Genomic DNA, 72089 nt, shown 5'->3' on the forward strand with positions numbered 1-72089 from the left:
TCTGTCCCTTGCCTCATTGAAAACCCTCGCCAAGACCGGGCCCACCAGCTCAGAGAACTTCCTATAAAACTCTACTGGGTATCCATCCGGCCCCGGGGACTTCCCCGACTGCATGGCCTTTAGGCCCCCCAATACCTCCTCTACTCTAATCGGGGCCCCCAGCTCTTCCACTCGCCCCCCCCCCCCCCAACTGTTGGGAATGTTAACCCGTCCAGAAACCTTTTCATCCCCTCCGGTTCTTCCGGCGGCTCCGAAGTATACAGCTTACGATAGAAGTCCCGGAATACCCTATTCAATTCTGCCGGATCCTCCACTTTGCGCCCCCCCTCGTCCCTCACTCTACCTATTTCCCTGGCCGCCTCCCTCCTCCTGAGTTGCTGCGCTAACAGTCTGCTAGCCTTTTCCCCATGCTCGTACACCACTCCCCTCGCCTTCCTAAGCTGTTCCACGGCCCTGCTCGTGGATAGTGCCCCCAGTTCCGCCTGTAGTCTCTGCCTCTCCCTGAGTAAAACCTCCCCCGGGGACTTCGCGTGCTCTTCATCTATCCGACCCATTTCCCTGACCAATCTATCCATCTCTGCCCGGTCTGCCTTGGCTCTGTGGGCCCCAATTGAAATCAGCTCCCCCCGCACTACTGCCTTTAGCGCCTCCCACACGGTCGCCGCTGAGACCTCCCCAGTGTCATTCACCTGCAGGTAATTTTTTATACATTTCCGAAGCCTCTGGCAGATCCCCTCCTCCGACAGCAGTCCCACATCTAGCCTCCATTGCGGGCGTTGATAGCTCGCTCCCCCGAACTGCAGGTCCACCCAATGCGGGGCATGGTCTGAAATGGTAATTGCTGAGTATTCCGTGTTCTTTATCTCCCCCATACAGTCCCTGCTTAGTACAAAGAAATCTATCCTGGAATATACTTTATGGACGTGCGGGTAAAACGAGTAGCCCCTTCCTGTTGGCTGTCCCTCTCTCCAGGGGTCCACTGCCCCCATTTGCTCCATAAACCCTTTCAGCTCCCTTGCCATTGCTGAGAGTCTACCCGTTCTGGGACACGACCGATCCAAAGTCGGGTCAAGGGCCATGTTAAAGTCCCCTCCCATTATTAGCCTGCGAGAATCCAAGTCCGGGATCTTCCCCAGCACTCTTTTAATGAAGTCCACGTCATCCCAGTTCGGGGCATATATATTCACCAGCACCACTCTTCTCCCCTCCAGTCTGCCCCGTACCATCAGGTATCTGCCCCCCCTGTCTGCGGATATGCCCTCTGCCTCAAATTGCACGCGCTTGTTGATCATGATTGCCACCCCACTGGACTTCGAGTCCAAGTCCGAGTGGAAGACCTGGCTAATCCAACCCTTCCTTAGCCTGGTCTGGTCTGACACTTTCAGATGTGTCTCCTGCAACATAATTACGTCCGCCCTCAGGGCCCGCAAGTGCGCGAACACCCGCGCCCTCTTAACCGGCCCATTCAGTCCCTTGACGTTCCAGGTGATCAGCCTGGTCGGGGGGCACACCCACCCCCCACCCCCCACCCCGCCGGTCAGCCATAGCCTTTCTCGGGCCGGCCCCTGACCCGTGCGTCGCGCCATTCCTGGCCCGCCCTTTGGCTGCCTCCACCCTCGACCTCCTTTCCAGTGCCTATTTCAAGTCCCTCTCCCGTCAGCAGAACAACCCCCCCCCCTCCCCTAACCCCATCCCCCGATACCCCCACCCCTGCCATCTACTGGCTGTAACTTCCCCCCCCCATCTGACTTCCTTGACTAGCCAATCTGCTAGCCCGGTGACTCAACACTCCGGCGCCTTCCTGTCTCATTCCCATTGTTTCCCCGTCCTCCTCCCCACCCACTGGGGCAAGCCGGCTCCAGTGTCTTCCGCGAGCTGCACAAAAAGCACAAACCAGCCCAAACAGGAAAAAAAACACAGAAAAAAGAGAAAAAGCACATAAATGTCCATGAACAGAGGAAAGAGTCTCAAATGTTCCGCTTGGCTCCTTTGGCCCAGCAAACCGTTGAGCAGCAGTCCAGGCACATTCGGCGTTCCTTCCCACAGAAATCCTCGGGCCCTAACTCGCGTCCTTGGGGCCTCCTTTCGGTACCAGCCCCAGGTCCCTCACAAAATCCATCGCTTCTTCGGGCTCGGAGAAGTAGTGGTGTTGACCCTGGTGCGTGACCCATAGCCGAGCTGGGAACAGCAGACCAAACTTCACGTGTTTCTTGAACAGCACCTCCTTGATATTCTTAAAGGCTGCTCGCCGCCGAGCCACCTCCTGGCTTAGGTCCTGATAAATGCGGAGAACACTGTTGTTCCACGTGCTGCTCCTGGCGCTCTTTGCCCACTGCAGCACCCGCTCCTTGTCCACGAACCTGTGGAACCTAATCACCATCGGGCGGGGGGGGGTCCGCCCGGCCGCCCCTGCCTTGCCTGCACTCTGTGTGCCCCCTCCAGCTCCAGCGGTCGCGGAAAGGCTTCGGCCCCCATCAGCTGCTTCAGCAGGTCTGCTACAAACGCTGCAGCATCAGCTCCCTCAGCCCCCTCCGGGAGGCCGACCATCCTCAGATTGTTCCTGCGGACTCTATTCTCCAGCTCCTCCACTCTGTCCAGCAGTCTTCTCTGCCGCTCTTTCAGGCCGTCAACTTCTAGCGCTGCAACCGTTTGCGCATCCGCCTGCTCCTCCACCGCCTCTCCCAGCTCCTTAACTTTAACATCCTGGGCGTCCAGCCTCTGGTTCAGCTGATACACCGCTTTCTGGATTGGGTCCAAGCTGTCCCGCTTCAGCGCTTCAAAACTGGACTTCATTACCTGGAGCATGTTATCCAGCGCCAGCTGGATTGCTGAGTCCGGGGTCCGTGTGTCCGCCATCTTAGATCCCAGGTAATTTTCTTCAGGTCCTTGTCTCTGTCCCTTTTTCTCCTTCTTCTTCTGCCTTCTGGAATCCCGCTGTTCCATGTACCGCAGCCCGCTCCTCAGCACCTTCGCTGCCGCCTTCCTTCGCCCAGCTCCTTAAATTTTACCTCCTGGGCATCTGAAGTGGGTCCAAGCTGTCCCTCCTCAGCAACTCCAAACTTTTTTTCTTTGTCCTGGAGGAAGGAAGGTCCGTGGGTCTGCCATCTTACCCTTCAGGTCAGCTTCCTCCTTGCCTCCGTCTCTCTCTCTCTCTCTTTCTTCCTCTACCTGCTGGCCTCCCACGCTTCCATCTGCTGCAGCCCGCTCTCCTCTTCTTTCCCGGCAGCCTTTTTGCCGCCCCCGTGGTCCCGCTATCGCGGGGAATCAGCTGTTAAGCCCCGTCGGAGTGCCGAATGTGCGGCTCACTCGTACATCGCCGCCACCGGAAGTCTCCATAATATCAACCTTTGACAAAACCCTCAGCACTTCCTTGTGTTGTATCCCATTTTACCCACCATAGCCATGTGTTTGTCAAGATGCCTTTTGAACGCAGTTCATGTATCTGCTTACACAACCTCCCCTGGCAACGCGTTCCCAGGCACTCACCACCCTCCAAGCAAAAAACCTGCCTCGCACATCTCCTCTAAACTTTGCCCCATGGACCTTCAACCTATGCCCCCTGGTGACTGATCCCCCTACCCTGGGAAAGAGTGCCTGTCCGTCCACCCTATCCATGCCCCTCATAATCTTGTAGACCTCTATCAGGTCACCATTCGACTTCCCACTTTCTAATGAAAACAGTCCAAGTCTATTCAGCCACTCCACATAGCAAACACCCTCCAGACCAGGCAACACCCTGGTAAACCTCCTCTGCACCCTCTCCAAAGCTTTAACCTCCTTCTGGTAGTGTGGCAACCAGAATTGTGTGCAATATTCCAAGTACGTCCTTACCAAGGTTCTATACAACTGTAGCATAATTGGCAGTTTTTACACTCGGTGCACTGTCCAATGAATGCAAGCATTCTATATGCTTTCTTGACGACCTTGTCCACTTATGTTGCGACCTTCAAAGATCTGTGGACCTGCACACACAGATCTCTCTGTCTTTCTATATTCCTAAGTGTTGTGCCATTTATGGTGTATTTCCCCTCTGTTAGATGTACCAAAATGCATGACCTCACATTTGTCCAGATTAAACTCCACTTACAATTTCTCTGCCCAAGGCTCCAACCCATCTATGTCCTGCTGCATCCTCTGACAATCCTCAACTCTTATCTGCCATTCCACCAACCTTGGTGTCATCTGCGAACTTACTAATCAGATCAGCTACATTTTCCGCCAAATTGCTTATGTAACAGAGGCCTCAGCACCTCACCTCTGACCCCTTGTGACTTCACCTTTTGTACCAGTCTGCCATTAGGCACCTTTTCAAAGGATTTACTGAAGTCCACGTAAACACAATCCACCGCCCTCCCCTCATCAATCATCTTTGTCACCTCCTGAAAAAACTCGATCAAGTTATTTAGGCACAACCTCCCCTTCATAAAATCATGCCACTATCGCTAATGAGTCCATTTGTTTCCAAATGGGTATAAATCTTGCCCCTGGGAATTCTCTCCAATAATTTACCTGCTACTAACGTGAGGCTCACCGGCCTATAGTTTCCAGGATTATTGCTGCTACCTTTCTTAAACTGCGGTGCCACATTACCTCTTCTTCAGTCTTCTGGGATCTCACCTGTAGCCAATGAGGATGTCAGTCAAGGCCCCAGCAATTTCCTCCCTTGCTTCCCTCAGGATTCTGTGGTAAATCCCATCCGGCCCAGGAGGCTTATCAACCTTAAGATCTTTTAAAAGGCCCAATACCTCCTCCTTTTCAATGTTAACATGATCCAGACTCCAAAACGGTATACTTGTTATTGAGGGGAACGACCACAGGGGATCCCTGCACTGCCTGCCGATTCCCTCTCCCTCCCCTGACGGTAACCCATCTACCTGCATCCATCTAAGATGGACACCAGTATACAAAATGGAGAACTGCAAAGAGTGCAGGGAAAAATGGACATAGTAAAGAACACACAGCTTGCAGAAGCATTTAGCATTCAGACACTTACAAAAACCGGTTTCCAGACAGCTGCAGAAGTTCAGGCAAAGCTGCAAATAGGAAAACGATCTGCATAGTAATGAGGTGATACCGGCCAGTCCCAGATACAATAGATACATTTAAGTATCAATCGATGTTTTTCAATAGCTAGGCAGACAGGATGGCGCCAACGAAACCAGAACAATAAGCCCTAAGAACCGCCCCAGCCATCAAGGAACGGCCCTAGGATAGGGGGGTTCAAATCATATCGATTGGGACAAGACCCAATCGATCCCCAGCAGGTGAAGGAGCCCGTCCCAAGGGGCAAGGACCTCTGGGGACCTATAAAAAGAAGGTCCCGCACTTGGTCTTCGGCCTGCTGTCTCCGGTCTGCTGTCTCCTGTTTGTCTTCAGCCTCCAGACCCTTGTCTTACACCAGCCATCAAGTAGCAGCCATCGATCAGTAAGTGCCAAAACGACGATCGCTACCTTGACCCAGGCCTTACTTATACCTGTGTCGAGCAGTAATTACAAGAAGTGCAGACCAGAACAGAACGAAGGCCTTGTTCCCTGACCTTGCCTGTTCCTTCTTAGATAAGTATTAGTCGTTTAATGGTAGAAGTAAGTTAGTCTTTTAGCGTGTGCATGAGTATTTATTATAATTGTTATAATAAACACTAATTGTTTTGGACTTACTAATCGGAGTATAGATTTATTGCTTTGAACTTGACCTTGATAACTTGTGACGGTATCTCTTACGGCACCTGGCGACTCCAGAGCATAGATAAGAAACAGAGCCAAGCCAGTGTTAAGCACACGTCCTCTATTGGAGGAGTGTTAATCACACTAACTTAAAATGAGCAACATTTAGTAGCGACTCCGCCGGGACGCGATTAGAAGTGGCACCCCCACTCCGTCGAGAACCCAGAAATTTGAATTAGAAATCTGATTGGAAAAAAAAGGAAATATCACAAGTGGTCAAGGAGTTGAAACCAATAACGATAATTCGGAAGTGTGTTTTGTGCATGCATAGTAACAGGGTTGTAAGGTTAACCTGAGAGCTTTTTGTTGCGACGAACTGTCGGGAGTTTTTAAAGCGGAACATGGCAAAAGCCTTACCCGTCTTTTAAAACATTACCTCAACATCCCCTGTTCCAAATTTAAGTCAGAAAGAGAAAATGGCCATGCAGGCAATGGAACGCCTCATGAACCCAGAGCAGTTCTTGGTCGCAGCGACCAGCAGTAGCCGAGTAGGCCAGTGTCCCGTGTGGGAGCTGGAACTCCGCAAGTATCTGAAAGGAAAGGGATGGCCCCTTTGGAATGAGTTCTGTATGAATGAGGAGACAGGTCCTGGGAGTATAGGACATACTTGGTGGGAGAACCTCTCTCAAATTCATAAGAAAAATTCTAGTAAAGCACGCAAGCCGATGGCAATCGTGTCCTGTTTGGCACAATTGCGAGGCACTGAGGAGGTCATTCGGATGCTCCGAGCAGAATTAGAAGAACAAAATAGAATGAGCAAAGTGGATGTCAGGGACATCGAGAAGGAAAACTTAGAACTAAGAGGGAAGCTGGCAGAGAAGGGTAGAGAGGTGGATGATGCCAAGAGGGCACATCAGTCGTGTCTAGCCCATCTGAGCAGTTCCCAGACCCAATATGAAAAGGCCTATCAGGATGTACAACATGCAGTCCTGAAACGTGAGGAATCAGAAAAACAGGTAGAGGCATTGCAGAGGCAATGCGCGGACCTAAAAGCAGCTTTAAGAGCACTCCATGTTGCCACCACAGAACAAAGACAGAGCACAGTAGACCACGCAAAATGCAGGAAACAGATTGCGGAGCTGCAATCGTTACTTTCAGTGCAGAATGGGTTCAAAAGCACCTTTGGAACGCAGTTAGATGAGGAGAATGCCCCAGACTGGCAGGAACTGAGTGAGACGGCGCAGCGCTATGTTCAGGGAACATGTTCGCCAGCAGCGCAACAAAAGAGGAAAGCGCCCCAACCCCCCACAGATCAGATAGCATCCGCACCTATGAATCCAGTCACCACCCAAAGAAAGGCAACCACAGACGGCGCACCCGAGGTCACCTACACCACCCCCTTAACTGTAACCCAACTCAGGGACGCTTGTGAGAAAATCACTCCGTTCCTCCCCACCGCAGACCCCCACCAATTTTTCTCAAAGTTTAAACAGCAGGCTACCATGTACGGCCTGGATGAGAGAGAGCAGGTTAAGCTCACGGTTCTGAACTTAGACCCATCCGTAGTAGCAGCCCTCCCCGACACACAGAACGTTGGAGGAGGCACCCTAGAAGAGATACATACCTCCATTTTAGATGCGATTGGATATAACAGAGGGGACCCAGTTGAAGGACTAAATAAATGTTGACAAAAGAGGACAGAGCATCCCACAGCATTTGCAGGAAGGCTGTGGATCCATTTCACTGCCGTTTTTGGCGAACTAGACCGAACGCATTTGAACCGTGACAACATGGTTAAATGGACGCGCACCATAATCTCCCATGCCACAGATGCAGGACAGAGTGCTTGCAATAGTTATGACCCATAACGAGAAATGGGTTCTGAAAAGATTGTCCCGCGCTTGGGAACAATCTGTCCAGGGCAAAGTTAAGGTAAAGACCCCAGAGGAAGCTCAGGCTGCAGCGGATATTCGGGCAGTGAGAGCAAAACCCCGCATGGGTAAATGAGGGGAAGAACAGCCCCCCACAGAAGTCGCAGGAATGCTACAACTGTGGTCAATTAGGCCATTTTGCAAAAGAATGCAATGCACCACAGAGATCACAGAGAGGCCAGCAGACAGGCACTCTGAACAGGAATAGAGCGAAGCCCATCCATAGTATAGGGATACAGTCAGGACAGGCCAATGTGGACGGAACGGACTGACAGTGTTCGGGCTCCCCCACTTGGGTCTGTGACACCCTCTGGGTCCAATCCGGAAGACCGGTAGTCACAGCGAAGGTTAGAGGGAAGCCCATAGAGTTACTTTGGGACACAGGAGGGTCCCGCACCACCATTAACTCCACCACCACACCACAGGCAGACACGTGGCCGACCACATCCACCATTACACTCAGCGGATTTACAGGACACACACAGCAGGGACACATTACAGCCCCCGTAGCAATTCAGCTAGGGAACATCTCCACCAGCCACCCCGTTGTTTTAGTTATTCTACCCTGTGCAGCAGAACACATACTGGGTATAGATTTCATGAATGCCCATAGCCTGTCGTTCGATCCAGTAAACCAGTGTGTCTGGCGAATGGCAAAATCAGACAGAGCACCCGCAACTCTCACAGTCGGAGAGTATGCAAATCGGATTAGCGCAGTAGGCGATTATTGTTTCGACCTGACCACGCTTAGTACGGACAGACAAATTAGAGCAGTTTTAAATAGACATAGGACAGCATTTGCCAGTCACCGGCACGACTGCGGCAGAATGACTGGACAAGTTCAAGTTACCGGACCTGACCCCCAACCACAGAAACAGTACCGATTTCCCCTAGAAGCAGAGGGAGAAATTGGAAAAGTAAGAGATAGCTTATTGGAGCAAGGTGTACTTAGGACAGTAGCCTCAACCAATAATGCACCTATTTGGCCAGTGAGAAAGCCCGACGGATCATGGCGTCTGACCATCGATTATCGGGAGCTCAACAAAGTAACCCCAGCAGTAGCCCCCACGGTAGCAACAAGTCCTGAGACCATGCTCAAACAGGGACTCCATTCAAAATTCTTCACGGTTTTGTACATTAGCAATGGCTTCTGGTCAATCCCATTGGCAAAGGCGTGCCAGTACAAATTTGCCTTCACTTTCAAAGGACAGCAGTATACGTGGACATGCCTCCCACAAGGATTCCACAATTCTCCCTCCATTTTCCACCGACAGCTGGCAAATGGACTAGTAAAGTTTTCCCGACCCGAATGTCTGGTACAGTATGTGGACGACCTACTACTGCAGACAGACACCAAGGCAGAGCACATTACGCTTCTGGCCGAGCTCCTGGAACTTTTAACCTCAATCGGATGTAAAGTTAACCCCAGAAAGGCCCAAATATTAGAGAATAAAGTGATGTATTTGGGTACAGTCATCACGCACGGCAAACGTGAGATCGAGTTCAAAAGAATTGACTGAATTGTCAAATTGCCCCTTCCCCAGAATGTTTCAGCCCTCCGGTCGTTCTTAGGACTGGTTGGGTACTGTCGGAACCATATCGATGGCTTCGCGACAAAAGCCGCCCCACTCTCAGACCTCCTTAAGAAAGGAACCCCATGGGAATGGCTTCCGCAGCATACTGAGGCTGTGGAAGAATTAAAGAAAGCCCTTAGCGCAGCACCCGCGCTACAAGTCCCAGACCAACTCTCCCCCTATGCAATAGAGGTAGTGAGCACAGATCTGACCCTCTCGGCCGGACTACTTCAGGAACGGCACGAGCAGCTACGACCCGTGGCTTATGCCTCCAGACTTTTACAGTAAGAAGTCTTACAACACCAGGTTAAAGTCCAACAGGTTTGTTTCAAACACGAGCTTTCGGAGCTCTGCTCTGCTCTCTGCTCAGACAAGGAGGAGCGCAACAGACACCTACAGATGCTGAAAGATGCCCTCGTACGAACGGGATATGGCGCTCGACTCATTGATCGACAGTTCCACCGCGCCACAGCAAAAAACCGCACCGACATCCTCAGAAGACAAACACGGGACACCACTGACAGAGTACCCTTCGTCGTCCAGTACTTTCCTGGGGCGGAGAAACTACGACATCTTCTTCGCAGCCTCCAACACATCATCAGCGAGGATGGACATCTTGCCAAGGTCATCCCCACACCCCCACTACTGGCCTTCAAACAACCGCGCAACCTCAAACAAACCATTGTTTGCAGCAAATTACCCAGCCTTCAGAACAGCAACCACACCACCACAAAACCCTGCCAGGGTAATCTCTGCAAGACATGCCAGATCATCGACATGGACACCACCATTACACGTGGAAACACCACCCACCAGGTACGCGGCGCATACTCGTGCGACTCGACCAATGTAGTCTACCTCATACGCTGCAGGAAAGGATGTCCCGAAGCGTGGTACATTGGCGAGACCATGCAGACACTGCGACAACGAATAAACGGGCATCGTGCGACTATCAACAGGCAGGACTGTTCCCTTCCAGTTGGGGAACACTTCAGCAGTCAAGGACATTCAGCCTCTGATCTCCGGGTCAGCATTCTACAAGGAGGCCTTCAGGAGAGGCGACAACGCAAAATTGCTGAGCAAAAACTTATAGCTAAGTTCCGCACGCATGAATGCGGACTCAACCGGGATCTGGGATTCATGTCGCATTACATTCGCCCCCACCAACAAGCCTGGACTTGCAGAGGCCTACCGACTGAACTGGCTTGGGACAATTCACACCTCTTTAACCTGGAGTTACCTCTCTCTCTGCATCTTTGATGATTTGATTGCCTGCAGGTGCTCGCATTCCGGGGCATCTCTGACTGTGTCTATATAAACATTTCTGGAACAAGCCTTTCCATTCACCTGAAGAAGGAGCCGTGCTCCGAAAGCTCGTGTTTGAAACAAACCTGTTGGACTTTAACCTGGTGTTGTAAGACTTCTTACTGTGCTCACCCCAGTCCAACGCCGGCATCTCCACATCCAGACTTTTAGACCCCGTAGAGCAAGGATTTTCAGCCTGCAAGAGGCACCTCCTTGCAGTTTTTTGGGCAGTTCAGTACTTCTTGTACATTACCGGACTCAGTCCCATCACCATTTTGACCGAGCACACCCCCACACAGTTACTCCTAGACGGTCGACTGAAGGACGGTTCAGTTAGCCAGATTAGAGCAGCTAGATGGACGTTACTGTTACAAGGACGGGACATAACAGTTAAACGGACCAGGACACACACATTTTTAGCCGACAACCTCCAGTATCCAGGACAGCCCCATGAATGTGAGATTGTAGCACCCCTACACTACACAGGACCCTTCATAGCAAAGACGCCCCCCAGAGCCCCTAGCACACAGACACGTGTGCCCCACTGAAAATATATGTAGACGGTTCATCCATGGTTTTAGATGGAGAACGCATCACTGGATGCGGGATCTATGTGGAGGATGCGCAGGGTCGCGCATTAGAAGAAATTGCTTTAAAATTGCCAGGTCACTTAGGCGCGCAGGCAGCAGAGCTCACAGCCATCGCACATATAGTGGACCACCCCAATTCTTTTCCCAGCCCGGCAGACATATATTCGGACAGTCTATATGTCTGCAACAGCTTAACCGATTTGCTACCCCTGTGGAGGACACGAGGTTTTGTCTCCGCAGACGGGAAGCCCCTTCCATCAGCCCCATTACTCCGCCATATCTTAGACAAAGCAAAGGATAGGACTTTTGGCATTATTAAAGTTAGGAGTCACCATAGGTCATCCCCCCTGGAAATGTAAAAGCCGACGCATTGGCAAAAGCAGGTTCCAGGCGAGGTCACTTTTGGACACACCCAGCTAGCGCACAAGCTAGCGCCCCTGTGAGGGCAGTTCAGGTCTCACAGACGGATATTAAAGATTTAGTTGAGGCACAGAAACAGGACAGAGATCTCAGGGAGATTTTTAAAGGCAATTTTGTGGCACAATATGATAGGTTCAGACACGCTTTGACCACACATGAGGGTGTGATCATTAAGGACAAACTTTATGTGGTTCCGGAACAGGATAGGAATCAAATGATTGCCTTATTCCATGACAGTCATGGACACCAAGGGATCGACCCGACCACAAGACACCTCAGACAACTCTGTTGGTGGCCAAATTTATGAAACGATGTAACCCACTACATCGAGAATTGCCTAATTTGTGCACAAAATAACCCGGAGAGGTACTCGAAGAAGGCACAACTTAGACATACCAGCCCAGTTAATGGCCCCTGGACTAACCTCCAGATCGATTTTATAGGACCATTGCCCCATTGTAGGAATGGCTATAAATACGTTCTGGTGGTAATTGATACCTTTACCAAATGGGTAGAGGCATTCCCCTCACGAACCAATACAGCTAAGACAGCTGCAAAGATCCTGACCCACCACATCTTCATGCGATGGGGTCTCCCCAGAAGTATAGATTCAGATCAGGGATCTCACTTTACAGGACGGGTCATGAAGAACGTCCTGACAATATTTGGCATTAAACAAAATTTCCACATTGCGTATCGCCCCCAGTCAAGCGGGATAGTCGAACGCATGAATCAGACCCTAAAATCGACCCTTAGAAAAATGGTTCAGGAGAACAATTCAACATGGGATTCAGTGCTCCCATTTGCACTAATGTTCATCCGCAACACGGTTTCATCATCCACAGGTTTCACCCCACACACACTCATGACCAAACGCCCTATGAAAGGTACAGAATTCCTTTTAGGACTGGACATGACTAGCCCCGAAGTGACGGCCCTCACACATGAGAAGGCAGTCAAAGAACTAGTGGAAACTGTGAGGTCTGCACAGTAAGCAGCCGCAGTAACCCTAGGCAAGCGGCGAAAACAGAGCACGGCTTGTTTTAATAAGAATGTACACCCCACGGAATTTCAGGTTGGGCAACAGGTTATGTTATCTGTTTATAACCCCAGCAGCTTCTTGGCCCCTAAATTTTCCGGCCCGTATTCAATTTCGGACAAAATTAGCCCCTCCGTTTACAGAATAAAATACCCCAACGGTAAGACTGCGTGGTTTCATATCAACCAACTGAAGGCATATGGAACACAGTCTAACCACACACACCATGTCTTACTGGACGCAGCAGAACATCTCGCTCCGCCCACAAGAGACACATTTCCACCATCCCCCTCACAGACCAGTTCCTCATCGGACTCGCCCAGGACTCCACCCACTGACTCCAGACCACGCCCCGAAATGCCCACAAGCTGCCGCAGCAGAGACAGCGACACTGACTCTGACAATGAGGACAGCCACAGCACTCAACCCTACAGCCCCCACTACGACCCCGACTCCAGTGACCCCATGGAGGTCACCTACGTTAAATATCCAGACCCACACCCAGACCCACCACCCGACCCCGACGATACCGACTATGCCCCTTCAAACTTAGACACCATATTTTGGCACAGGGACAATTCATGGAGACTTGTCCGCAATGGCGAGAGTGACCCCCGGTCACATAATGCACAGATTGCATGCCTGATCCATACAAGAGTATGGGATCCGGGAGAAGAGGCAGACGTGATGTCTGACTCCCGACACGGCAACCCCTTTGTGACCCTGTTCACAGAGAAAGAGGAGAAGTGAGGTTTCCAGATGATGTAAAAGAGGAACCGCTTGAGGGAAGCGATATCCTTTCTGATGGAACCTGCACGTATGTTTTGTTTGTTCATGTTTTGTTTGTTGTTGATATGTTAACGGTTTGATTGGAGACTGGTCACTGTCTTTTCAGCTGAAAAGCTTGTGACCGCCTCGCACACACGTTAACTTGTCCGCCGAAACCTCTGAGAACTTCAGTTCTATATCCTCCGGTGAACCAACACAGTTCACGACTTGTCTTATGTTTTCAGATGTTGTAGCATCTTGGCTCCTCCCTGGTTTTTTTCAGGTGCCCCTCTATTCTGTGAAGAGAGGCTGCAAACCCACGATGAATACATTCATACCCGTTCATTTCAGGTTGCTCAGGCAGTGGAGAAACGGCATTGAGGACCCGCCCTGTCTGAGAACCCCCTTTGGTCAGCTAAGCTCTGGTACGGCACAGCACGCCTTACCCGGGGATCCCATTCAAATCTTACCTGTAGCGGCCCATACGCAAATCATTTGACCTTTTCGTTCAAAATTTGGTTTAATTTTTCTTTAGGTAGCCCTTTGGCAGCCATCCCACATGCTATTTACATCCAGGAACATTTGGATGGTAAATTGCAAAGCCTGCGAGACGGCTCGCAGTGGAAAAGTTGTTAGGTGTATGTCTGGTCCTAAATTCGCATTTGAAAAAAAAAATGAGGGGAGTCACAGGGTGTGACTTGGCCATTCATTTAAGGGTCAATTGGAATGAGAGGACAGATACACTAGCAGTACAGATATTGGACTGTATATTGACAGATACTGTGCTTGATCCCATAGCTTTCGAACAGTCGAAGGAGGGTTCACGGCAAGATCGGCCATACAAATGAAGAGCAGGAAGAGAACAAAGAAGACCATGATGGAAGCCTACCGATTGCTATTAAATGTTGTCGTATTTTTGCATGTAGAAGCAAACCATGTTTCCCCCACGACCCCCGCCGTTAATGCTTCCCACACACCGACGTCTCTGTGCTCAGCACTGATCAGTGAGGTTCAGACCTGGTGCACGAAATTCATGACCTGGTACTCGATGTCATACATCATTGAATCACTGTTGGTGATTACAATTCTCTGCATCATAGTGCAGACCCTCAGGTTGAGGAAATGGAAAAGGAGAGCTCCTGCCCCTCAACCATTTACGGAGTTCAATCCCCTATTTTCAGTTTTCAACAATCCCCCAACCCCTTGATGCGTAAGAAATTTATTTATAGCAATCTGTAAATAAAAACATGAAATGGATGTATTATATGGTTCTGTACTCGACTGCCGAGTCAGAAAGCGACATGTACTGTGGTGTGAATGAATAAGGTTTTAGACTGTGATGAAATGTTTAATGTAAGACGAGGGTAGTAATTGTGATAGGTAGAGGTTCCCGATTATTGGTAATGCATGTCCCCTTTGACATAGCGCCAAGTAGAAAATGTGAGTTAAAATTTTTTTGCCATAGTTAAGGACAGAGTAGACGCTCAGGAACTTGCTAAGGTCAGGGAACCCAAAAAGGGAACCCAAAAAGGAACAGAGAGGAACCATGCATAGGTGATCCTTCACAATTTCTCGTGAGGATCACAAGGAGGGAGTGCAGCCATCTAAGATGGACACCAGTATACAAAATGGAGACTGCAAAGAGTGCAGGGAAAAATGGACATAGTAAAGAACACACAGCTTGCAGAAGCATTTAGCATTCAGACATGTAAAAAAACTGGTTTCCAGACAGCTGCAGAAGTTCAGGCAAAGCTGCAAATAGGAAAACGATCTGCATAGTAATGAGGTGATACCGGCCAGTCCCAGATACAATAGATACATTTAAGTATCAATCGATGTTTTTCAATAGCTAGGCAGACAGGATGGCACCAACGAAACCAGAACAATAAGCCCTAAGAACCGCCCCAGCCATCAAGGAACGGCCCTAGGATAGGGGGGTTCAAATCATATCAATTGGGACAAGACCCAATCGATCCCCAGCAGGTGAAGGAGCCTGCCCCAAGGGGCAAGGACCTCCTGGGACCTATAAAAAGAAGGTCCCGCACATGGTCCGTTCTGCTGCTGTCTTCGGCCTGCTGTCTCCAGTCTGCTGTCTCCTGTTTGTCTTCAGCCTCCAGACCCTTGTCTTACAGCAGCTATCGAGTAGCAGCCATCGATCAGTAAGTGCCAAAACGACGATCGCTACCTTGACCCAGGCCTTACTTATACCTGTGTCGAGCAGTAATTACAAGAAGTGCAGACCAGAACGGAACGAAGGCCTTGTTCCCTGACCTTGCCTGTTCCTTCTTAGATAAGTATTAGTCATTTAATGGTAGAAGTAAGTTAGTCTTTTAGCGTGTGCATGAGTATTTATTATAATTGTTATAATAAACACTAATTGTTTTGGACTTACTAATCGGAGTATAGATTTATTGCTTTGAACTTGACCTTGATAACTTGTGACGGTATCTCTTACGGCACCTGGCGACTCCAGAGCATAGATAAGAAACAGAGCCAAGCCAGTGTTAAGCACACGTCCTCTATTGGAGGAGTGTTAATCACACTAACTTAAAACGAGCAACATACCTTCTTCTTTTACCTGAGGTGTGACTACCTCCCTATAACTCCTCTCAATAACCCCCTCCACCCTCCGAATGATCCGAAGTTCATCCAGCTCCAGCTCCAGGTCCCTAACGTGGGTCTCGAGGAGCTGGAGTTGGGTGCACTTCCCGCAGATGTAGTCAGCAGGGACACTCGAGGTGACCCTTTCCTCCCACATTCTGCAGGAGGAACATTCAACTACCCTAACCTCCATTCCTACTGAACTAAATTCCTAACTACTGAAAACTAAAAAAAAAACTAAAAATTAACTTTTTAAAAAGACTTGTTAGTTTAGCAATCCAACGGACAGAACATTTTTTGGTTAGAGGAGGAGGATGGGTGGGAGACACTACGAAAGTAGCCTTTCGTGTCAAGCTGTCACTCGAGAACAGCCCCTTCACAAACCACCTTCAACCTACGCTGACCGCACTGCACGTATGGAAATCTCCCCGGAACAGCCAATCAGAAGCTCTGCTCTGCTGCCCTCTGCTGGATATCCGTTGCGTGTGCGTAATTTGTAAATAAAGAAATGTGTTTCGTTTGTGACTTTAAAATTGTATTGCTCTGTGCTTGATTGCCAAGCCAGAGAAAAATGTGATTGCTTCTATTATTTTTATATTAGGAAGATTAGTATGTTTGGTGTTTAAGTGAGTGTAGTTTACGGAAGATAGTTAGAGGTACCGTTTTTTTTTTGTGTAGTAATGCATGTCCCTCTCTTTGACAGAGCGCCACTTAGAATTGTCAGTTAAAATTTTCTTGCATAGTTATGGTCAGTGTAGAGGCCATGGAGGAGTGCTCGCTGGGTCAGGGAGTGAAGACAATGCAGTTATGTGATCCTTCACCCTTCGCGTTAGGGATCACAAGCAGGGAGTGTAGCCACCTGGGTTGGACACTTCCCGATTCTAAAATGGAGGTCCGCTAAGAATGCAGGGAAAAATGGACAAGCACAGGGAAGAAAGCAGATGCAAAGCTTCCTGTGTATTAGAACTTGCAGAAAACCAGACAGCATTGAAAATAACAACCATCGACATATTGATGAGTGATTCCCGGGAACAATTGGCAACATTAAGAGTAATTGAGACCGAGCCAGACTCCCTGGTGCTAGTGGGAGCGAGGACAAAAGAAGGCCAACGGACATATAGGAACCGCCCAGCGATCAGGGAACAGCTCCAGTATTGGGAACGTGGTCCAATCAATTGGAACCAGGTACGGAGTCTGCCCAAAAGGGCGCGAAGCCCCGGGGGCTTTTACATAAAGCCCCCAAGTTCAGTTCGCTCTCTTGGCACTTGGCATTCAGCGAGGAGAGACCAGCCTAACAGCTATCTTGGCAGGTCTTCTTGGCAGGGTCTCTCAGCAGTTCGAAACCATCCGTGACCGTGACTCTCAACTCAGAGAGACCTGCCTGGCAGCTGCACCAAGAAGTAAGTGTCCAGTCAACGCACGCTACGAGATTGGCACTCATAACCATTAGTCCATACCAGCTGGAAGCCTGCAGACTCAGGATTGAACGAGAGGCCATTGTTCCCTGACCTGGTGGGCCCCTTTTCCAAAGCTAAGTATTGGCCTTTTAGTGTCAGAGCTAGTCTAGTGAGTAGTGTTTTATGCATGAGTAGGAATTGACTGTGTATATAATAAACGTGTTTTGATTTGAACCTTACTAACTGGTGTATTGAGTCATGGATCAGCACTTGAACTTGAACCTCGTGGTGGTATCATAAAGATACCTGGCGACTCTAGAGCAAGGTGATTAAACAGAGCAAATTGAGTAAAGTACAACGAGAAACAGTGGGATACAGAGTAGTCATGTTTTTAGAAGCTCTGCAGATAGAATAGTAGTCTTGGTATATTTTTTAATATTTGTATCTTAGTAAGTTACTTCAAATCTTGTTTAGTTGTAGTGTTGATAAATAAGCTTTGTTTGAAACATAGGTTGATGTTCTTTGTAAGGCAGGACACTTCAGAGCAATCACCATCCAAAAAGCAAAGAACGTCACAAGGTGGCCGTATGCTGGCTTTGCAGCTGTTCGTTTGTTTTAAGGAACTGTTTTGGGTTGAACTGTGCCCCCTCTTGAGAGGGGAGTGGTGTTTCCTCTCTCTCTCTCTCTCTCTCACACTGTGCCCTTTTCCGGTGATCTGTGCTGCTCGTTGGGCGCCTTTCCGCCGATGTGGGGCTACTGTTGGGGCCAGGGGCTTGGTGGTGGGTGTGTGCTAGCTTGAGAGCTGGTAGCTTTGTGTTTGTTATTGTATTGTAAATGCTTTTAGCATATTCCTGTTTGTCGTGACTATTTTTAGCAAGTTGCTGAGTCTTCTGTATTCTTGAGTTGTCAATAAACTCAAAATATTTCTCGGAGGGGAATCAAATGCTCGATGAACTCTGTCCATATAGGGGGTCATAACACAACTTTTTGTTCCCAAAGTACATTTTCCAATATTTCGGATTCTGTTGTGAGTGCAATGATTGGACTTTATTCTAATATTTTGACAAAAAAGGAAACAAACTTTCTTCAATTTTATTATAAAGGTTATTTCCCATTTTGGAATTGATGATTATTTTACATTTTGAAGCTTCTGTACCCAATCAGCAGCAGGGAATCTATTATTGGGAGGAATCAAAAGTTTTAATGAATTTACTTTGTCTTTAAAAATATTGACAAAGAGGCAAATGGAGACCGCACACCATTCTCATTGGTGGAGAGTTATGAAGTCTTAATTCTAGGAGACATTATCATCCATATTGATGAGTTCTGTTGTTAAAACCTGTGTCTGCATTGACAAAGTTTGAATTATTTTCAATCTTATATACTCTTAGCTTTCATCCCATCGCAGTATTTTTCCATTTAGCCGAAAAGGCGACAGTTTGTTGTGTCTGAGTTTCTCTGTGTTTACCAGAATGAAATGTTATTTGTGAAAATGTACACAAGTGGCCAAAAACCTCAACTGTCATAAAGTGACTTGCAGATTTTACTCCCAGAGTATTCTGTAGCTCACGAGCAATTTGTGTTCACACAGGACAATAATGCAAAAATAATTTTAGCCAGTTTCATTTTATTGGTTATTTGATAATTCACATTCATTCAGTACAATTACAATTGATATCTGTTAAGAAAATCAATATTAGCAACCATAAGGCTTATTCTTTTTCACCCGCTTTCACCCATTTTTATATCCTTTAGCCTTCCCCATTTACTGCTTTCCCCCTCAGTGAGATGGTACAGTCTGTAGAAATGGTCTTTCTCGGGTATTGTCCAGGCTGCTCTGCATTGGCCATTGAGGGACTCGGATGGTTTGATGAAGGGTTGGTGAAGCTGACAAGTTACAGGACAGCGAGACTCCCAGTGACAGAGGCTGAGATCTGAATGAACGCTCTGGATGGGAGTCCGATCATCTGTCAGCAAATCCTCACAGCAACAGAATCAAGCTGTTGATTTATCTGAAGAGTCTGCAGTGATTGTTGGCCCTTTCTCCGCTGTCACAGATGGAAAGCCTTTCACCCAATGGGGAACGTTTCTGTGAAGCGGCATCAAGTGAAAGATAGGGGGGGCAGAATGGATTTATAATATCCTCTGTGGCTGGATTGGATATTGTTATTATACCATCATTATTTAAAAAAACACCATAAACTACACACTCAGAGTGCACTGAAGGTTATTGTAACAGCTGTTATAACGTTTTCCCATTAAAATCATGAAACAGATGAAGATCAAACAAAAGATACTTGTCATCTACATTTGGACATCAGTTTACATCTGTGTCCCAGTTATCTAGGTTATATTAGAATTTGATGGAGAAGGGCAGCAAGGTGGAGCAGTGGTTAGCATTGCTGCCTTACAGCCCCAGGTTCAATCCCGGTTCTGGGTCACTATCCGGATGAAGTTTGCACATTCTCCCCGTGTTTGCTTGTGTTTCACCCCCATAACCCAAAGATGTGCAGGGTAGGTGGATTGGCCACACCACATTGCCCCTTGGGGAAGAAAATGAATTGGGCAATCTAAATTTTAAAGAATTGCTCAAAAAAAAGTATTTGATAGAGGTGATTTTAAATGTACCCACTTGGTAAAATTGGGTTAAACTGCTCACCCAAAGTGGACGGAGACCTCATTAACATACAGTGACTGGGTTCTTGTGACATCATCGGACACCGACTGTGCTGCCAACTCTGTCCTGAACCCAGAGCCAGAATCTGCAGAAATCCCCTCAGCACTCACCCAAACCCCATCTATATTTACAAGCAGGCCCATGTTAAGCTGATTATTGTTTTAAGCAAGTTTGGATAATTTACAAAGAATTATTGTGACTCTGACCAATTGGTTCAATTATCGCAAATTACCCAAATCATTTCTAATTTTGCTCCATTCCACACTCAGGAAACACTCTAAGGCTATGGAAATAAATGCTATTTGGTTAGTTTACCAATTTGGTTAATATTTCTGAATGAAGCACATGGATTTAGAATAATTACAATAAGATTATGGGTTGAAAATTCAACACACAAAGTACTCATTTGAAAGAAGGTGCGATCAGAATATAAATCAAAATGTAGCCAACTAAACCTGTTTAGAGATCAGGGAACATCAATAAACTTTTCGAAATGCATTTAGATTTAGTTGGGAAAGTCATTGTTGGCCTCGGTGGAAAGGCGTAATTCAAAAATAGCACTTAGATATTCTTCATTGCCAGGATCGAACTTCAAGGCCTCTTCAAAGCATTTAATAGCTTCACATTTTTCACCATCCAGCTGGTGCATTGACCCAAGTAAAGCCTTGCTATCTCCAGGATTCCTGCGAAGTTGTCTTGCTGCTATCATCTCCAACTTTTCTCGGCATCGTCGCCGTTGTCTTGAGTCATAATTGACTTTCATTCCTTCCAGAAAATGGGTGATGGCATTTGATTCCGATTTCATGTAGTTTAGTTCAAATAACCCAGTCTGTAAACAGATTTCCTGCTTATCCTCTGGACGTATACCCTGCAATGTCAGGAGATGTTTGTAGATCTTCTTCGCTTCGTCATATTCTTTATTTAACGCACAGATTTGTGCCAAATCCAGGTGCATGTTAATAGATGTTAATGGTCGATTCTCTATTGCCTTTTGAAAATGAAACTTGCATTTATTAATCAAATCATTCCACAGCTGAAAAGCAGGATTGTGAGGATCACTGCTGCCTCGATTTCTGATCAGTGGATTCAGTTTGGTTCTGTAACACTGACCTATTTGATGGTGTAAGAAGGTAGAGTGTTGGTTGGCTTCCAATCCTCTGTTCAGCAGCTCCACAGCTTTTTCCACATCTCTTATGATTCTGTAAAACTTTGCTGCGTAACGAAGCACATATGGATCAGCAGGGGTGTGATCCAATGCTTGTTCAACTAATATGAGCGCTTCCTCCTTTTGATTGAGCTGTCGTAGTTTTAGAGCTAACTGCACCTTGGCTACTGAGTGATGAGGATCAAGCTCCAGCACACGTCTCCACTGCTTCGTTGATTTACTGTGACTTCTATTCTCTTGGGTACCAGAAAACCCCTCGAGACGAGACAGAGCAGTCGCATATCCAACGTTCCATTCAATATTTGCAGAATCTTCACTCAAAGCATTTTGAAAACATTCCTTTGCTTCTTCGTAATATTGACCTGCAGAACTCAATAGCGACCAACCCTTCTCCCCGTATACTTCAGGTAACATTGCTGTGTACCGAGAGGCATCAGGAAATTGTTCACAGATCCTCTCCAGTCTGTCGAGGTAGGACTGAGCCTCTGTCATTTGTTCCATGTGATAATATACCCAGGCATAATTTCCATAGGTGACGATGATTCTTTTATCAAATTCATCTTCATGATTCTCTCTCAGAATTCTTTCAGCTTCCTTTAAATTTTGAATCGCCTCCTCACAGTTTCCTTGCAGACAGTTCACAAAAGCGAGCTGGTTGTAAGACCTCGCTTGATAATTCACACCAAGATCTATTGAATCTTGTAACCTTTGCTTTATATCGACCAGGTCAATGTTTTCTCTCTGTGGAGCCCACGTGAAGTGACATTGAAGCTGATCGAGCTTCACTTTCAACAAATCCTTCTGTGTGTTACTGCAAGAGAAAAAAAATATTTTACAAATCCACCTTGTCTGAAGCTCAAACATGTCCATGTTTCACATTTGACTCTTGTAATGAATTCGAACCCAGGCCTTTGTGGTTCACACTAGATGAGGCAGTGTGGATATTTAGCAATGGTACAGCACCATATCAATCGATTTATATTCCAGGACTCTGCTGGTGATTCTCAACATTGAAATTACAAGTGAATCATTGTTAATATTTTTGGTGTCATAAATCCTGTGTATATGCTCAAAACCCACTCACCTACACAGAGTTAAAGTAGGGCTGACTGATTCCCAGAGGCTCTGGTGATTTGCTGAATGAACCAGCTACTGATGTTAAAGTTTCTGAACAGTGACTTTGAGATCAACTGAAACTAATCGGGCGTGTTTCTCCGTGCTGCCAAGCCAGATTTCTGGTTCAGCACGCCGTTGGGATGCTCCGTTTTACCGGCTGGTCAATGGGGTTTCCCATTGTGGGTCAGCCTCACGCCGTCAGCAATCCCCGGGCTGCCGGCAAAACGGAGCATCCCTCCGGCGGAGAATCCAGCCCATCATTTCAGAGACCAGAGAATCAGCAGAAAATCGTTTGTCCAGGAATTGATTATTAGGTTTGTTATCAGATAAGCTCCAAAATCTAGTTGTTGAAGTCAGTGTTATATTACATTGTGTAATACATTGTTACTCATTTGGTTTCTGCCAGAATGGTCACATGCATGATGTTCAGTAATACTCAAAGTCTTCAAATAAAGCAAATACTGTTTGTTGAGTAATGATAATGATTTAACCATGAGTTTGTTCACTCTTCAATAATTAAAACTATAGGTTAGATTAAATATATATAATAATGATTAACTGCACCTGCACACAAAGCTATCTCTCTAAATCTGATCGCTCGTCACTCCTAACACGAAGAGGCAGGAACTCTCTCTGAGTTTATCTTTTATACCCATACCTAGTGCTGCCATCTAGTGGTTATCTAGCTGCTGCTTACATATGTTAACACTTTGCATACGTACTGAGATGCAAATCACTCCAGTCAGATGAGATTTTCACCCAGTAACAGTGAAGGAACGGTGATACATTTCCAAGTCAGGATGGTGAGCAACTTGGAGTGGACCTTCCAATTGGTGGTCTTCCCATGGACCTTTGCCCCTGTCCTTCTAGGTGCTGTTGAATGTGCATTGGTGAGTTTTTACAGTGCAACCTGTAGGAGCTGCTGCCACAGTGTGTCAGTGGTGGAAGGAGTAAATGTTTAATATAATGGACAAGTGACAATCAATCGGGCTGTTTTGTCTGGAGTAGTATAAAACTCCTTAAGTGTTGATGGAGCTGCAGTCATGCAGGTAAGTGGACAGTCCATTATACTGCATGTTAATGGCATGTTGGAGGGATTTGCAGGTTGATATTCAATGTTATTTGCAGAATTATGAACCCACATTCCTTGACCATCAAGTATTGTGGTTGGACTAGAACCCAGTGTCGTAGAATCATAGAATTTAAAGAAGGGGGCCGTTCAGCCCATCATGTCTGTACCAGCCCTTGGAAAGAACAATCTACTTAAGCCTATACATCCACCCTATCCCTATTACTCAGCAACCCCACCTCGCCTTTTGGACACAAAGAGGCAATTTGGCATGGCCAATCCACCTAACCTGCACATCGTTGGACTGTGGGAGGAAACCGGAGAACCTGCACAGAAACCGGGAGAACATACAAACTCGACACAGACAGTCACCCGAGGCCGCAATTGATCTCGGGTCCCTGGTGCTGTGAGGCAGTAGTGCTAACCACTGTGCCACGGTGCCGCGTCAGGGCTGCTACCCACTGTGCCACAGGACCTCCATTGCTCAATTGATTCCTTTGCAATTTGGAAAAAGGGAGCCCCATACACAGGTCTTTGAGGAAATGCCTGTTTTAGGTGGTCATGACAACACAAAGGCTTTGACAAAGGGTCATCTGGACCCGAAACATCAGCTCTTTTCTCTCCCTGCAGAGATGCTGCCAGACCTGTTGAGATTTTCCAGCATTTTCTTTTTGATGACAACACCAATCATTGCCTCACCTTCCTGGGCTGTACTGAGGGAGTTGCTGAGTTTTTGCTGAGATGGTGAAGCAAGGTACAATTTTTCCTTTCAGATGGATGGAAAGGGTTCCGTGGAAATGCTCAATGAAGAAGCTGTGATGTCTCCCCAGTGTCCTGGCCAACATTCATCCCTCAAACCAACACCACTAAAACAGATCATCAAGTCATTTTCACATTGCTATTTGTGGGAGCTTTCTTTGTGAAAATTGGTTCTATTACTTCCTACATAGCAACAGTGACAACACTTCAGAAATACCTCATTGGTTGTAAACTGCTTTGCGATTGTGAAATACTTTGTATAAATACCAATTTTTCTTTAATTATCAAAATCCTGAAACATTATCAGACATACACATGAAGGAACATGGGATTTAGGACTATGACACACTTTGTATTTTAAAAACAGTATCTGATTCAATAATTAATGACATTGATAACAGCCCAGATATTCCAGTCAGAGGCGCAGTGCCGGCCCACTCACCAGTTTAGGCTGAATCTCTGCACTTGGCTGCTGTTAAAATCCGATGACGAATAGAATTGGGTGCTCAAGTGTCGAGTTTAATTCCAATGAAGACAAGGCCCCATTTTTCATCATGACCTGCAGACATGTTCCTTCATTCCTGACTTCAATTCCTTGTCTGAGGCTGTCTGTAACCAGAAATGCCAACCTCTATAGCTGCACAGCCTCGCAACCTGATAATGTTCAACACCTAGACCCTCCAACAATGAGAGGGGTGAGCATCATCAAGAATTGAAAGGAGAGCTGGGCAGCATGGTGGCATGGTGGCACAGCTGCCTCACGGCGCTGAGGTCCCAGCTTCGATCCCGGCTCTGGGTCACTGTTATGGACCAGGGTTTAGAGAACCCCAAAGTGTATCATGGAGTTCACCTGACCCACAGCTTTTAATAGATTGTGATATGGGGAGCACACTGCCCACTCTACAGGTGTGGTACAGCAGAAATGGAAAAGTATTTTTTGAAGCAAAACAATGTTTATTCTATGAACTCAAGTTAATTTTTTTAAAAACTTACAGTGAACATCGCAGCAAGCATTAATTCAAATACAACCACCAAAGAATACAACACTAAGTAATCCTTAAGCTGTCCTTTTAACATCCATAAGACTTAAAAAATAACTTTTAACAGAAGCACATCATGTAAAAGTCACAACTGAGAGCAGTTATTAGTTTTAAATCACCAAAGGATTGATTTACATTCTTTAGATTACAGAGAGAGAGACTAATATCCCTTTTGGCTGTGACTGGAGCTATGCAGCTCTGAAAAACGAAACTAAAACACACCCTGCAGCAAACAGCCTAAATTGAAAGTAAAAAGCTGACAGACAGCCCAGCTCCACCCACTCTCTGACATCACTGTAGTAATAAGCATCCATTTCTCAAAGGTACTCGCATTGCAGATATTTACATGCACACCTATTTATAAACACCTATTTCTTAAAGGTGCTCCCACATGACAGTCACCGTCCACATGGAATTTACACATTCTCCACGTGTTTGCGTGGGTTTCACCCCCACAACCCAAAGATGTGCAGGATAGTTGGATTGGCCATGCTAAATTCCCCCTTAATTGGAAAAAAATATTGGGTACTCTTAATTTATTAAAAAAAAGAATAAAAAAGAATTGAAGGGAGGGGGATGAGTATTGTGAGGGAATGAGGGGAGATGAGCATTGTCAGTGGTTGGGGGTGGAAAGTATTGTCAGGGATGTGGGTAAGTATTGTCAGGGATGGGGTGAGCATTATCAGGGAGTGAGTGCGCGGGTTAATGAGCATTGTCAGGTAGTGAGGGGGTGAGTATATTTGGGGTGAGGCTGAGCATTGTCAGGGAATGAGGGGGCTGTGAGCATTGTAAGGGAGTTGGGGTGGGGTGGTGAGCATTGGCAGGGGTATTTTGGGGGGTTCTCATGGGATGCGGGTGTTGCAGGCTGGGGACATTTAAGGTCAACCTCATTGCTGCACACATGTAGGCCAGACCAGGAAAGGACGGAAGGGTGAATAAATTTTCATAATAATAATCACTTATTGTCACAAGTAGGCTTCAATGAAGTTGCTGCAAAATGCCTGTAGTCGCCACATTCCAGCACCTGTTCAGGGAGGCTGGTACGGGAATTGATCCCATGCTGCTGGCCTTGTTCTGCATTACAAGCCAATTGTTTAACCAACTGTGCTAAACCAGTTCGGAGGTGGGAGGTGAGTATTGTCGGGGGGTTAGGGTGAATATTTTTGGGGGTCAGCGTGAATAGTTTTTGGGCGGTCAGGTAAACATTTTGTGGGAGTGGTGAATATTTTTTGGAGGGGAGAGTGAATATTTTTGGTGGTTAGGGTGAATATTTTCAGGGGGATGGTGAATATTTTTTGGAGGGGAGAGTGAATAGTTTTGGTGGTTAGGGTGAATATTTACGGGGGGATGGTGAATATTTTTTGGGGTTAGGATGAATATTTCTGGAATATAAGTGTGAATATTTCTGGGGGCTTAGGATGAACATACTCTGGGGGGTTGGTGAATATTTCTTTTGGGGTAGGGTGAGCATTTTGGTGGAATGGTCAATATTATTGGGGGATTAGGGTGAATATGTTTGGGTGCTTGTTTGGGGGGGGATTAGGGTGAATATTGTTTGGGGGTTCGGGTGAATCTTTTTGGGGGGTTATGGTAAATACTTTGGGTTAGGGTGAATATTGTTTGGGGATTCGGCTGAATATTTCTGGGTGGTAGGGTGAGTATTTTGTGGTGGGTAGGGGGTGAGCATTGTTGGGGTTCCCCTGGGTATTTGAGGCTTAGACACTCCAGCTGATCCACTGGGAGCTGTGCTCCTGGGCATATTCTACATCTCCTGGGAAAAGCTCTAAGAGAATGTGTGTGAAAACCAGGGTGGGGCAAACAGCTGAAAATCTGTGTGGTTCTAGCCATCTGATCCCACTGTCATCGAGAATCAACCAGAGCAGACCGTAGGCAGGGGATAACCGGCTATCGGAGGTTTAAATTTTCCATCTGATTATTGTGCAAGTGTGTGCATTGGGACCTCCTCTAGGCCTGAGGCACATCAGCAACTTAAACTGAATGATTCAGCACTCCCCATAGAAACATAGAAAATAGGCACAGGAGGAGGCTATTCAGCCCTTCGAGCCTGGTCTGCCATTAATTATGATCACGGTGATCATCCAACTCAATAGCAACTCAATTGTGGGCAGCATGGTACCATCGTGGTCAGCACTATGTCTTCACAGTGCAGGGTCCCAAGTTTGGTCCTAGCTTGGTTATTGTCTGTGCGGGGTCTGCAGGTTCTCCCTGTGTCTGAATGGGTTTCCTCTGGGTGCTCCGGTTTTCTCCCACAAGTCCCCAAAGACGTGCTATTAGATAATTTGGACATTCTGAATTCTTCCTCTGTGTTCCCGAACAGGCGCCGGAATGTGGCGACAAGGGGTTTTTCACTGTAACTTCATTGCAGTGTTAATGTAAGCCGACTTGTGACAATGAAGATTATAATTATTTCCCTGATTCTTCCTTCTCCACCTTTATCCTTTGATCCCCTTCGCTCTAAGTGCTATATCGAACTGCTTCTTGAAAACACAGAGCACAAGATTCTCCATTTGGGAGACTATGGAGTGCTTCTCGGTGGCGAGCCATCGCTCCCAGCGAGATTCTCCGTTCTGGCGACATGCCAATGGGATTTGCCATTTCTGGTTGAACGGCAAACGCCATTGTCTACAAGGGGTGAACGCCCAACATGTCAGCATGGTGCATACTCCCGTGCCCAACCAGGTTTGATGGTCGCCATGGTGGCCCCGGTTGGCAGTACAGGCTCTGTCCACGCATGTCCTTCCCCCATCCTCCTGCCCCGTCGGTATCCTTGTCCTAGCACGTGTTCCTGCTGCCAGGTATACTGTTGGCTGGCACCACTGCCCTCACTTGGGGCTGTCGTGGGTGTGGCCCTGGGTGGATCCTGGTGGGTGGTGGCCAGTTGAGTGGGATGTCTGGGGTCGAGGATGGAAGCTTTGTGACGGGAGCTGGGGTGCAGGGGTGAGCGTACCCATACGGCTGCAGTCACTGTGTAGAACCAGGGGCCAAGGTGGGTGGTCAGTGGGTGTGCAGCAAGATGGCCACCGTAATGGCGGTCGGTGCCTGGGCACCACATCAGTCCTGTGCGGGTGCATCCCGGCTGATCGACTTGTTCCCCCTCTCCCGGCCCTGGCAGGGTGTCCCCCCAACCCAGCCAGCACGGCGAGTGTCTGGGCCAGCAGCCCGCAGTCACTCCATTCGATTTCCTACCTCCTCTCTCTCTCGCTCAGCAGGTTCACGATTTTTGAAACCACAAGTGAACAAGGGGAACGCGGACCATCGGAGGCGGTGAATCTCGGAGGCCCTGGAGAATACGGTGTCAGGCCCGCTAATGATAAGCCTACTGTACTTTAACGCCGCCCAGTGAACAACCCATTTACAACATTTCCAGGGTGCTGGAGCATTCCGATTTGGCGTCAAACTGAAGCCTATCCCGATTTTGGCGTCAGAGGCTAATTCTCCGCCCAATCGCGTTTTGCGATTTCGGCATCGGCAAGCGGAAAATCCCACCTTGTGTTCCCCAACATTTCTTGTATATCATTTGTGAAGATAGAACCATAGTATATATTTAATAGTCAGCAGGGCAGCACGGGCGCACAGGTTCAATCCCAAATCTTGGTCAGTGTCCGTGTGGTGTTTGCATGGGTTTCGCCCCCACAACCCAAAATATGTGCAGGGTAGGTGGATTGGCGACTAAATTGCCCCTTAATTGGAAAAAAATAATTGGGTACTCTGAATTTTAAAAAAAATATGAGTCAGCCATTTCTTTGTTCCTCATTATAAATTCCCCTCTTTCTGACTGTAAGGGACCTACATTTGTCTTTTTGTCATATACCTCCAGAAAAGTTTGCAATCAGTTTTTATGTTCCCCGCAAGCTTATTCTCGTATTCTATTTCCCCTTTTTCAATCAATCTCTTGGTCCTCCATTGCTGAATTCAAAACTGCTCCCAATTCTCAGCCTGTTGTTTTCTTGGCCAATTTGTATGCTTCTTCCTTGGATCTAATACGATCTCTAATTTCCCTTGCAAGCCATGGTTTGGCCATCTTTCCGTTTTACTTTTGCACCAGACAGGAATTGTTGCAGTTCACCCATGCCACCAGCCCCCCCCCCCCCCCCCCCCCCCCTTCCCTCGAATGTTTGCTAATGCCAATTTACCATCATTCCATTGAGGAATGATTCCCAATCTATCATAGCCAACTCGAGCCTCATATCATCATAGTTTTCTTTATTAAGATTCAGGACCCTCGTCTCAGAATCAATCACATCACTTTCCATTTTGATGAAAAATTTGATCATGTTCAGGTTGTTCATCCGCAATGGGTCTCACACTAGATTGCCAATTATTCCTTTCTCATGATGCAATACCCAGTCTTGGATTACATGATACCCAGTCTAGAATTAATAGTGATTATCACTCACTCCACTCACACTGTCTGTTCCTGTAAATATTTCTTTCCCTGTCAAGACTCACATTCCAATCATTCTTCACATTCCAATCTGTAATTATCTTACAATTGTGTCTCTCCTTTATATGCTGTGATTGTGAATCTGCCTCAATTCACCTGATGAAGCAGTAGCGCTCCGAAAGCTTGTGATTTCAAATAAACCTGTTGGACTTTTACCTGGTGTTGTGAGACTTCTTACTGTGCCCACCCCAGTCCAGAGCCGGCATCTCCACATCAGTCTAGAATTCCCCGTCCTCCAATAGGTTCCTCAATGTGTTGGTCCAGAAAACCAGCCGGTACACACTCCAGGAATTCCTCCTCCACAGCATTGTGGTCTTTTGATTTGCCCAATCTATATGCAGATTAAAATCACCCATAATTGCAGATGTTCCTTTATCGCTTGCATTTCATGGGCGGCATGGTAGCACAATGGTTAGCACTGTTGCTTCACAGCGCCAGGTTCCCAGGTTCGATTCCCGCCTTGGTTCACTGTCAGTGTGGAGTTTACACGTTCTCTCCATGCCTGCATGGATTTCCAGATGCTCCAGTTTCCGGCCACAGCTCCCGAAAGATATGCTGTTAGGTGAATTGGACATTCTGAATTCTCCCAGTGTACCCGAACAGACGCCGGAGTCTGGCGCCCAGGGGATTTTCACAGTTACTTAATTGCAGTGTTAATGTAAGCCTACTTGTGACAATAATAAAGATTATCGAATTCCCAACATCACCACTACAGTCTGTGTTCCATATACAAACTCTACGAACAGTTTTTGCCCCTTGGTGTTTTTCAGCTCTCCCCATACAGATTTCACATAGTTGTAGCAAATATCCTTCCTCACGTTTGCGTTAATTTCCTCTTTAACCAGCAATGCAACCCCACTGCTTTTTCTTTTTGTCTGCGTTTTTTGTCTCAATATAATAAAAAACAGATCTGCTTTGTGTCTCTTTCTTCTGACATGCGCCAGTTTTTACACAAGCGTTTGTTAACTCAGAGCTGAGTGGATTCATAGAGTGACAGAAGGGCTTGGTGAGATTGGGAACTCTGTGCCAAGGGAAAAGAAGGCACTGAGTGAGGAATGGTAAACTAGGAACTTGGAGTGTTTAATTTGCTCAAGAGGCAGAGCCAGGAGCAATTAAAATGTGGATTAAGGAAATGCCGGATATGGTCAAACAATCGCTTTGTATAGGTCTTCATAGTGGAGGAAACAAAAAGTAAATGCCTTCAAATTAGCAATGATAATTTCCCAGAATTGTCTCACAGTCTGCAAGAATTGAACATCTTTCTATCAATAAAAGTGTTGTAAATGTAGGGAATGAGCTGTTTGATTAATAATTAAGAATCATCCAATTGGGTAATATAGTGTCTGTTTGCATTTCAACTCTGGAAAGATAGAGCAGCACAAGGATTTACAGTGCAGAAGGAGGCCAATCAGCCCATTGAGCCTGCACTGGCCGTTGGAAAGAGCACCCCACTTAAACCCCACATCTCCACCCTATCCCCGAAACTCAGCAACCCCACATAACCTTTTTTTTGGACACTGAGAGCAATTCAGCAGAGCCAACCCACCTAACCTGCACATCTTTGGACTGCAGGAGGAAACCGGAGCACCCGGAGGAAGCCCACGCAGACACGTGCAGACTCCAGACCTACAGTGACCCAAGCCGGGAATCGAACCTGGGACCCTGGCGCTGTGAAGCAACCTTGCTAACCACTATGCTACCATGCTGCCCTGATCAACTGAACAGTGTCAGGAGTATTGGGTCAGGACATTTGGAGATTGGAAGATATCCCTAGACCTTTATTAACTGATATCTATGTTCCCGTAACAGTCTCTCCGAACAGGCGCCGGAATGTGGCGACTAGGGGCTTTTCACAGTAACTTCATTTGAAGCCTACTCGTGACAATAAGCGATTTTCATTTAATTTCATTTCATTTCAAATATTTTATCTTCCTTCAGGTTGAGTTTGATCTCTGAGCTGGGAGATGTGGGACTTCACTTCACATTCTGCCCCCACTCTGAAGGGACCCTGTACATTTCTGGGCATCAGCACTGCCGATCAGGGGAGATGTGGCATTACAGGGAAACAGGAAGAAGAGGCAGAGTCACAATTAGCAGGAACAGAAGAACTCCAAACATTAACATTTTATTGCCCACCATTGAATGAGCCAGTGTTTGTATAAACACAGTGACTGGGAACAGAAGAGAGGGAAAGGTTCCCAGTGTGAGGCAATTCCTGTCCAAAGGACATTCTGCTGCTTCACCAGCTGATACCCCCCGACCCGGGTTGGTTGGTGATATACCAGTTGGGAGGAAGGGAATTTGGTCTGTTTCCCAGTGAACCACAACCCCCCCTCACTGCACCAACCTTTAAAATTAGCTGTTTGGGGTCCTGGGGTGCGGGTGGAGGAGTTTGATGGGCCGGGGGGGGGGCTTAAACACAGTCGTGCTTTGAGGACTGAGGATGTGATTCTCGGCTTCCTCATTTTCCCTTGTTTTCGTTTTGGGAGTTCCAGCAGAGTTAAATCCAAATTTCACCCAGTGATGACTGTGTGAGCTGACTCCCATTTCAGAACAATTTCCTACCATGGACCCGAATGCATTACATAAAGGATACATTGTCAATGAAGAATTGCATTTTTATAGAACCTTACACAATCCTCAGTATATCCCAATGCACTGTCCTGTCAATGAATCATTTTTAAATTGAAGTCACTATTGTGATGCTGAAATGTGGCAGCTCGTTTCTGCAGAACAAGGTCCCAAAAACACAATGTGATAATGATTAGATCACCTGTATGAGTGATTCTGAGATAAATATGGATCCATTTTCCACCATATGATTTCAAGAAATGCCATAGCATACAAGGCTATGGACAAAGTGCTGGAAAATGGGATTAGAATAGATAGGTGTTTGAAGCCCGACACAGACATGATGGACTAAAGGACCTCTTTTCCTTGTTGTAAAACTCTATAACTCTATTGATGCAGTACCATTGGATGTCTTATGTCCAAACGAAAAGATGGACATTGTCTCCATCGTATGTCTTATCTCAGACAATCTAGCACCCGCTTGAAACTGCATTGAGGATAGGCCTGGAGTTTGTGTTCAAGTCTCTGGAGTGACATGAGCCCACAACACCGTGGCTCAGAGACAGCAGTGATACCATTGAGCTACTGCTGTCTGTACTGTACACACTATTACCACATGAAAAACTTCCTTACCTCATGATGATCTGAGCGAATAGACAGGCTGCTCACTCACTTTGACTTCTATTATCCGATCAGCTGCAAGAACAGAAGGTGATGTGTTCAATTGTTCCAACACACACACATTTATACATCCACCAAACACACCCTTCATCCCATTGTGGTTTTGATGGAATTGTATTTCAAGCACGGAATTGAAACCAAAAGGTAAAATCATCAGATACAGTACCTCAACGTCACCAGAATGAAACTCCTTCGCCAATTGACGTTTATTTATGTATTGTTTAGTTCAGGATCTGCAGAGCAAGAAATTCCAGAAGACTGGTAGTCATGGTGCTTTGGAATTCAGCGATCTTCAAAATGGAGGATGCTGCTTGTCCAGCCACCTCCAGCATATCCTGCCGACATCCCAAAGGTGGACAGGTGCCCTCCCTGGACCTTCTGCTCTGCTGGCAGTCTCTGACATCATGTCATGCCGTCACTCAGCCACATGGCTGATTTGATGCTTTATTTGTACACTTGAACCAACAGGGTCATTCAATCTCTCACTTGTCACGTGTTCACCTGTAAATGTCGTCCAGCGCTCTTGGCCTTCAAAGGGTCAGACAATGGTCAATTCATAGTGAGGATCTTTTGGAATAATTTTGATTGCAGAATCTCTGGGTGTAAAGTGGATTGTTTCTGGAGATGTTGTGGCAAGTTCTGGTATGTAACAGGGAGTGTTGCTGCATCCTCACAGGGAAGGCAGCTGAGTAGATGACTTATCCACACAAGGGCTACATTGTGGGGCAGTAGATGCAGTAGGTGGGATCTTCTGTTGCTGCCCATTGTGGGACAGAAATTCCTGCCCCGAGGCAATGAACTGGAAAATCCCATCCAGTGTCCTTGGGTCTGCAGCACAATAGAGAGATGGAGTTGGGACTGTTAAGAGGAGCCATTTCTGCACCAGTCTCTCTGACCAGTTGGAGCTGGATCCCTCCAGGCTCCTTGACAATGACAGGAGACAGCCAATGTTCTCAGCACTGTTATGGTCAGTCCCAGCTGAGGTTCCCCAACAGTTGTTGATTCAGGTGAGACCTCTCAATTTTCCATTGTCCAGCTGGGATGCTCCCAAATTTGTTACAAACTGGAGTGAGGCTCCCTGGTGGCAACAAAGGTTTAATCTAACAAGGTTCCCTTCCCTTTTGATACATTTCCAGATCCAATAATTATGTGAAAAAGGAGCCAATTGAACTAGGCTTTCTAGAGTTAGGATAGAGTAAGTTTATTAACTGCTAAAAAGGGAAGGTACAATGGTAAAACATATGCCTCTACATTTGCCCTGATTAGAAATAAGAATTGAGTTCTAATAGTAAGTCAATAGAAATAAAAAGTTATATAGAACAGTCCTTGAGTTGTGAGAAGTAGGTGATGAAATATTGCGGCCAATAGAGGTTGATTACAGTCCTTGATTCTTTGTTCAGGGTATTTTGAAGTTCGGTGGAGAGATTTCAGTTCTTCTGCCAGCTGTAATCCTGCCGCCGCCTGATTGAGATTCACAGTCAGGAGAGTTTTTGCTGTTCCTGTAAAAGCTGGCTATTGTGCAAGGGCCCGGCCTCAGTTACTGTATCACCTTCAGTGTGGCAACATTCCAGCTGCTTTTCTCACACCACATGTGAAATTCATAAGAAACTGTTTCTTAGTGAAGGATGTGGGTCTGTGTGGAATCCATAATAAACTGTTCCTTCGTGAACCAAGTGGATCTGCAGAAGCAGAATGATGGAAGTCAGATCCCTCAATTTGATGGCGTGGGGCGCGTGTGGTATTTTTTTTCAGGAACTCGGCTTGGTGGCTGTGGACTGAGTCCAGCTGCTTTTCTAACACCACACACACACAATCACACACATACAGACACACACACACACACAACACACACACAGACACACACACACACACACAGACACAGACACACACACACACACACAACACACAGACACACACACATGCGCAGACACACACACACTCACAGAAACACACACACACACACAGAAACACACACACACAGAAACACACACACAGACACAGAAACACACACACACACACAGACACAGACACACACAACACACACACAGAACACACACACACAGACACAGAAACACACACATAGACACACACACAGACAGACACACACACACAGACACACACACACACAGAAACACACACACAGCACAGACTACACACACAGACATAGACACACACACACACACACAGACACACACACACAGACCACACACACACAGAAACACACACACACACAGACACACACACACACACAGACACAGACACACACACACAAGATAACACACACACAGACACAGACACACACACACACACACACAGAAACACACACACACACAGACACACACACAAACACAGACACACACACACACCCAGACAGACACACACAGACACACACACAGATACACACACACAGACACACACAGACACACGCACACAGAGACACGCACACACACAGACACACACACACAGACACAGACACAGACACAGACACACACACACACACACACACACAGACTGACAAACACTGGGCAGTTCTCAGCTTTTAACCCCTGTATTTATGTATTCAAACTGGAGTCCACTAGTCAGTCTCAGTCTTGGCAATTGTACCCAGGGTCTTTGGATGAGATAGCCATTATGTTCCTTTGGCTTTATCAAGGGCGGCAATCAGTCTTTGGATTTGTTTAGAATTACATTGTCTGGAAGCCCAGGCAGAGGTTCCATTGTTCCTTAGTCATTCTCAGCCAGCTTTGGGGCTCTGTGTCCTTTTCAAAAATATGAAACTTAGGTCTTTTTAAAGTCCAACATTCCAGGGTATAATTCCTGGAATTTTACTCCATCATCGTAACAGTGCCTAGGTGTGCCTCCTCATACGCTTCCCCCATATACCACCCCATGGAGATCCTCACCTGGGTCCCCTGCAGTGGAACTTGTTTCCGACCTCACCTTCTGGAAAGCTGATGCATGAACTATCTCCGAACATGGCTGCAGCTCTCTCACGTCTGGCGATATCATGACACTGTGGCCATTTAAAATGGCCGCCCACAAAGGATGATGGGAATTGTGGTCAGGTTGGGACACAGACAAGACTCAGATTGTGTGTATTTGCAAACAACAACCCAGACCGCGACAGAAACTCGCATCTGTTGGAGGCCACTCACAGATCTCCCCAGGAAAATGAGCTTCAGATTGAAATTTAACATTAATATCAGATTCAGGGACACCTATTCACCTTACTTGAGAGTGCATATGTGCCTTGGACAAAAACAACTGGGACCCGTCCAGCTAGCGAGGTACCCGTCCCCAATTGGCCAGAATCGAGTAGGGTGATTGAAACCCTAGCGATCCATTGGATTCCTAGCTGGGACTGCCCAAAAGAGCGCGAAAGATGAGAGGATAAGAAGAACTGCGCGACCAACATTCTGTCTCTTTTGGGACTGGCTTCTGTGTTCCAACTGCAGCAATTCGACCAGCCAAGTTCAAGGACCCACGATCTCCACCTGAAAGGTGACACTCAGCTTAGATGAACCAGATGACCTCCAGCTGCCGCATGTGGGAAACCAGATAAAGGCCTCATCTAACCTGCACAGAGCCTGTTACTTGAAAGTTGAATAAAGGCCATTTAAACTGCTATATATAGTCGAATGTGTAGTAGCATATAAGTTATTAAGCAAAGAACCAATCCTATGTTTGGCAATAAACTATAAGTATACTAAAATACTAGTTGTGTGGTCATTTGTCCAACATGGAACGCACTCACAAATTGTGGTTAATAGTAATAAAGATAAAGGGCAACATTAATTGGCGACTCTGGTGGGACTCAACTAGAAGTGACTTTGTTATTCCAAAAGAACCCACAACTTTGATTAAATTGGTAAAAGGAAAAAACGAACCACAAGTGCGAGTTCCATATTGGCCAAATAACCGAATTTCGGAAGTGTGCACTAACCTATACAAAACTAACAGGGAAGGATAGGGTAAACTCTGCAGGCTTGCTCACAATCCAGAGGTATTTTGAACCAGAACAACGCCATAAGCCATATCCGTTGTGTGATCAACTCCCTATCCCCTTGTTCCAATATAAATAGTGAGGAAATGGCAGCGCAATTGTTAGAGAAGAAGATGAATCCACAGCAAACTGAGGTAGAGGTGGTCGACATGTCGGAGAAGTACATATAGGAGGATGTACTGAGGAAATACTTAAAGGGGAAAGGATGGCCCCTGTGGGCACATTTTTGTGCGAACACCGAGTCAGGTCTAGGGAAGATAGGACAAACTTGGTGAGCTGATATATGCAAGATTTACAAGAAGAATGTGACAAATTTTAAAAAGCCAATGGCCTGCGTGTGCTGCTTGGCTCAGTTAAGAGGAACCGAGGGGGTCTTGGAGACGCTCGCAGGTCAATTAATGGAGAAGGAGGAGGAGAGTAAGAAAAAGGATGAGGAACATGCACTGTAAATTCTATGATTCTGACATCTGGAGAAGTTAGCCGCTGAGGACAGGGAAATCGCAGATGTTAAACTGCCCACCAGCCCAGTATAATCCATCTTAACAGCTTCCAAACGCAGTACGACAACGTACTGTCTTGGTAAGGGAGGAGGCCGAACAGAAGGTCACCCACTTAGAGAATAAATGTGCTAATCTACAGGCAGCTTTAAGAGCGCTGCATCAGTCCACTAAGGAGCAAAGGCAAACTACTGCTGACCACACCAAATGCCAGCGAGAAATAGAAAGATTACATTCATTGCTTTCAGTTGAAGAGGGATTTATGTGTGCCTTTGGAACAGTAGGGACAGAGGAAGAAGAGATGGCTGATTGGGAGGAGTTACAGGAAAGCGCTCAGATGTAAGTAATTAGAACTGAAAATCAAAAGCAACAGCCACCAACCCCAGTAATAAATGCACCAGCCGCACCAGCAGGTCCAGTTGCACAGGTCACACCAATCCCAGTGAGTAGTGAAACTGCCCCGGCACTCATGAATCCGGTCACTACGGAAAGAAGAATAGGGAATACTCCAGGTCCTGCTATTACCTACACCACCCCACTCACAGTAACCCAGTTAAGGGACGCGATTAACAAAATTACAACATTTGAGCCCACTGTGGACCCTCGTTGCTTCTTTGAAGAGGTTCGCCAACAGAAAAGTATGTATGGTTTAGATGAAAGGGAAGAGATGAAACTAATAGTTATGAGCCTTGGCCTGTCTGTATGATCAGCTCTACCTGCGCCCCAAAATGTAGGAGGGGGGACCCTAGACAAAATGAAGGACACCATCCTAGCCGCTATCGGTTACAATAAAGGGGATCCAGTAGAGGGCTTGAACAAATGCAGATAGAGGAAAAAGGAAACATCCGACTGCCTTTGCCGGTCGCATCTGGATACATTTTAAAGCAGTATTTGGAGATTTAAATCGTGCTAATTTAGATGATGGAGACACTACCAAATGGGCCCATACTTCAGTTTCACACACCACAGAAGCAGGTAGAAAGGCTTGCACAAAGCTTGACCCAGCAGAGCAGGCACATAATGAACCATGGGTGCTTAAACATCTATCTGGATCCTGGGAACAATCGCTGCAGGAACAAATACAACAGAACGGCCTGGAAGCTGCCGTGCACCCAGTTAAGACTAATCAGGGACCCACATGGGTAAATGAAGGTAGAGGAGACGTCCAATATCCCAGGAAACACTATCCAAAGGAACAATATCCAAGGGAACAATAGCCCAGACAGCAATACACTAGAGTACCAGGTCCACCTTACGCGCCCCGAGGGTCATGTTACAGCTTTGGGCAATTGGGACACTTCGCCCGCGATTGTAGACAAAATCTGCCACCTTATAACCAATACCAAAGACCACAGGGGCATTCCAAACCCCCGCCAAGAAACAATAGGCCTGATCACGACTGCCAACCGCGCCAGCTAGAAAGTTACGCTCGCCCCATGCATCCCGTAAACGCACACGTGGATGATCTCGCATATAACTCCCTCGATTAACGGTGGGTCTGTGATGCACAATGTAATAATGTTGGGAGGCCAGTAGTCACAGGGGTCATTCTGTTGATTTTCTGTTAAAGTCGGAAGTCATTCTGTTGATTTTCTCTGGGACACAGGGGGCTCTCAGACCACGTTAAATTCATCCACCCTGCACCTCGAAACCCCATGGCCTATCACGGACACCATCACACTTAGCGGATTTACTGGGCAGATGCAGGAAGGATACATTACAGCCCCGATACCTGTCCATGTTGGAACTGTCGCCACTAATCATCCTGTTGTTTTGGTTGAACTACCCCCTACTGCAGAGCACATTTTAGGAATGGATTTCATGAACTCCAATAACCTCTCATTCGACCCCGTAAATAGGTGTGTATGATGTCTACGATAACAAGAGCTCCTGCTCCTCGATCAATGGGTGATAATGTAAATAGGATCTGTTCAGGAGGAGAATACCGGTTTAATCCTTTAGAAATTAGCACGGACTCAACCATCAGGGAGGTGCAAACCAAACATAAAGAGGTCTTTGCCATGCATTAGCCCAAATGAGGGCAGATACCAGGGGAGGTGATTATTACAGGTCTAGACCCCAAACCACAGGAACAATACGGCATACCCCAGCAGACTGAGAACAAAATTGCAAAGGTGATCTACAGTTTATTAAAACAAGGTGTAATTCGACCCGTGTCTTCCACCAATAATGCTCCGATTGGCCTATTAAGAAACCAGATGGCTCATGGCGATTCACAATTGATTATCGTGAATTGAATAAAGTGACCCGTTTAAAAGCTCCAACCATTGCCATGGGTCCCGCGACCATGCTTAAACAGGGGATGCAAGCAAAATATTTCACCGTGCTAGATATTAGCAATGGTTTCTGGTCCATTCCCTTAGACCGAGCTTGCCAATATAAAGTTGCTTTTACATTCCAAGGTCAGCAGTACACTTGGACGTGTCTCCCACAAGGTTTCCAAAATTTCCGGTCTATTTTCCACAGACAAATAGCTACTGGTCTGTCCAAATTCTCCCGCCCTGAGTGCCTAGTACAATATGTGGATGGCCTACTCTTGTAAACTGACACCAAGGACGAGCATGTGGCTCTGCTAGCCAAAGTGCTGGCCTTGCTCCACTCTATTAGGTGCAAGATCAACCCCAAGAAAGCACAAGTCATGAGAGACAAAGTTCTTTATTTGGGAACAATCATCACCTACGGCAAAAGGGAAATTGAGCAGAAGTGTATTGACACCATTGTAAAATTTCCCCTGCCCCGTAATGTAAGTGCACTCCGTTCATTCTTCGGGTTGGTAGGATACTGCAGGAATCCCATTGATGGATTTGTCAATAAAGCCGCCCCGCTCTCAGAACTTCTGAAAAAGAACCCCCTCCCCCACCCTGGAATTGGCTTTCACAGCACACAGGAGCAGTAAACGATTGAAAGCACCAGCCCGTTCTTTACAAGTTCCTGACCCTGACTTGCCATATGCCATAGAGGTAGCAGCTACTGATTAAACCCTTTCAGCAGTCTTCCCACAAGAACACCATGACAGATTAGGTCCCGTAGCATATGCTTCCAGAGTTTTAGACCCCGTAGAACAAGGATTTTATGGTTGTGAACAACACCTGCTTGCAGTCTTTTGGGCTGTTCAATACTTTGCATACATTACGGGACTCAACCCAATCAAAATCCTCACTGAGCACACCCAGACTCAGCTTCTGTTAGATGGTGGACTCAAGGATGGTTCAGTTAGCCAGGTTAGAGCAGCGCGCTGGACACTACTCGTGAGCTGCAACTAGTACAAACACCATGTGGTAATCAGTTAGTCTGGTCAGGTTAGCCTCAGGTCTCCAGTCAAGTCAGCATAGTGTCAACCCACAGTTAAGCATGTATTATAGTTAGTTGTTCAATAAAATTGTGTTGCATCTCTTCAAGTGTTGGAAACCTGTCTCTCTCTCGACTGTCCCAAACGCAGTCCACATAGACCCAGCTTACCCAACACATTAGGCCCAGTGGTTAGCACTGCTGCCTCACAGTGCCAGGCCCTTGGATGATTGTGTGGAGTTTATAAGCCAATGCTGTGTTCGTGGTCCCAAGTAATTTCATGGTGTTTCCCGTGTAAATTGACAGCTTGATCGTCATGCTGCTCAAATCTAAAGTTTGAGCTCCCTCGTGAATGTGAATTGAAGGTCTTCTGCCCCACAACTGTCACTGAGGCTCCGGTGTCGACTTTTAATTTTGAGGGTTTACAGGTCACACAGCAAGATGTCAATGGAGGCTGCCTTATTTAACTAGACTACATTCAGGCAGTACATTGCGTGCTCCTTCTCAGAGCTCTTCTCCACTTGCTTCAGTGCCGTTAGTTTTTTTTTGCCTTGGCACAGTCTCGCACGTATAGGTACACCCACAGTGCTGTCAGGGATGTGTAATCCGGGAAGATATGGTCACATGTCAGGGACGTGTAATCATAGATTATCATCATAGAATTTACAGTGCAGAAGGAGGCCACTCGGCCCATCAAGTCCGCACCGGCTCTTGGAAAGAGCACCCTACCCAAGGTCAACACCTCCACCCCATCCCCATAACCCAGTAACCCCACCCAACACTAAGGGCAATTTTGGACACTAAGGGCAATTTATCATGGCCAATCCACCTAACCGGCACATCTTTGGACTGTGGGAGGAAACCGGAGCACCCGGAGGAAACCCACGCACACACGGGGAGGATGTGCAGACTCCGCACAGACGGTGAACCAAGCCGGAATCAAACCTGGGACCCTGGAGCTGTGAAGAAATTGTGCTATCCACAATGCTACCGTGCTGCCCCTAGGGCTATATGGTCACATGTCAGGGATGTGTAATCTAGGAAATACGATCACATGTCAGGGACATGTAATCCAGGAAATACGGTCACATGTCAGCGACATGTAATCCAGGGGATACAGGTATTTTCCTTAAACGGCCAAGTGACTCTTTTCTATACTAATCTGGCTTTCTGTGGTAAACCACAGTGTGACTGTATTGGCAACATTCCTTCCTGCTCAGACATGATGCTTCAGAGCTACGTTTTTTAGTTTCAGTTTCAATTCTCATTGAGGAAATGATTTGAAGCAATTCACTGCAGGAAAGCAAAACAGAGCTGGAAAACAACACAACAAATACTCTCCTCAATCACTTTATAAAAGGTGAATTAAAACTGTGAAAGGAATTCAGAACACATTTCATTCGATCAGCACTATGAGGTAAGGTTCACTGGAATAAGTTTAGTCCTGGAATTTATCTGTAGACTGTTAAACAAGGAGCTGTTTTCAGAAATAAAATAGCAGACATTACAAAGCAGTTCAATCACAGAGAACGGGGATTGTTTTCTCTTTATTCTGGAGGTGTGAGCATTGCTGGCTGGGCCAACATTGATTCCCCATCTCGAAATGCCCTTGAGAAGGTGGCGGTGAGCCCTGTGAACTGTGCAGTCGGTCTCATGTAGGTCCACCCACAGTGCTGTTAGGAAGGGAGTACAGCGTTTTGGCCTGGCTATAATGAGAGCCATATTGGGCGCAATCTACTGGCCACGTTGCGGCGGACGTGAAAACGAGCATGCCAGTTAGATTGCGGGAGAGGCTGAAATCGGTAAATACGTCGAGTGCCAATTTGTTTCTAACCATCCCGCTTCCACTGGCAAGATCCAGATCCTGCCAAGGCCTGACGAGAAACAAATAATCAACAATTGATTCCAATCTCCACACCATTAATGGTGGGCCGACATCGCTGAGTGGTCGCCCCTGGTTCAGGAGCGAGGAGAGACAGTGCCCGTGAGTCCACTGTGCCATCCTCTAAATCGCATATACCCATATCAGAGGCAGCTCCAGCTGCTGCCTGTCTGTCCCACCAAACACATCCAGGACAGAGCCCCATCCGTCATCAGGGGCGGCATGGTGGCACAGTGGTTAGCACTGCTGCCTCACAGAGCCAGGGACCTGGGTTCGATTCCAGGCTAGGGTGACTATGTGGAGTTTGCACTTTCTCCCTGTGTCTGTGTGGGTTACCTCCGGGTACTCTGGTTTCCTCCCACAGTCCAAAGATGTGCAAGATAGGTTGATTGGTCATGCTAAATTGACCGTAGTGTCCAAAAGGTTAGGTGGGGTTACGGGGATATTGTGGGCAATGGGCCTTGGTAGGGTGCTCATTCAGAGGGTCGGCATAGCCTCGTTGGGCAATGGCTCCTTCTGCAGTGCAGGGATTCCATGGCAATATGGTGAAGGTCACTTTGACTCCCACTGACAGTGGCAGTCTCTGGCTGCACAAATGAAGACTATTGCTAATGAGGAATTGGCATTTCCAGTATTGTGAGCACTTCACAGCTCTCAAGTGGATCCCCATGGGTTTGCCATGAATGGACCCACGGGTCTGGAATGGCAGCCATAGCTGATTGTTAGTCGCTCACCCTCTCAAATTCATTCCAGATATCACATAATGGATGATATTGTGGACTCCGCAGAAGCTGCCCTTGCAGTACTGCTGGCAGACCAGCCTGCCAGAAGGCGGTGGAAGTAGCGTCGACAGAGGCTTGAGGCGGCAGCCCATGTGCAGGGCCTCGCCCCACACCTGAGGATGCCCATCAGTCCAGGGAGGTGACCCAGCGGAGGAGGCCGGCAGCGGCCCAAGGTACACAGGCATCGCTGGTCTTGTGAATTGATGTTGGAGCCGCAGGAGGCTCCGCATCAACAAGGTGATGGTGCAGCACCTGTGCCATGTCCTTAAACGTGGCACCATGTAGAGGAGGAGGATACCCACTCCTGGTGTCCGTCAAGGTCACCGCAGCCCTGAACCTTTACGCCTCGGGATCATTCCAGGGCTCGAGTGGGGACATGTGGAGCATCTAACAAGCTGTAGCCCACAAGTGCATTTGTGACATCAAGGATGCCCTGTTTGACCGGGCAGCCGACTACGTAAACTTTTACCTGGACTAGGCCTAACAAGATGCCGACAGGATTCTCCACCATTGCCGGGATGCTCCAGGTACAGGGAGTAATAGATGGCACGCATGTCACCTTGTGTGCACCGGGTGATGCGGGAGCGCCCTTCATTAACAGGAAGGCGCTCCACTCCCTGAACGTTCAACTGGTGTGCGACAACCAACAGGAGATCTTGTACGTTTGTGTGCATGCTTCCCAGGGAGTACGCATGACAGCTACAGCCTGGTGCACTCGCAGAGTCCCAGCATCTTCGATGGACATCCCAGGGTGACCGGTTGGCTCTTGGGGGTTAAGGGATTAAAGGATACCCACTTAGGTCCTGGCTGGTGACGGCAGTACAGAGGTCGGTGACCAATGTAGAGGCCCACCTGGGCTGACATTGAGCGGTGCATTGGACTGCTGAAAATGGGGTTCCGATGCCTCAACCGCTCTGGTGGTATTCTGTGCCTTCCACAACCTGGCATAAAAGCGGGGTGACGTGCTGGAGTCGGAGGAGGAGGAACATGCGGCCACCACTGAGGAGAAAGATGGGGAGGAGCCAGGAAGGGCTGGTGCCTGAGCCCAGGGAGGAACCGTGAGACTAACTGGGGGGTGAAGGACAGGCGGCGGTGAGGGTCTAGCATGACCGCAGGACCAGGGAGGCCCTCATCCTCACCTGCTTCTCATAGGACGTGGCTTAATCCGTCATCGCATCATCCTCCCCATCTCACCCACCTACCATCCCCCCACAACCATACCCAACTGTCACCCTCCTTCCCTACCCCTTCGCTACTTCCCCTTCCCCCTTCCCCTCTGTGCTGTACCACTCCATCTAGGTATGTCCCCAGGATGCACATCAGGGGTGGAGGCAGCCTGCTGCTTACCACGTCCTACGTCCTTTGATGCCCTTGGTGGGTGTCCTCTGGAGGGCCTGGGGTCAAAGGGCACATGCCTCACCATAACACCCTGTTCCGCACGCTGACGCCGAGATGTGGCGTTGTCAGGGAGGGTGGACTGGCGAAAGCTGGTGACCACCACCGTCCCCTGTAGGGAAGCTCTGGATTGGCCTCCAGGGCTCCCTCCACCCTATCAGTGCACGTAGGGTCCTGAGGGTCACCTCAGGATAGAGGGGTCGCTGGGTTGAGCTCCGACTGTCACTGCGTTATCTGGCTCTGCTAGCCCTGCCGCTTCCCAATGCCCACACCATGGTGTTGGTGCGCTCCACAATGCCCCTCACTGACCGGGGCTTGCTCTGGAGCACCTCAGCAATGCCCACCTGAGACTCGGTCAAGCTCCGCAGCGCCCCAGCAAGGTCCATCTGAGACTGGATACGTCTCCCAGTATCTGGGACATGCTGTTGAGCTGCTCAACCATGGCCGTCACTGACTGAGCTACGCCTTGGAATCACCACTCGTGCTGCTGATGTCATGCTCCAGGCTCTTCACTGCGGTCGCCACCCAGGTAGTGTTGGCCTTGGTGCCGTGCATTGTCGGCACAATCTCCTGCGCCCTTAGCCTCTGCGATTCCTCCAATTGGCAATGGACCCACTGGAGTGTTGTTGACATTCCCCTCTGAATCTCACAACCACACCCTATTGACAGCATCAACTCCGGGTAAACTTGGTCCAGAGGCTCAGCATCTGACTGGGACCCAGCTGGGTTCTATGATCCAGCAGACCTCTGACTGCTGTCTCCCCCGGTCATTCCTGCCTCCACCTGATGTGCATTGCAACTGTGCGATGCTCACCAAATTGTGCCCCAGATGCCTGTCCCCTCCTTTCGCCCACCGAGGTGTGTGTCTCTGCACTGGTGGAGGGTGGGGGTGACAGCCGTGATGCATCAATGGTGGCATCCTCAGAGCTCTCTTCTGAAGGGCAGCACGGTAGCATTGTTAATAGCACAATTGCTTCACAGCTCCAGGGTCCCAGGTTCAAGTCCCGGCTTGGGTCACTGTCTGTGTGGAGTCTGCACGTTCTCCCCATGTGTGCGTTGGTTTTCTCCGGGTGCTCCGGTTTCCTCCCACAGTCCAAAGACGTGCAGGTTAGGTGAATTGGCCATGATAAATTGCCCTTAGTGTCCAAAATTGCCCTTGGTGTTAAGTGGGGTGACTGGGTTATGGGGATAGGGTGGAGGTGTGGGTTTGGGTAGGGTGCTCTTTCAAAGAGCCGGTACAGACTCGATGGTCCGAATGGCCTCCTTCTGCACTGTAAATTCTATGAAATCTATGAGGTGTTCTCTGGGGAGGCGTGGGGAGGGGGGAGATGGGGGGGGGGAGCACCCTGAATTGGCCGGTACCGTCAGCTGGAGATCCTGCGGGAGATAGGACATGTGGTCAGTGAAAGGGAAGGACCATCATGCTGGCGTGAACAATTCATATGTGACAGGTTATCTGGGTGGGGTCGGTGGACCCTCACCTCTGTGGCACAGACCAAGCTCGACATCGGTGACCGATTTGTCCTCGGTCACCGACGCAATCTCAAGGGCTGTATTCTCGTCAGGAGTCAGGCCCCAGAGGTCTGGCAACCGGCCGCCTGTCTGGGCCCTCTCCCGCCCATTCTCCTGCGGAACATGGAGGGGGAGCATCGTGAGACGAACGTTGCAAGTTTCGCGGTTGACGGGGGAACAAGCATGGTCAGCACTGCCGAACCTTGGTAGGTGTGTTGGTGGGCGCCAGGATGTGCTGGGGCAAAGAGCATGGCGTTGTGCTGAGGGGGTGGTGCCAAGCGAGTATCGCACGTGGGAGGGCGCTAGTGCCAGGCGCAGAGTCACCGGGGGAGGCAGGGATGGCAGGCAGGATTAGTGCCAGGGGTCAGATGCCAACATCACCCATATGGCTCAGTGGAGGACGTTGAGCTTCTTATGGCACTGGGTGCTGGTCCTCCTGGTCACCCTACCCGCGCTGACGGCTACTGCCATTGTCTACCAGGTGGCTTTAGCGGTCCTATGGCTGACCTTCCAACCCCCTCGGCGAAACAGGGTATCCATGCCGGACTCAACCATTTTCATGACCCTGGCCTGGTTGGCATACCGAATTGAGGCGCTGGTCTACGTGGTGACATGGCTGCGTGCTGTCTGAGGTTTGCTCTGCAGGATCAGTCTCAGTGCTTCTCCCCCTTGATACCGGCGAGCTGCTGGGCGTAGTTCTGGTGAATCAGCTGGCGGGACAGACCTTTACGTCATAAAGTCCGTAGGGCATCATTCAGTGTCCTAATTAACATTAGATACCGGTGATTGCGTTACTGGGTTGGCCATCAAGAAATACCCGAATAATCCGCTCGCTCTCACACTTAGAAGCAAATCCATTGCATCGTACCCATAGTTTCCAGTCGGAATGATGGGTATCGTTAGTTGCCACTTATCAACTCATGTCTGAATATTACCCAGGTCTTCCTAAGCATGGGTACAGATTGTTTCAGTATCGCAGGAGATGCTGATTCCTTATCCTGAGGAATTAGAGAGTATTGATTGATGATGGGCAGATGACATGAGACAAAATAATCCGGTTATGGGTCATATTAGGACTAATTCAAATAAAAATGGGATTTTGTTTACATTCAGCTTCCATTGAAGGTTCAAAGTGAAATGTGAATTTTCTATGTGTATTCTGCAAATGCCCCAGGTCGTTTGCAGTCTTTGAAGAGAGAAAGTTTTACTCTGTGTTCCACAGTAACCTAGGAGGAGTTTTTTAATATAAAATGCTGATTTTCAGCATTTACATTTGAACCGAATAAACTAAAGCAATCAGAGCTATAAATCACAGGGAGAGCACAGCCTGACCTGGGGTGGACAAGAGTGAATGTTATATGGAATGTTGCTGAGGTGTGCCAGATTGAAGTGGGGAGAAGGAAAAGCACTTTCTGAAATTAGAGACTGAGTGTGAGGGAGGGTCGGTAGGTTTGGGGAGGGGGGGGGGGGGGGGGGGGGGAGAGACAGGTGTAATAGTTTGAACTGAAAGCAGAAACCCACCATGAACTGGTGAGGGGGTAAGAATGACAGCGAGCATTGAGGGGGGAAGGGAGAACATAAACAAGAGGCAGCTGGAGTAGATAATGAGTTGGGATGTCCCGGGCCAATGAAGTGAATCGACTGGAATTGAACAGGAAGATTTTGTATTGATGTAACATCTTACCACACCTCACAGGAACGTCCCAATGTGTTTCACAATCAGTGAATTACTTTGAGTATCAGCATCCTTCCTCGCCTAAAACAAAACCATTTACATTCCTTTTATCTTCTGTCCTCAACACCTTTGTCTATCTCCACCTATCCCCCCCCCCCCCCCCCCCCCGCCGCTGCAGTATAAATCTGACCTCTTTTCCACTTCTCTCCAGCTTTGACAAAGAATCATCCACACTTCCTTTTCTCCCCACAGATGCTGTCAGACCTGCTGAGATTGTCCAGTAATTTCTGTTTTTGTTGCATTTATGTAGCACCTTTAATGTAATAAATTGTCCGAAAGGCATTTCACATGAACGTAATCAGAGAATAATACATTCAAAGGAAAAGAAGGAAATACTTGTAATATTTTAAATAATCCCTTATCTAAAATATATATATATTACTCTTTGAACTAGCCGATGATAAAGTCATCAATAGTCTTCTTGTAAAAGATGAACCATTTAATGAATAATATAAACAATAATTGTGAGTCCTTTTTCCAATACTGAACTAACAAAGAAATAAAATACAATACAGATGACTATCTCACTATACAATATTATTATAAAGTAGTTTGAACTTCTCTCCCTCTCGCTATTCTACGTCTTGTCTGTTCACTATCCTGGATCACACTCTCTGAGAAAGAAACGGGAATCTAATTCTATCATCTGACAATGGGACATCTAGTGTTGAAACGACTGTACTACATTCACATACATTCATCATGTACATTGCTACCAGAATATCACTACAATACTTAGAGGACTGACAAAAATCTTTGCTAGTTTATATGTTGGAGTAAACTTTAAGAAGGGTAGTCAGGAGTATGGAGTTTCTCTGGCTGAAGTCAGCAGTCTGGTGAAATAGCACATGGACAAGGTTAGAGTGAGATGAATGCAGAGTTCTCAGAAGACTATAGGACTCAAGGTGATAGAAAGGGACTCGATCATGAAGGGACTGGAACACTTGGATGACATTTTTACATTTGTGACCTTCTTCGACCAGAGTCAATGGAAGTCCGACACTGCCCCCAAAATCTAGCTTAAAGGTCAGGGGGAGTCCACCCCAGATATTCCAGGCTTCTCTGTGTAAATTTTGGATCAGTAGCATCATTAATTGTCTTAAGGTGAGAATTCACACTTAACTCGGGAGCAGGGTCCCACCTGAGAGAGCAGCCAGTCCATTGACAGGCCAGCAGCTCTGTAGGCTCAGCAGTGTCAAGTTTGAGTGGAGCCAATGATGGGACTGCAGGCAGTCTCGGTGAGGAGGGGCCTACAGAGCAGAATGAGAAGGGGATGTACTTGGCAAAACCAATAGGAGATTGAGAACTTCAGCTACAGCTCCTCTTCATCCAATTGGGCATTGAGGCGGTTAAGATTTACTGTACATTTTGTGAGAGGTTCAACGTTCACCAGATAATACATTTATCAGCAGAAAAAAGACAAGTATAAAAACAGACAAGGTTATGAAGTAAATCCCTTTATTTTGCTGGGAGGTTTTTCTGAGGTAATAATTGTGTGACCAGAGGTTTCAGGGTCATTGAGTCCCAGAGTCAGGAAAAGGTCTTGGATAATAAAAATGGATGGAGGGGCTGGAAAAGTAGTTCAGTTAGTCCGAGATGGATTTTGATGGGTTTGTTTTTCTCTTGCAGTGACCAAGAGAAGGATTTGTTGAAAGAGAAGCTTGAACAGCTTCAATGTCACTTCACATGGGGGCCACAGAAAGAACATATTGACTTGGATGACATGAAGCAAAGATTAGAAGATTCAATTCAGACGAATGAGAAATATCAACCCAGGTATTACAACCAGCTCGCTTTTGTAAACTGTCTGCAAGGAAACTATGAGGAGGCGATTCAAAACTTAAAGGAAGCTGAAAATTTTCTGAGGGAGAATCATGAAGATAAATTTAATAAAAGAATCATCATCACCTTTGGAAACTATGCCTGGATATATTATCACATGGGACAACTGACAGAGGCTCAGTCCTACCTCGACAAACTGGAGACGATTTGCAAACAATTTCCTGATGCCTCTCGGTACACAGCAATGATACCTGCAGTAAACGGGGAGAAGGGTTGGTCACTGTTGAAATCTGCTGCTCAATATTATGAAGAAGCAAAGGAATGTTTCCAAAAGGCTTTGGAGGAAGATCCTGATAATGTTGAATGGAATGATGGCTATGCGATTGTTCTGTCTCGTCTGGAAACATTTTCTGGAACCCCAGAGAAATGTGAATCCACTCAATCAATGAAGCAGTTTAGACGTGTGCTGGAGCTTGATCCAGATCACGGTGAAGCCATGGTGCTGTTAGCTCTAAAACTACACGAATTCAATCAAATTGAGGAAGCACTGGAATTAGTTGAAAAAGCGTTGCAGAAGTCCCCTGATCTCCCACATGTGCTTCGCTACGCAGCAAAATTTTACAGATTAAAAGGAGATGTGGAAAAAGCGGTGGAGCTGTTGAAGAAAGGATTGGAAATGACCCCACACTCTACGATCTTACACCATCAAATTGGTCTGTGTTACAGAAAGCAAGTATTGTCACTGATCAAAAAGCCATGTCGCAAAAGACCTGGTGACCCTGCTTTTCAACAGAGAGCTGAACTGATTGAACTGTGTAAGGATCATTTTAAAAAGGCTTTTGAACCTCGCCCATTAACATTTATTAGGGCACAGCTGGATTATGCCAGAATCTGTTCATTAAATGAAGAATATGAAAATGTCGAGGAGATCTACAATAACCTACTGAAATCGAAAGATATACCTCCAAGAAATAAGCAGGAAATATGTTTAGATGTTGGATTGTTTGAACTGCGTGAGAAGAAATCGGAATCAAACGCCATCACCCATTTTCTGGAAGGAATGAAAGTCGATTCTAACTCAACAGAAGGAAAAAGGTGCTGTGAGTGGTTGAAGTCAATATCAGAAAGACAAATTCTCAGGAATCCAAAGAGACAGCAAGGCCCATGGTGTTCTTGGCTTAATGCACCAACTGGATGGGAAGAAGCGCGAGGCTGTTGAAAGCTTTGAAAAAGCCTTGGAGTTGGACCCTGACAATGAAGAATATCTAAGTGCTCTTTGTGAATTACGCCTTTCCATCTCGGTCAACAATGACTTTCCCAACTAATGCTGAGCCGAAAGATGAATTAACACTCTCTAATCCCTAGACAGCTTCTGGTATTCACTTCACTTATACTCTGCTCAGGTTTTTCTAATGGAGCACGTTACACATGTGTGTACAATTTTCAAATAATCTCATTGTAATTATTCTAATTCTCTGTGCTTCATTCAGGAACATTGACCCCACTGGTGAACTAAACAAATAATATTATTCTGTTCTCCCAAGAGTTGCTGTTGTGTGTGGAAAGGTGGAGAGGGAGGGAAGACTAAAGGATATAAAAATAGGTTAAAATTGGCTAAAAAGAATAAAACACAATGGCAGCATGTATTGATTTCCCAAACAGAGATTTCAATTGTACAATCAGAAGTGGAATGTTGAAATAGCCAATAAAATGAAAGCATGGCTAAGATTTGATTTGTGTGGTTGATCAGTGTGAATGCTGACAGTTTGGTTCGTACAGAACATGGTGGGGATAAAATCTGCTGGATCATTCCTGACAGTTGGTAATGTTTACGCTCTGTCACCATTTGATGAAACTTAAAGGAATTGACGGAAGGGCACCACCAGGAGTGGAGCCTGCGGCTTAATTTGACTCAACACGGGAAACCTCACCCGGCCGGGACTCGGAAAGGATTGACAGATTGATAACACTTTCTCATTTCATCTTGGCAACACGGATTAACTTGTACACAACCTACAAAGGGAGACTGCGGGCTGGAGGAAGACATAATAGAGTCAGGAAAAATAAATGAATATAAAATTAGATGAAAATTTATTCCTGTTATATTTTTGTTGTTAGCCACAAAGAGGAAAAGAAGTAGAGGTGCCGCCACGCTCTAAGTTTGTAATATGCGCTGCCGGGTTTACTAACAGGAGTTGCTTCTGCAGTGTAAGATGGATAACACCAATCACCTACACAAACACACTGCTGACATCACGACTGATCACTTGATGTTCCACAAGCAGGCAGTATTATTTGAATACTTAACCCCCTCCCTCTTTACTCCTTTAGTGCAAACAACTTTTCTTTTACACACTTCAACAACAGACCCAACTAAATTTAACCTGCACCAATATGTTACCCATACGTATATACATTAATAAGACAGTCTCTTTGGAGGATACCAGTCTCTTTTCGGTAATATTTGATTTCTGGAATCTGGGGTGGGATTCTCCGACACCCCGCTGGGTCGGGGGGGGGGGGGGGGGGGGGGCGGCGTGAATACCGCCCCGACGCTGGTTGCCGGATTCTCCGGTGCCTTTTTTTTGGCGGGGGCGGAAATTGCGCCCCGCTCTGTCGGGGGCCGTTGTGCCATGGGGGCACTCTTTCCCACCTCGCCGGCTGGTGTAACGGTCTGCCATAGCCGGCACGGAGAAGAACCCCCCTGCGCATGCGCTGGGATGACGCCAGTACATGCTGGTGCTCCCGCGCATGCGTCAACTCGCGCTGGCCGGCGAAGGCCCTTCAGCACAAGTTGGCGCAGCGCCAAGCTCTTCCGCGCTGGCTGGCATGACGTCATCCCCGCCGGCGCCAGTCTAGACCCTGAGGATTCCACACCTTCCAGGCGTCCTAACGCCAGTGTGGTTCACGCCACTCCTCGGCGCCGGTATGGCCCACCCTGCCGGATAGAGGAGAATCCCACCCCTGGCTTTTCAAAATCACCGAAGTGCCCTCCGCTTTACTTATTGGTGGTACTTTTTGTGTAACTAAATCGGTATCTGTCTCTGTTAGTACTGAAGATTCTGCCGGGACAGATGCTGTACTTTCCCTGTAGTAGATCTCAATTCTGTCACATCACTGTCCATACCTTCCGAGGTGAATACAACTGGTGAAGGTTCAGTCCATTCACTTAGTGAACATAATAATTGATCAACTTGATGTCACCAAACTCTTTCATCATCTGTCTGTATGATGTAACATATCGGACCTGTCTTTGTTCGGATGATGGCTGGTGTCCATTTTTCACTTGTTGTATAGCTCCAACAAAGCCAACATCAGCGCCGGACTCTCACTGATTCCAGGACCTGTGAGGGGCCAGAAGTGGCAGCGGGTAAACCGCCCAGTTCCCGCGGCAAAAACGGCCGGAGAATGGCCGAGTCCGTGGCTGCGCATGCGCAAGGCGACGACCTGCAGCAGTCGCGTCGTACAACGTGGCGCCTGCCATGCATGGACCCGACTTGCCAAATACAGTCCCCCCAGGCCACCCCCTGGACACCCCTGGCCACCCCCACCAGTCCCCCCAGCCCTCGCAGAGCCCCCCCCCCCCCCCCTTCCCCAGTCATGCTAAATTACCCTAAGTGTCAAAAACGTTTAGGAGAGGTTATTGGGTTAGGGGGATAGGGTGGAAGTGAGGGCTTAGGTGGGTCAGTGTAGACTCGATGGGCCGAATGGCCTCCTTCTGCACTGTATGTTCTATGCCTATGTCTGAACAAGGCTGGAATGTTAAAAGCAAATTACTGAAAATGCTGGTATCTGAAACAAAAACAGAAAATACTGGACAATCTCAGCAGGTCTGACAGCACCTGTGGATAGAGCAGGGAACTTATGTTTTGAGTCTGGATGACTCTTTGTCAAAGCGAGAGAGAGAACTGGAATAGGATCAGATTTATACTGTTGTGGGGTGGGATGGGGGTGTGGAGCAGTGGGACTGAATAGCGGGCTAGTGATATAAATCGGGGTGGTCAAGGCGGTAGCACAGTGTGTAGCACTGTTGCTTCACAGCTCCAGGGTCCCAGATCAATTCTCGGCTTGGGTCACTGTCTGTGCGGGGTCTGCATGTTCTCCTGTGTCTGCGTGTGTTTCCTCCGGGTGCTCCGGTTTCCTTTCATAAGTCCCGAAAGACGTGCTGTTAGGTAATTTGGACATTCTGAATTCTCCCTCTGTGTACCCGAACAGACGCTGGAATGTGGCGACTACGGGCTTTTCACAGTAACTTCATTGCAGTGTTAATGTAAGCCGACTTGTGACAACAAAGGTTATTATTATATAATATATTTTTACATATATTATTAGAAGGATGCAGATAGTGACAGACATATCAGAATGTTTTAAAGGCAGAACAAAGGTAAGCAGTGTACTAAAGGACAAGTGGGAACAGGGCACAGATGGCCCAAGTGGTTTGGGATGGGAGGAGGGAGGACAATGGTGAGGGAAACACAGATGGGTGGAAGAAATGAGAATGAATTGAGAGAAATAAAAATGGGGTAAAGGTGGCAGAGGGAGAGAGTTCACAGTCTGAAGTTGTTGAACTCAATGTTCAGTCCGGAAGGCTGTAACATGCCGAATCGGAAGCTGAGGTGCTGTTCCTCCAGTTTGCGCTGGGTTCCATTGGGACATTGCAGCAGGTCAAGGACAGAGATGTAGACATGAGAGCAGGACGGTGAGTGGAAATGGCAAGCAAAGAACAAACAACAAAGAGAACAAAGAACAATACCGCACAGGAACAGGCCCTTCGGCCCTCCAAGCCTGTACCGGTCATAATATCAACCTTTGACAAAACCCTGAGCACTTCCTTGTATTGTATTCCATTCTACCCACCATATCCATGTGTTTGTCAAGATGCCTTTTGAACGCCGTTCATGTATCTGCTTACACAACCTCCCCTGGCAACGCGTTCCAGGCACTCACCACCCTCCAAGCAAAAAACCTGCCTCGCACATCTCCTCTAAACTTTGTCCCATGGACTTTCAACCTATGTCCCCTGGTGACTGATCCCTCTACCCTGGGAAAGAGTGCCTGTCCGTCCACCCTATCCATGTCCCCCGTAATCTTGTAGACCTCTATCAGGTCACCATTCGACCTCCCACTTTCTAATGAAAACAGTCCGAGTCTATTCAGCTTCTCCACATAGCTGACACCCTCCAGAACAGGCAACACCCTGGTAAACCTCCTCTGCACCCTCTCCAAAGCCTCAACATCCTTCTGGTAGTGTGGCAACCAAAATTGTGTGCAATATTCCAAGTGCGGCCTTACCAAGGTTCTGTACAACTGTAGCATAATTGGCAGTTTTACACTCGGTGCACTGTCCAATGAATGCAAGCATTCCATATGCTTTCTTGACTACCTTGTCCACTTATGTTGCGACCTTCAAAGATCTGTGGACCTGCACACCCAGATCTCTCTGTCTTTCCATATTCCTAAGTGTTGTGCCATTTATGGTGTATTTCCCCTCTATGTTAGACGTACCAAAATGCATGACCTCACATTTTTCCAGATTAAACTCCATTTACAATTTCTCTGCCCAAGTCTCCAACCCATCTATGTCCTGCTGCATCCTCTGACAATACTCAACTCTATCTGCCATTCCACCAACCTTGGTGTCATCTGCGAACTTACTAATCAGATCAGCTACATTTTCCGCCAAATTGCTTATGTAACAGAGGCCCCAGCATAGATCCCTGTGGAACACCACTAGTCACAACCTTCCATTCAGAAAAACACCCTTCTATTCTATCCTTTGCCTTCTGTGACCGAGCCAGTTCTGTATCCATGTTACCACCTCACCTCTGACCCCGTGTGACTTCACCTTTTGTACCAGTCTGCCATTAGGCACCTTTTCAAAGAATTTACTGAAGTCCATGTAAACACCATCCATCACCCTCCCCTCATCAATCATCTTTGTCACCTCCTCAAAAAACTCGATCAAGTTATTTAGGCACAACCTCCCCTTCATAAAACCATGCCACTATCGCTAATGTGTACATTTGTTTCCAAATGGGTATAAATCTTGCCCCTGGGAATTCTCTCCAATAATTTACCTGCTACCAACGTGAGGCTCACCGGCCTATAGTTTCCAGGATTATTCCTGCTACCTTTCTTAAATTGCGGTGCCACATTACCTCTTCTTCAGTCCTCTGGGATCTCACCTGTAGCCAATGAGGATACAAAGATGTCAGTCAAGGCCCCAGCAATTTCCTCCCTTGCTTCCCTCAGGATTCTGTGGTAAATCCCATCCGGCCCAGGAGATTTATCAACCTTAAGATCTTTTAAAAGGCCCAATACCTCCTCCTTTTCAATGTTAACATGATCCAGACTGTCCACATATCCGAACCAAAAATCATCTTCCACAAAGTCTCTTTCTTTGGTGAACAATAATGCAAAGTACTCATTCAGTACCATTTCCTCTGGCTCAACACATAAATTCCCCCCACTGTCCTTAAGTGGTCCAATCTTTTCCCTGGCCACCCTCTTGCTTTTTACGTATGAATAAAAAGCTTTGGGATTCACCTTAATCCTACTTGACAAGGACTTTTCATGACCCCCTCCTAGCCTTCCTAATTTCCCGCTTGAGTACCTTCCGCCTTTCTTCATACAGAAAGTGGCAGGAAGGTCTGGGTCCTGTTTGCGGATGGACTGATGTTCTGCAAAGCGGTCATCCAGTCTGCGTTTAGTCTCTCCAATATAGAGTAGACCGCAATGGGAGCAGAGAATTCAATAGACCAGAAGGACGTGCACGTGAAGGACTGGCTCACTCGAAAAGAGTGTTTAGACCCTTGGATGGTGAGCAGAGGGAAGGTAAAGGGGTAGATGTTAAAGCTTCTGTGATTGTATTGGAAGGTGCCGAGGGAAGAGGGTGAGGTGTTGAGGATGTGAACAGGGTATCCTGAAGGGAATCATCCCTGTGTACTGCTAACAGGGGGAATGAGGGGAAGATGTGTCTGGTGTGACACCATGCTGGAGTTCACAAAACAGGCAGGCGATTATTCCTTGAAGTCTGGAAAATTTCCTTGGACAATGTGGAGAGGTAACTCTGCTTTTTGACTATTAACTTCCACATGCACCATAATGCATCCCCTCTTCTGTGCATGTCCTTAGGGCAACATTTGATGGTTTTAAAGGTACATGTTTTAGATTCTGATCTATATTATCTCAGGTATCAGTGATACTGCAGTGCCCATATCCACTTCCATCTTGATCAGAAGCCATAAGACATAGAAGCAGAATTAGGCCATTCGGCCCATCGAGTCTGCTCCGCCATTCAATCATGGCTGATATGTTTCTCATTCCTATTCTCCTGCCTTCTCCCCATAACCCCTGATCCCCCTATTAATCAAGAACCTATCTATCTCTGTCTTAAACACACTCAGTGATTTGGTCTCCACAGCCTTCTGAGGCAAAGGGTTCCACAGATTCACCATCCTCTGGCTGAAAAAATTCCTGGTCATCTCAGTGCTGAAGGATTGTTCCTTTAGTCTGAGGTTGTGCTCTATGATTCTAGTATTTCCTACTAGTGGAAACATCCTCTCCACGTCCACTCTATCCAGGCCTCTCAGTATCCTGTAAGTTCAAAAGATCCACCCCCATTCTTCTAAACTCCAACGAGTACAAACCCAGAGTCCTCAACAGCTCCTCATATGACAAGCTCTTCATTGTAGGGATCATTCTTGTGAACCTCCTCTGGAAACTTTCCAATGCCAGCACATCATTCCTTAGATTCAAGGCCCAAAACTGCTCACAATACTCCAAATGGGGTCTGACCAGAGCCCTATACAGCCTCAGAAGTATATTCCTGTTCTTGTATTCTAGCCTTCTCAACATGAATGCTAACATTGCATTTGCCTCCCTAACTGCCAACTGAACCTGCACGTTAACATTAAGAGAATCTTGAACTAGGCATCCTTAGTTCCTTTTGCTTCTGATTTCCTAAGCCTTTTCCCATTTAGAAAATAGTCTATGCCTCCAGTCTTCCAACAAAAGTGCATAACCTCACACTATTCCACATTGTATCACATCTCCCACTTCTTTGCCCACTCTCCTAGCCTGTCCAAGTCCTTCTGCAGGCCCCTTGTTTCCTCAATGCTACCTGTCCCTCTGCATATCTTTGTATCATCTGCAAACCGAGCAACAGTGCCCTCAGTTCCTTCTTCCAGACCATTAATGTACATTGTGAAAAGTTGTGGACCCAACACCGACCCGTGAAGCACACCACTAGTCACCAGCTGCCATCCTGAAAAAGAACCCTTTATCCCTACTCTCTGCCTTCGGCCAGTCAGCCTGACCTCTGTCCATGCCAGTATCATATCTTTAACACCATGGGCTCTTAAATTACGTAACGGCCTCCTATTAGCATCTTGTCAAAGGCCTCCTGGAAATTCAAATAGATCACGTCCACTGGTGCTCCTGTGTCTAACTTCTTTGTTACCTCCAGAATTCTAACAGATTTGTCAGACATGACCTTCCCTTGAGAAATGATCGTATTACCATCAAGTTTTGGGAACACCTAGAAGCGTTGTACTGACAACACGCCTAGCTTGAATACTTGAAGCTGGTCTGGCACATTGTCCCCTTGTGAGTATTTAGTTCTTTCACTTAACTTGTAAACTCAAGTAGCAGACTTGGCTGTACTTTTTTAAGTTTTGTGCTGGTGAAGATTGACGTGACCGACATGCTTGGTAATATGGCCTACTTTGCCACAATTTTTGCATTTATTCTCCTTATCCAACATTCTCCTGCAAAATGACCCACTTGAGTACAGTTATGACACGGTAGATTTTTCGTAGACTTTCTTTTAGCAGCCTCCATTGTAGCCACCTGGGTTGGCCACTTCCTCACACAAAATGGAAGAATGCAAAGGTTACAGGGAAAAATGAACAGTTGCAAAGAGACAAGCAGTTTGCAGAATCCCCTGTGTATTCTGGCTGCTAAAGAAACTAGACAGCATTGTAACTAACAAGCTGTGCATATTAAGTGAGCGATTCCCGGTGATCCCCAGGCACAATGGACACAACAATTAGAAGAGATTGAAACATTCTATAGCAGGTCAGACATCCCGGCGCCAGTGGAGTCTGAAACAAAAGGACACAAGCAAGGTGGAAAGAACCACCCAGTGATCAAGGAACAGCCCCGTTATTGGGGAAATTCAAATCAATCGATTGGGAAGAGACCCAATCGATTGCAAGTTTATAGAGGGTCCGCCCAGAAAGGAGGAAAGCCCTTGGGACCAATAAAAGTCAGGTCCCAGGATTGATTCTTTCTTCTTGACCAGCCGGCCCTCCCAGCAGAACACCTTTGCAGCAGAAGACCTTGACCAAGAGCAGGAGAGGCCTGGTCAGCAGCCGCCATCAAATAAGTGTCATACAACGGCGGGGCAGCAGGGTAGCATGGTGGTTAGCATAAATGCTTCACAGCTCCAGGGTCCCAAGTTCGATTCCCGGCTGGGTCACTGTCTGTGTGGAGTCTGCACGTCCTCCCCCTGTGTGCGTGGGTTTCCTCCGGGTGCTCCGGTTTCCTCCCACAGTCCAAAGATGTGCGGGTTAGGTGGATTGGACATGCTAAATTGCCCGTAGTGTCCTAATAAAAGTAAGGTTAAGGGGGATGTTGTTGGGTTACGGGTATAGGGTGGATACGTGGGTTTGAGTAGGGTGATCATGGCTCGGCACAACATTGAGGGCCGAAGGGCCTGTTCTGTGCTGTACTGTTCTATGTTCTATGTTCTAACGCACGCTACGAGAGTAGACACTCCTGACCCCTTTAGTCCACACCAACTGGAAACCTGCGGACCCAGTACAGAGCAAGAGGCCATTGTTCCCTGATCCGGCAGTTCCCTTATTCCAGATAAGTATTGGCCTATTAGTGGTAGGAATAGTTTAGTCTTAGTATTATATGCATGAGTAGTAAATAACTGTGTTATAGTTAACGTGTCTTGTTTTGAACTTACTAACTGGTGTATTGAGTCATTGATCTGAACTTGAACTAGAGCCTTGTGGCGGTATCATAACGATACCTGGCGACTCCAGAGCTAAGGAATAAACAGAGCCAATTGAGTGTAAAGCACACTCACCCAGAACGAGCAACACCATCTTAAGAACCTTTCCTCGGACTCCAATTGGCAAAGCCTCTTTCAATGCAAGTTCCAAAGAAGTAGCAATTTCCACAACATATTTCAGGGTTAGAGCACTTCAGTCAACAGTGTCCTTTGGATGGCTTCATTTCTGATCAACAGATAAGTGTTTGAAGTGTATCATCAAGTGTTTGACCAAATTCACAGCACTTTGCTAATTTATATGACGTTTCTGCAAATTACAAAATGCTTTCTCCTTTCTAATGATCACGCTCGTGGAAGCGGAATCTTTCAGTTATGAACAGTGGACGGGGGGGAGAAATGTCCTTCCAAGATTATCCTTAACCCTTTGTCTGCCTTTCCTCCTGGTTTAGCTGGGTGGACCAGATTTTGTAACAACGTGAATGTTTTTTGCCCAATCAAGCTGAGGAAAGTTGCAACATGCAGTCTGATTTCCGACAAGATACATTTAGAACTTTTCTTCATAAGAATTCCGTGTCTCATAATCCTCACCAAATACATCCATGGCACCATTTTCAGATCCCGAATCCCTGATCTCTGCTTCTTCAGCCTTCAGCCTGTTTCCCTTCTGTTTCGTTTCTTGAAGCAAGAAAACTCCAAGCCCACAAGTAAGTTAGTTCTTCATGGACAATTACACAATGTTCAGCACCATTCGTGAATCGTCATATACTTAAGCAGTCCACATCGCCATGCAGCAAGATCTGGATAATATCCAGGCTTGGGATGACAAGTGGCGAGTAACATTTGCATCACACAAATGCCAGGGAATGACCATCTCCAACAAGCCAAATCTAACCATCACCCCTTAACATTCAATGGCATTACCATCACTGAATGCCATATTACGGGCAGCATGGTAGCATAGTGGTTAGCACAGTTGCGTCACAGCTCCAAGGTCCCAGCTTCGATTCCCGGCTTGGGTCACTGTCTGTGCAGAGACTGCATGTTCTCCCCGTGTCTGCGTGGGTTTCCTCCAGGTGCTCCGGTTTCATCCCACAGTCCAAAAGATGTGCGGGTGAGGTGGATTGGACATGCTAAATTGTCCCTTAGTGTCCAAAAAGGTTAGTTGGGGTTACTGGGTTAGGAGGATCAGGTCGAGGTTTAGGCTAAAGAAGGGGCTGGTTTAGCACAGGGCTAAAGAGCTGGCTTTGAAAGCAGACCAAGGCAGGCCAGCAGCGTGGGTTCAATTCCCGTACCAGCCTCCCCGAACAGGCGCCGGAATGTGACGACTAGGGGCTTTTCACAGTAACTTCATTTGAAGCCTACTTGTGACAATAAGCAATTTTCATTTCATTTTCATTTCAAGTAGGGTGCTCTTTCCAAGGGCCGGTGCAGACCCGATGGGCCGAATGACCTCCTTCTGCACTGTAAATTCTATGATTCTATGATTATCAATGTCCTGGAGGTTATCATTCACCAGAAACTAAACAGGGCTAGCCAAATAAACACTGTGGCTACTCGAGCAGGTCAGAGACTAAGAAACGCGTTGTGTGCAGTTCTCCTCCTGTCTTCCCAAAACCTGTTAACCATCTACAGGGTACAAGTAGGAATGTGATGGAAGACTCCCCACTTGCCTGCATGAGTGCAGCTCCAACAACACTCAAGAAGCTTGTCACCATCCAGAACAAAACGGCCCTCTTGACTTGCACCCCATCTACAAAAATTTACTCCCTCCATCACTGATAAACATGGCAGCTGTGTGTACCATCTATTAGATGCGCTGCAGATTCTCACCAAGGCTCCTCAGGCCTTTCAAAGCCACAATCGCTACCATCTAGAAGATACTTGTGAACACCATTGCCTGGAAGTTCCCCTCCAAGCCACCCACAATCCTGACTTGGAAATATATCGCTGTCCCTTCACTTTCACTGGTTCAAAATCCTGGAATTTTTCCCTAACAGCACTGTGGGTGTACCTACACCATGTGAATTACAGCAGCTCAAGAAGGCAGCTCGCCACAACCTTCTCAAGGGCAATTAGGGATGGGCAATAAAGATGATTTTGCCACCATCACCCACATCCCATCAACAAATGGGCAGCACGGTAGCATGGTGGTTAGCATAAATGCTTCACAGCTCCAGGGTCCCAGGTTCGATTTCCGGCTGGGTCACTGTCTGTGCGGAGTCTGCACGTCCTCCCCGTGTGTGCGTGGGTTTCCTCCGGGTGCTCCGGTTTCCTCCCACAGTCCAAAGATGTGCGGGTTAGGTGGATTGGCCATGCTAAATTGCCCGTAGTGTCCTAAAAAAAAGTAAGGTTAAGGGGGGGTTATTGGGTTACGGGTACAGGGTGGATACGTGGGTTTGAGTAGGGTGATCATGGCTCGGCACAACATCGAGGGCCGAAGGGCCTGTTCTGTGCTGTACTGTTCTATGTTCTACGTTCTATGTTCTATGTAAATGGAAAATATATAAAACTGCAAAAGGACATTTCTCGGTTGTGACTGGGTAAAACTGGCAGATGAAAAGTGGAGAAACAAGGGATCATCGACCACAAAAGATAGATCAGAATATTTTTAAAATGTCTATGTACAGAAGGCACTAACAGTAATGGACAGCGAAAGAAAATAGTCAGAGGCTAATGGAAAGTTAGCGATGTAAAAATAAATTCTCGGACTTCCGGTGGCGGCGATGCCTGAGTGAGCCGCACATTCGGCGGGCTCTCACTCCGGCGGGGATTTGGAGCTGATTCCCCGCGATAGCGGGACCACGGGGGCGGCAAAAAGGCTGCCGCGAAAGCACTGGAGAGCGGGCTGCAGCCGATGGAATCGTGGGAGGCCAGCAGGTAGGGGAAGAGAGAGAGAGAGAGAGACGGAGGCAAGGAGCAGAGGAAACTGACCTCAAACGCAAGATGGCGGACCCACGGACCTTCCTTCCTCCAGGAGAAGAAAAAAATGTTTGGAGTCGCTGAAGCAGGACAACTTGGATCCACTTCAGATGCCCAGAAGGCAAAATTTAAGGAGCTGGGCGAAGGAAGGCGGCAGCGAAAGTGCTGAAGAGCGGGCTGCGGCACATGGAACAGCGGGATTCCAGAAGGCAGAAGAAGAAGGAAAAAAAGGGACAGAGACAAGGACCTGAAGAAAATTACCTGGGACCTAAGATGGCAGACATACGGACCCCGGACTCAGCAATCCAGCAGGCGCTCGATAACATGCTCCAAGTAATGAAGTCCAGTTTTGAAGCGCTGAAGCGGGACAGCTTGGACCCAATCCAGAAAGCGGTGGATCAGCTGAACCAGAGGCTGGATGCGCAAGGTGTTAAAGTTAAGGAGCTGGGAGAGGCAGTGGAGGAGCAGGCGGATGCGCAAACGGTTGCAGCGCTAGAAGTTGACGGCCTGAAAGAGCGGCAGAGAAGACTGCTGGACAGAGTGGAGGAGCTGGAGAATAGAATCCGCAGGAACAACCTGAGGATGGTCGGCCTCCCAGAGGGGGCTGAGGGAGCTGATGCCGCAGCGTTTGTAGCAGACCTATTGATGCAGCTGATGGGGGCCGAAGCCTTTCCACGACCGCCGGAGCTGGTGGGGGCACACAGAGTGCAGGCAAGGCAGGGGCGGCCGGGCGGACTCCCCCCCGCCCGATGGTGATTAGGTTCCACAGGTTCGTGGACAAGGAGCGGGTGCTGTGATGGGCAAAGAGCGCCAGGAGCAGCACGTGGAACAACAATGTTATCCGCATTTACCAGGACCTAAGCCAAGAGGTGGCTCGGCGGCGAGCAGCCTTTAAGAATGTCAAGGAGGTGCTGTTCAAGAAGTACGTGAAGTTTGGTCTGCTGTTCCCAGCTCGCCTATGGGTCACGCACCAGGGTCAACACCACTACTTCTCCGAGCCCGAAGAAGCGATGGATTTTGTGAGGGACCAGGGGCTGGTCCCGAAAGGAGGCCCCAAGGACGCGAATTAGGGCCCGAGGATTGTCGGGGGAAGGTCCGCCGAATGGGCCTGGACTGCTGTTCAACGGTTTGCTGGGCCAAAGGGGCCAAGCGGAACATTTGGGACTCTTTCCTTTGTTCATGGACATTGGTTTGGGGGGGTTAACCTTTTTTTTTGTCTCTCTTTTTTCTCATGGGGGTTTTTTTTGTGCTTTTTCCTCTTTTTTCTGTTTTTTCCTGTTTGGGCTGATTTGTACTTTTTGTGCAGCTCGCGGAGGACACTGGAGCAGGCTTGCCCCAGTGGGTTGGAGAGGGGGAGGGGGTGCCGGGGAGTGGGGAGTAGGATGGGGAAACAATGGGAATGAGACAGGAAGGCGCCAGAGTGTTGAGTCACCGTGCTAGCAGATTGGCTAGTCAAGGGAGTCAGGTGGGGGGGAGGCCACAGCCAGTAGATGGCAGGGGTGGGGGTATCGGGGGATGTGGTGAGGGGAGGGGGGGGTGTTCTGCTGACGTGGGAGAGACTTGAAATAGGCACTGGAAAGGAGGTCGAGGGTGGAGGCAGCCAAAGGGCAGGCCAGGAATGGCGCAACGCACGGGCCGGGGGCCGGCCCGAGAAAGGCTATGGCTGACCGGCGTGGTGGGGGGGGTGGGTTGTGCCCCCCGACCAGGCTGATCACCTGGAACGTCAGGGGACTTAATGGGCCGGTTAAGAGGCGGGTGTTCGTGCACTTGCGGGCTCTGAGGGCGGACGTAATTATGTTGCAGGAGACGCATCTGAAAGTGTCTGACCAGACCAGGCTAAGGAAGGGCTGGATTAGCCAGGTCTTCCACTCGGAATTGGACTCGAAGTCCAGAGGGGTGGCAATCATGATCAACAAGCGCATGCAATTTGAGGCAGAGGGTATATCCGCAGACAGGGGGGGCAGATACCTGACGGTACAGGGCAGACTGGAGGGGAGAAGAGTGGTGCTGGTGAATATATATGCCCCGAACTGGGATGACGTGGACTTCATTAAAAGAGTGCTGGGGAAGATCCCAGACCTGGATTCTCGCAGGCTAATAATGGGAGGGGACTTTAACATGGTCCTTGACCCGACTTTGGATCGGTCGTGTCCCAGAACGGGTAGACTCTCAGCAATGGCAAGGGAGTTGAAAGGGTTTATGGAGCAAATGGGGGCAGTGGACCCCTGGAGAGATAGACAGCCAACAGGAAGGGGCTACTCGTTTTACTCGCATGTCCATAAAGAATATTCTAGCATAGATTTCTTTGTACTAAGCAGGGATTGTATAGGGGAGGTAAAGAACACGGAATACTCGGCAATTACTATCTCAGACCATGCCCCGCATTGGGTGGACCTGCAGTTCGGGGGAGCGAGGTACCAACGCCCGCAATGGAGGCTAGACGTGGGACTGCTGTCGGAGGAGGGGATCTGCGAGAAGCTTCGGAGATGTATGCAAAATTACCTGCAGGTGAATGACACGGGGGAGGGGGGTTTCAGCGGCGACCCTGTGGGAGGCGCTAACGGCAGTAGTGCGGGGGGGAGCTGATTTCAATTGGGGCCCACAGAGCCAAGGCAGACCCGGCAGAGATGGATAGATTGGTCAGGGAAATGGGTCGGATAGGTTTTACTCAGGGAGAGGCAGAGACTACAGGCAGAACTGGGGGCACTATCCACGAGTAGGGCCATGGAACAGCTTAGGAAGGTGAGGGGAGTGGTGTACGAGCATGGGGAAAAGGCTAGCAGTCTGTTAGCACAGCAACTCAGGAGGAGGGAGGCGGCCAGGGAAATAGGTAGAGTGAGGGACGGGGGGACGGGGGGGGGGGGGGGGGGGGGGCGCAAAGTGGAGGACCCGACAGAATTAAATAAGGTATTCCGGGACTTCTATCGTAAGCTGTATACTTCGGAGCCACCGGAAGAACCGGAGGGGATGAAAAGGTTTCTGGACGGGTTAACCTTCCCAGCAGTAGGTGGGGGGGGGGGGGGGGGGGGGGGGCGCGCGAGTGGAAGAGCTGGGGCCCCGATTAGAGTGGAGGAGGTATTGGGGGGCCTAAAGGCCATGCAGTCGGGGAAGTCCCCGGGGCCGGATGGATACCCAGTAGAGTTCTATTGGAAGTTCTCTGAGCTGGTGGGCCCAGTCTTGGCGAGGGTTTTCAATGAGGCAAGGGACAGAGGGACCCTGCCACCGACAATGTCACATGCCACTATATCACTGATATTGAAGCGGGGTAAAGACCCGGAGGCGTGCGGATCCTACAGGCCAATCTCCCTGATTAATGTAGACGCCAAGCTCCTGGCAAAGGTACTGGCGGTTAGAATGGAGGACTGCGTACCGGAGGTGATTGGGGAGGATCAAACGGGGTTCATGAAAGGTAGGCAGCTGGCGGCCAACCTGAGAAGATTACTTAATGTGATAATGATGCCCCCGGTGGGTAGGGAGGTGGAGGTAGTGGCGGCAATGGATGCCGAGAAGGCCTTTAACCGGGTGGAGTGGGACTATCTATGGGAGGTGCTCGGACGGTTTGGGTTCCGGGAGGGATTGGTGGATTGGATCAAATTATTATATCAGGCCCCGAGGGCCAGCATCAGGACCAACAGAGAAGTGTTGGAGTATTTTTGGTTGTACCGAGGGACCAGACAGGGCTGCCCGCTCTCCCCGCTTCTGTTTGCGCTGGCCATAGAGCCGCTGGCGATTGCGCTGAGAGCCGCAGAGGGATGGAAGGGATGGTGAGGGGCGGGGTTGAACATAGGGTCTCTCTTTACGCAGACGACCTGCTCCTGTACGTGTCGGACCCAGTGGCCGGGATGGGAAGTATACTGGGAATGCTGAGGAAGTTCGGCCAGTTCTCAGGATACATATTAAATACGGCCAAGAGTGAAATGTTTGTGGTCCAGGCAAGGGGCCAGGAGAACAGATTGAGAGGGCTACCGTTTAGACTGGTTGAGGAAAATTTCCGGTATTTGGGAATCCAGGTGGCACGAGACTGGGGCAGGCTGCATAAGTTAAATTTGGCCAGGGTGGTGGAGCAAATGAAGGAGAGTTTTGGAGATGGGATGCACTCCCGCTGTCGCTGCAGGGAGGGTGCAGACGGTAAAGATGACAATCCTCCCTAGATTTCTCTTTATTTTCAGTGCTCCCGATCTTTATCCCACAGTCCTTCTTCAAAAGTGTAACGGGATGATCATGAGCTTGGTCTGGGCGGGAAAATCCCCGCGGGTGAAGAAGGGGTTGTTGGAGAGGAACCGCAGCGAGGGAGGGCTGGCTTTGCCGAGTCTGATTAATTATTACTGGGCTGCCAACATCGCTATGATAAGGAAGTGGATGGTGGGTACGGGGTCTATTTGGGAGCGGGTGGAGGTGGCTTCGTGCAGGGGCTCCAGCTTGGCAGCCCTGGTCACGGCACCTCCACCGCTACCGCCGGCCAAGTACACCACCAGCTCGGTAGTGGTGGTGACCCCTGCGGATATGGGCCAGTGGAGGAGGCATGTAGGGGAGATGGGGCGTCTGTCTGGGCGCCAATCTGCGAACAAACCATCGGTTTGCCCCCGGAGTATGGATGTGGGGGTTCCGAGTATGGCGGCGGGCGCGGGCGGGAAGGGTGGGTGATATGTTCCTGGAAGGGAGCTTTGCGAGTTTGAGGAGCTTGGAGGGGAAATTTGAGTTGGTAAGGGGAAATGATTTTAGGTACCTACAGTTGTGGGACTTTGTTCGTAGACAGGTCCCATCTTTCCCATGCCTCCCGCCAATGGAGATCCTAGGCAGAATAGTCTCTAGGAGGGAAGAAGGGAAGGGTAGAGTCTCGGGTATTTATAAGGTGCTCATGAGGGAGGAAGGGTCCCAGACAGAGGAACTGAAACTTAAATGGGAGGAGGAGCTAGGCGGGGAAATGGAGGATGGGCTGTGGGCAGAGGCCCTGAGTAAGGTAAATTCAACCGCGACACGTGCTTGGCTCGGGCTGATTCAATTTAAGGTCGTTCACCGTGCAAATTCTTCGGGATAGAGGACAAATGCGCTAGGTGCGCGGGAGGACCAGCGAACCACGTTCACGTTTTGGGCATGCCCTAAGCTGAGGGGGTACTGGGAGGGATTTGCGGGGGTCATGTCCCGGGTGCTAAAAAAAAGGGTGGTGATGAGTCCAGGGGTGGCAATTTTTGGGGTTTCAGAAGACCCGGGGGTCCAGGGGGGGAAAGAGGCCGATGTTTTGGCCTTTGCTTCCCTGATAGCCCGGCGTCGAATACTATTGGCGTGGAGGGACTCAAAGCCCCCGAAGACTGAGTGGTGGCTTGCGGACATGGCGAGTTTCCTGGGTATGGAAAAAATTAAGTTCGCTTTGAGGGGATCTATGCAGGGGTTCGCCCGGAGGTGGCAACCATTTATTGACCATTCTTTGCGGGAAAGTGAGCGTCAGCAGGGGGTGGGGGGGTGGGGGGGGGGGGGGGGGGGGGAGGGTAGGTAGATAGAGTAGGAGGGAAAATATGGGGTAGTACCGGTGGGAGAGGAGCGGGCTTGTGCGGTATGTTATGATGGAAGTATTGAAAGTACGTGGATGTTTGCACACTTTTGCCTTTTTGCTTCTTCTGTTGATGTCTGTAACTGTTTATCAAGCCAAAAACTACCTCAATAAAATTGTTTATTAAAAAAATTAAAAATTCTCAAGATATTTTTAATTCTGTTCTGGAATTATCTTTGAATTGTTTTAAAACACAGAGCCAGCTTTGGTGATGATTCTCCATGGACTATGTTGGTTTATTTTAATCATGAATAAATAGCTTACTTACCGTGCACTATGTTATAGAGAAAGGAATAAAAACAGGGACAGGTACAGATGCTGACAGGCAGGAAATGCTAATGAGTCAGTGGGTTGGAATGCAGAAATATTAGTTAGTTGTTGTGCTGTTTAAGTCCAGCACAGATCTGTGGAAGGATAGTGTGTTCAATATTTTGGGTTTTCCTTCAAAAACAGCTCTCTTGATTGGAAACAGGTACATTCTATCATCATTATTAATAGTAATGTATAATGACTCTCTTCTTGAATAGTGCTTATACAGAGGGTGAAAGACCACCATGAGAAATAAACCAGTATTTGGTTCAACTCGCAAGGATATATTGGGCGCGATCGACCCGAATTGCAAAACAGTCCCGTGTCAAGCGCATTTAGCCGGGTGTTTCCCGGCTGGTAGTGCCAAGAAAGACCACGCTATCGATCAGGACTTTGTTGCAATCTGGGGCTTCACTGGGGAATGTGCCGCCGAGGTTTCCTTAGTCCCGTTTCCAGCACTGAGGAGCTTCGCTTGCCAGAATTCCCCAGTGCAGAAGGATATCAGGATGCCATTTTTAAATACAGATCTCTCGACCCCCACCAGCGTGACCCACAGACACCCCCCCCCCCAACCAAAGCCCCAATTCACCTATAATGAGGTCATGGTGCTCCTCTGCACCGGTAGGGCACGTCTGGGCCCAATCCCGGCATGGGAAAAATGCAGCAGCCGTCACCTTGGCAGTGCCAATCTCGCAAGTACCCGGCTGACACCAGGGAGACAACCCCCCTGCCCCCCGCCCCTCCCCCCACCATGTGCAGTTCCATCTGTCCCTCTGTTTGTGGGGACCAGTACTCACAAGGCTTGCCTAAGAACTCCAAGGCAACGGGGTTAGATCCACAGCCCTCGGTAGGTTAGGAGAGCTGCATTTTAGAGTGGGACTAACTACCATCACTCTAATATGCAGATTTTCCAATGCAATTTTTCCAAGCACTCATTCCAATCATTCATGCGTGTGATTTCACTGCACTTACCTCTCTTCGATGTGGTCAATGTTTAAAAAACAATGGGGTCTCACCACTTAGGCCACTGAAGCGTGTCAGGATATGATTGGATCAAAGCTGCAGATTGTTTGTTACAAGCTGTCAATCACAGAACACTGTTCTAATGAATGGCTTGCAGCATAATGGATCCGTAGGTATCAGACGCAGGTACAGCTGCTCTCCTTCGAGGAATAGACACGTGGAATGGACAAGGTAAATATTACAGCTATGAACGTTTCCCACTGCCCCGTCTTGGCTGCTCACTAGCTTCTAGACAGGGGTCCCTTCTCACGGGGAGAGGGGGGGTCTGTATCTGGGGCGGTCATTAAAGGGGGTTTCCATTAGCCGGGGGTCCCTGGGATGTGTCACGCCAATTACAGGAGATGTGGGGAGGTATCTCTATCACCGGGTCCCTGTAGGGTATCCCCCGATTAGAGTGTTCCCTGGGGGGAGGTTTCCCATTACAGGGGTCCCGGGGTGTGTACCCAATTACAGGATCCTGGGGTGGGTGGTCGGGTCACCCCCATACTTGGTGGTAGAGGAGGAGCACCCAAGCAATCTCGGGGTGGGGTCTGCTGTACAGTGTAGGGTGGGGGCAGGGCTAATTTGGGTGGTGTGGATGGGGGTTGGGGGTGTGTGTGGGGTGGGGGGGGGTTGACCGGCCACAAGGACCCGCTGTCGGGCTGTCTGCTCAAGTTGACCAATAGCGGCATTCCCTGGAACACTGAATTGCATCCTGCATTAGTACAGCAAGGGAATCGTATAACTGGTGCAATTCAGCTCCAGCGAGTGAACGGCGGTGGGGCTCTCCGCTTTTGAGACTAAGTGTTGATGCCAGAGCAGGATTCGTGGAGTTCCACGACAGCAAAACTATCGCCAAATCTGGACCGATCCAGCTACTGTGAAGGGGGGCTACCACCAGCCCCACCTGGAACACAATCACAATGAGAAACGGTGCATGATTCGCCAGGTCAGAGATTTACACTAGGGAGGCTGAAAAATTGCATGTACGCACTTCACTCCACACACACCATCCCAGCCAACAAGATGGCAGTGAGGAGAGTGACACCCCATTACAAAGATGGCAACCTGGAGATCCTCCTGGATGCCATGGAAGAGAGGCGGTTCACCCTGTACCCCTGCCTTGGAGGGTGGCTGCCAGCTGTCACCGTCCGCCGTGCCTGGGCGCAGCTGGCAACACGGCCAGCAGAGCTTAAAAAACTGCACAACCTCCTCAGGACGGCAATGGTGAGTAGGCTACGTGGTGCCCCTGGCAGTAACCCATGTCGCACATACAAGTAACCTCACCCACCCCACCCTACACACATACCGGCCGCCATGGCTGGGTGCCATGGCCACTGAGGCCACCAGCCACCCAACACCTGGGGTGCATGCGTCAGACTGTCAAACACTGTCCTTTTCTGTTTCCTCCCCCCCAGGAGAAGGCCGCTCATAACCCCCCGTAGGGGGAGAAAACTGGAAGGGTACCATAGGATCTGCGGCCCCTCACCATGGCAGAACAGAGGGCCCTGGATGGCGGCCTGGAGGAAAAGGAAGTCGCCAGGTTGGAGGTCAGCCATGGGCAAGGAAGTGAGACCCTGTTGAGTTGCGGTTCCCCATGCCATGTGTTTCACTGTCCCTCCTACCTCCCAACATCACCCACACTTGAGCGGGCCATGGATGGCGGCATTTGGCGCAGGGTGGGGTGCAGGGGTGGGGGCACCCGTATGGCCGGTGTCACTCTATAGAACCAGGGGCCAAGGTGGGTGGTCAGTGGCGCCCGCAGCAAGATAGCTGCCTTGCAGGGAGCAGCAGTGGCAGTCCGTGACTGGACACCACCCCAGTTCCATGGGGAGGGGCCACCCTGGCCACACCACGCATTCTCTGGTCACCCTTCCTCCTCCCGACCCAGTCAGAGCCCCCCCCAGCCAACCTGGCCAGTGTCCACCCCAGAAGCCTACGGTCGGCCTCTCTGTGTCCTACCTCCTCTCTCTCCCTTACATCAGGCACGGCAACGGTTTCAAGATTTTTAAAAGCCCAAGTGAACCGCTCCATCGGGAATTTGGCCCATCGGAGGCAGAGAATCATGGAGGCCCCGGAGAATACTGGGTTGGGCCCGCTAATGATATCTAAACCGTCTTTACTGTACCTGCGTTCCGGACCGCATTAACGCTGCTGTCAAGGTGATGGAGAATTGCAATTTGGCGTCAAATCGGTGCCTGTGGTAGATTTCGGCATGGGAACCGATTCTCTGTCCAATCGCGTTTCATGATTTCAGTGTCAGCCAACGGAGAAATACGCCTGTAAACTCCCCAAGTGTTTTGCAATAAAGGAGTAAAGAGGCAGTGGGTTATATATTTAAATAATACTGCCTGCTGATGGAGCGTCATGTAATCTGTAGTGATATCAGTGGTGTGTTTGTGCAAGCTTTTAGAGTTAACCATTTTACCCTGTAGAAGCAACATCTCTTAATGAACCTGGTACTTTGAGCTTAGAGCGTGGCACCTCTACTGCTTTTCCTCTTTGTGGCTAACAACAAAAACATAACAGTAATAAATGATCATCTTCTTTTATATTTT

The 72089-nt window shown here is 48.2% G+C and overlaps 1 protein-coding gene and 1 pseudogene across 1 annotated transcript; one reads left to right on the forward strand and one right to left on the reverse strand.

Moving 5' to 3' along the window:
• Positions 1-20368: 20368 nt before the first annotated feature.
• Positions 20369-32976, reverse strand: LOC119979757 (interferon-induced protein with tetratricopeptide repeats 5-like). Its single transcript, XM_038822375.1, has 2 exons — positions 32785-32976; positions 20369-21942 (listed from the first exon to the last, which is right to left on the reverse strand). Exons 1-2 carry the CDS (start codon positions 32787-32789, stop codon positions 20472-20474), a joined length of 1476 nt encoding a protein of 491 aa, XP_038678303.1. The 5' UTR covers positions 32790-32976; the 3' UTR covers positions 20369-20471.
• Positions 32977-41929: 8953 nt separating this feature from the next.
• Positions 41930-51457, forward strand: LOC119950800 (annotated as a pseudogene).
• Positions 51458-72089: the final 20632 nt, after the last annotated feature.

This window comes from Scyliorhinus canicula, chromosome 16 (genome assembly GCF_902713615.1).
Source record: "Scyliorhinus canicula chromosome 16, sScyCan1.1, whole genome shotgun sequence".
Lineage (NCBI taxonomy): Eukaryota > Metazoa > Chordata > Chondrichthyes > Carcharhiniformes > Scyliorhinidae > Scyliorhinus > Scyliorhinus canicula.